The sequence below is a fragment of the Brassica napus genome, chromosome A7, assembly GCF_020379485.1.
Source record: "Brassica napus cultivar Da-Ae chromosome A7, Da-Ae, whole genome shotgun sequence".
Lineage (NCBI taxonomy): Eukaryota > Viridiplantae > Streptophyta > Magnoliopsida > Brassicales > Brassicaceae > Brassica > Brassica napus.
Window position 1 is genome coordinate 1,362,655 of NC_063440.1, and position 51,971 is coordinate 1,414,625.

General features: G+C 30.5%; 4 protein-coding genes across 5 annotated transcripts; 1 reads left to right on the forward strand and 3 right to left on the reverse strand.

The window, feature by feature from the left end:
• The first annotated feature begins 10,468 nt into the window (after positions 1-10,468).
• LOC106356907 lies at positions 10,469-21,813 on the forward strand. Its single transcript, XM_048737198.1, has 13 exons — positions 10,469-10,918; positions 11,057-11,750; positions 11,837-11,993; positions 12,074-12,511; positions 12,654-13,740; positions 13,813-13,888; positions 14,031-14,881; positions 14,960-15,640; positions 15,901-16,265; positions 16,331-16,412; positions 16,501-17,036; positions 18,107-18,197; positions 18,266-21,813. Exons 7-13 carry the CDS (start codon positions 14,033-14,035, stop codon positions 18,488-18,490), a joined length of 2,829 nt encoding a protein of 942 aa, XP_048593155.1. The 5' UTR covers positions 10,469-10,918; positions 11,057-11,750; positions 11,837-11,993; positions 12,074-12,511; positions 12,654-13,740; positions 13,813-13,888; positions 14,031-14,032; the 3' UTR covers positions 18,491-21,813.
• Positions 18,739-20,982, reverse strand: LOC106454085. Its single transcript, XM_013896263.2, has one exon. It carries the CDS (start codon positions 20,980-20,982, stop codon positions 18,739-18,741), a length of 2,244 nt encoding a protein of 747 aa, XP_013751717.2.
• Positions 21,814-25,369: 3,556 nt separating the features above from the next.
• On the reverse strand, positions 25,370-29,091 carry LOC106356137 (receptor-like cytosolic serine/threonine-protein kinase RBK2). The gene is made up of 7 exons (XM_013795957.3): positions 28,512-29,091; positions 28,175-28,435; positions 27,858-28,015; positions 27,641-27,720; positions 27,411-27,546; positions 26,929-27,078; positions 25,370-25,719 (listed from the first exon to the last, which is right to left on the reverse strand). Exons 1-7 carry the CDS (start codon positions 28,705-28,707, stop codon positions 25,537-25,539), a joined length of 1,164 nt encoding a protein of 387 aa, XP_013651411.2. The 5' UTR covers positions 28,708-29,091; the 3' UTR covers positions 25,370-25,536.
• An 11,384-nt stretch (positions 29,092-40,475) lies between these two features.
• On the reverse strand, positions 40,476-43,089 carry LOC106391095. Of its 2 annotated transcripts, none has more exons than XM_013831666.3 (5): positions 42,781-43,089; positions 42,609-42,699; positions 40,996-41,526; positions 40,833-40,920; positions 40,476-40,740 (listed from the first exon to the last, which is right to left on the reverse strand). In XM_013831666.3, exons 1-5 carry the CDS (start codon positions 42,861-42,863, stop codon positions 40,715-40,717), a joined length of 819 nt encoding a protein of 272 aa, XP_013687120.2. In that variant the 5' UTR covers positions 42,864-43,089; the 3' UTR covers positions 40,476-40,714. The 2 variants fall into 2 exon arrangements, with proteins under 2 accessions (XP_013687120.2, XP_048593156.1); XM_048737199.1 differs by having other exon boundaries at positions 40,476-40,757; positions 42,781-43,070.
• Positions 43,090-51,971: the final 8,882 nt, after the last annotated feature.

Below are 51,971 nucleotides of genomic sequence, written 5' to 3' on the forward strand. Positions count from 1 at the left end.
GCAATACAAAAATAAATTAGTTAATGATTTATGGTTTTAGGCTTATCTATAGGTTTTTTTTGGTGGTCCGACATGTTGAGCTAATTATCTTATAGTATATTTGCCATTGGGACACATAACTTTTATTTTTTTATGTCCACATGCAAATAGGACAATAGTTTGTAAGGTTTGTGTTCCATATTGGAAAAGCTTTCTACTTTTATTTTTATTTTTTGGTAAAATGAAAGCTTTCTACTTTTGAGAAGATGAAATATCATTGTTTATTCCTTCAAAATTAAACACAATATTTATCCAAGATTAAAATGGAAGGTTGAAAAAGGAGTGGCTGCCCGCATAGCTGTGATCAAGTAGTAGGTGAGGTCTAGGAATGTGTTACTAATTTTTTTGGGAGTTTCAGTTTTCTTTGAAATAAAGTCAAATCTATACCGGAAGTCTAGATTTGGGCTTAAGTCTAGTTATGTGATAGAAGATTCGGTTATTTCCTGCTATTAACTAGAAAGCATTCTAAATTCGAATTGAACAGTGTGATATTCAATCTATTCTATAGCATTAAATGTGTTTTATTTTCCGGAAAATACTGGATCAACCAATAAGATTATAAAAAGGAATGGCTAGCTAATTTTGTTGAGAAACTTTATTAACCACATAAGATGAAAAAAGATGAAGTTATACATGTGCATATAAACAGAGATCTAAGAACCAAAAAATATAATTGAACCTGAAACCAAATTGATGTTCACAAATATTCAAGTGATTTCTACTTTAGATTCGAAAAAAATTAAAATTGAACCGGAATCAAACCAGGAACCAAATGTGTATCCAAATATTTTAAATATAATTTATATTACCTAAAAATATCAATTATATTTATTTTAAAATTAGCAAATACTTTTAAAATTATTACTTACAAACCGAACCATCTGAAAAACAGGTTACCCAAATATTTTGGATATTTTCATCCAAAATATTTAAAATTATCTGAATTACCTGAAAGAATCAAATTACCATAATACTTTTAATCCAAAATATTTAAATGTATTTGAACTATCTGATGTTTATCCAAAAATCTTTAAAACTGAATTTTCACTCGAATTATCCGAAAATAGAACTAAATAAGGCCCAAAAATATCAGATATTAGTTGGTTTCTAGTATTGTCATCCGAACTGAACCAGGAACTAAAATAATCAAACCGAACCTAATTTCATAAATAACTGAATGGTCCTATATATTTCAAATTGAAAACTAAAAATATCGAAGTAGAACAAAACAAACTTAAATAAATAAATAGTAGAATAATTTTTTGCAGATCTTCGTTTAAAAACAAAAAATATATTAAAAGATGTTATATCGCATCAGTTAGAATGTTTGAAATTGCATGTGTATAGCTGGTCTTAAATTTTAAAGGGCATTAAAATAAGAAAAGCTATTACATATATTATTCTAAAAGATTAGTGTAGCTTATATTTTTTACTTTTTATAAACATCAGACGTAAATGGGGGTTTATACGTATGCATGCATGTTTTATGTAATTATACGTTGTTTCTTTGAGAAATGTAATTACACGTTTTTCGATAGTAAGTTTATCAAACGTTTTGTAGATTTTTTTCGTTTTTTTTCCTTTGATAAACAAACGTTTTGTAGTTAATTAAAGGTTCTTTTTAAAAAAAAATTTTTTTTACAAACGATCATCTTATTAATCAAACAAGAGGTGATCTAGATAATCAGACCGTAATTGAACAAACAACATAACAAAATTTCAAGTTCACAAAAAAACATAATTAAATTCCATATGAAAAAATCATACAATTCTTGTCAGACAATTACATTTTGCCTTCGAAGAGTATATGATCTCTTGAATGCTTGAAATCGTCTTCAAAAAGTGTTTTTCCTCTGTTTAAAAATGTAGCTAAAGGTATTAATTATAAACTTTTTGATATACATATAATTATAAGAGTCAATTAGCTAAAAAACTACAAAAAGTTAAAAATTAGGTAAATGCACATGATGTGACAAATTGTGTGTCTATGAACAAAGATACCATGGTGTGGAATTTAAGGTATTGAGTTAATTATGAGAAAAATTGTGTATATGATATACATATAATTATAAAGTTATAAATATACTGCGCACTGTTATACTTCTTCTGTACTGTGAATTTTCGAGTCTCTAGTTCTTTAGCGGAACAAAGCTAAACTACTTGATTGTCGACCTTTTTAAACCTTTGTGCTTTTCGGTGGCAAAAATTATTTATGTCATGTTACTGGTATTAACGCAGTTTTGGACTTGGAAACTGTACATTCAGTCACCGGCTTAGGCGAAGCTGACACTAACAATAAATTAACAGATCTTATTCCAAGTGTACCTTTTGTAACACTCAAGTTCAACTCATTTACGATGATTTGAAATATCAAATGTATAATGTTATATCATTATAAATGCATCGTAAATTTTAAATAAATGTAGAGTGACACTACGATAATTGTCTGTCCCGTACACCTGGCATGGTCACCCACCAAACAAGTATCCACACTTAACTTATTTAACATCATTGTATTGATCCAAAGAATGCATTATTATGATTAAGAACATATTATGTAAATACAATGATTAATGTTTTTGGTTTAAGGTCAAATCACTGATCATCAAATGGAATCCGAGGGCTTGGATGCTCGATTGGTGAATTCAATGATCTCGAAGATTCTTTGATAAATTATTGACTTAAATTTGGTTGGACAATCTTAATTACAGATTGTTTAAACCCTTTTATTTAAGGATTTGCATCTCATAATGTACAGATAAAATTTTAAAAACAAAGATGTACATATATATATAACTATATGTGGTTATTTAACTACTAGAAACGCAAATATTAACTAGTTTTACAATAAGTAGAACTCACTTAAAACTATAGTTTGAATATTGTTCCCACAATAATTATTTTTTGTTTGAAGTGCTTATTTTTCTTATTACACTTTTTCCTTTACACTATAAGAGTCATCTTAATAAATGTTTTTGAGAAGTGTAAATTATACTTTTACAACCATTGCTTCATATTGTTGAAAAATTGAGTGACTAGCAAAATTTTAACATTATTTTTTTTGACGTGGCAATCCAGATCATAAATCCATCTTCGTATATGTTTTTTATTGGTAAAGCGGAATGAAAAAGTCGAATGGCAGATGTTTTGATCAATGGGTCTTGTGAAATGGTGAAGCACACAAGGCCCACTGATCAAAACATCTGTCATTCTCTTCAAACACTGCTTCCAAAAGATAACATTAACCCTTGTATCCTTTTCGGAGACACATAGAAACCACGCGCCCCCAAACTTTCCTCTCAAACCCTAACCTCGCGCCTCCTTTTTCCCTTGCTCCGATCGCCACTCCAGTGCCGCTCGGTGCTGTGAGAGTGCTCTTACCGACCCCGTCACATCTAAATTCATCTCCGGTGTAAAAATCTGTTGGTGACGTGACTTTGTTTTGGTTCGTCGTCTTCGCAGATAGCTTACTTTGACTTGTCGAAGCTTAGAGGGATTCGCGACGCGGTGCCTCTATCGACTGCGCCGCCGCTTCATCCTCCTGAACACCAAAGCAAACATTTCCACTCCCGACGTCTGGCTCTTCTCGCTGGTGAAAGATAATGTCGATTTGGCCTATGCCTACAAAGGCTAATCGGGTATGTGTTGTCTAAGCTAGAGGTCTCAGGACCTCGAACTGGGTGCAATAGGGTCATATATGTCGCTTCGTCGAGTCAAGATTAGGTGATTAGCTACTGAGTGATGCATTAATTTAGCTCCTCTCCCCTCTTTTGTTGTTGGTGTTGGTGTTGCTTGTTAGTCTGGATTGGAATTACAGGTTTAAATGTGATGGGTTGTGGAGGTTCTTTGTTTTCTTGGAGCTCGGAGTAACACTTTGCGGTTGGAGGAGGTAGCAAGACTCTGGAGGGCGTGATGCTGCCCCTTTCTCTGTACCGACTTAGAGGGCGAGTGCAGTCGAGTTGGTTGAGCGCTATTAAGCACATGTGGTGTGTGTTGTCCCGTCTGTTGCTGGAATCCAGGTTTAGTTCTTTCCCAGCCCGGACCTAGAGGACAGTCCTTGAGCGGGTCTGTTTCTGATCCTTAGAGAAAAGCAATTTGTGCAGGCAACCATTGAATCCACTTCCCACTAGCGTTGCGTTCTTCGTGTTCTAGTTTCTTGGATCTCTCCTTTCATGCTTGTCTCGGCTAAATCTTCTGTTCGGTTACTACAAATTTGTATCGATATTTGATATCTTGTTCGCTCCAAAGCAGAACGGTTTCAAGTTCAATTGATTCTGCTTCCATGTTTTTATCTTTCTTTTTTTTTGCCATGGAACTATGTTCTTATAGGTCTTATAGTTTGTTTATCACATATTGTAAGCTTCAACAATTCATTTCTGAAATGATATTTACCATTTAGCAAAAAAAAGAAATATTGAAGCTGTAAATTGTAATGGATGCTTTTCATACCGCCTTTAGCTTGTCTCCTAAATGTTGTGGAATCTTTTATAATCTCCTATATATTAATTATGGAACATTATAACATGTTTTCGTAGCCACGTGTCAGCAATAGGATGATTCTTAAAACTTTAAAAAAAAAATTTGGTCCGTATAAATATATGTTATACTTTTTATAAAACTAATTATCAAATTTATTAGTAGTGTATACAATAACATTCTCAACTATTTCTTTAAATAAAAATTACGGAATTACTTAATATGATTGACATATATATATATATATATATATATATATATATATATATATATATATATGAAAATTAATGAATATGAACAATACATATTTGATAACAATTTTTGTATCCTCTTTCTTTTTTGTTTAAGTTTATATTATTAAAAAAAATTACACAATCACAATAAGCATATAGTAAACAAAAATAGATTTATTCATATATGTTATATTTTGAATTTTTTTTAAATGACTATAAATTGCTAAAATAGTAAAACTCTCACATTAATTTTTTTTTAACAATGGTTTACTTGTTTTTGTTCAAGCAAGATACAAATGATCATAAATCATATAAATATGAAGTCTCACTAATAAATATTTATTATATATATATATTAATATCATTTAAATTAAATTATATACTATATATAAATATGTTAATTTAATATTTTAAATTTTAAATTTGTATTGAAAATTTTCACATTAAAAGCTTTGTGATTAACAATTTAATTTTTTTTACAGAAAATATACAGATGTTATTAAAATCATATGAGTAGGAAGTGCCAATAATAAATCTTTATATTAAAATATACTATATATATCTATGTCAATATCACTAAAGTTTAATTATATACCATATAAAGTAAATAAAATGACTGTTTTATTTATTTACCAAAAACATGATTGTAAATAAACAAAAGGTATTAGTTTTGATTTATGTGCTTACTCTAACGTATATACTTTTATATATACAAATAATTTTTTTAATATGTGGCTTCTAATAAGTTATCTGATCCTCACAATCTCAGAAATATACTTCTTCAAATCGAAGTGATTTTTAATATTGGAAACACTATATATATATATATGTTATTTCATCCAGATTAAATAATTTAGTCTTGATTTTTATTCCTAAAAAGCTTTTAATGAAATATCCTGACAAGATTCTAATCACCTCCTTTTGAATATGTTCGAACAATGAGAGATTTGATCGTTCGTCTAATATTTATTTCTCTCTAATACCCTATCTAGCTATTATAATTGTAAGAACGAGAGATTTGAACTATTCATTATAAGTTTTCTAGTTTATCATTTAATAAATCAAATAGGTCTTAGTTTATACATTGTTTACATATACTAGAATAAGAAATTATTATATATATATTTATCGGTATACTCTTAAGTAATAAACTTCAAAAGTGTCGGTTAATAAAATAAGTAATTTATTTTGTTGTTCTAGAATTCGATGATTTTTAGACTGAACTGGTGAATATATACTAGACTTACATTTATATTTCGAGTCTGCACATATATTCTATAACAACTTGATATATTAAATTTGAACACTAACATGTGAATAGAGTTTGCCGATAATTTTCTTCAAATTTTTTATTCTTAGATATTTATTTGGAGTGGAACTAATTTCTACAGATGTCCATCTTTTTAAATTGACACATGTAATTCACCGAATTAGAAGAAGTCAAAAAGAAACAAAACTCATATCAGTGAAACAAGAACGGAAACACAATTTTATAGAAGTAAAAAATGAAATCAATTATGAGAGTCAATAGTAAAAAATAACAAGAGCATGATACTTAATCTTCTTTTCTCCTTTTATAATCGATGTTGTCTATCTGGTTTTGGTGATTTGTACCAGCCGTAAAACTTAATATCCTCGTGTGCATGTGAAATTTTAAAAATAATTAAAATAAACTGTAATAGATTAACTTTTCAACAACGATGAGAGAGAACAATCTTTGTATTTATCATTTTACAATGGATAGCGTTGTAAAATGTTAAAACTATTTAATAAACAAACACTAGTATAAAAAATTCAATCCGTGCATGCGCGTAAGTTATCATCTAGTTTGTAGTTAAGAGTTTAAAAGAGTAACTACAAGAAAGAGGAAAAAATATTTCTCTGTTTCCATCATAGTTTTTAGCACAAAACATAATAAATGTTAGTGTTTGTATTCTAACTCGTCGTTTTATACTATCATATTCATAGTTTTTAGCACAAAACACAATAAATGTGTGTTAGATGGTACTAGTAGTTTGCAAACTACGTCAATCTCTACTAATAAAAGGGAGCTTTTGAGGCTCCATAGGACGTCCACATCAGCGGAAAAAACTTCTCCCAAAAGATGACACGTGGCATAAAATATAGTTTTACATTTTAATATTACTAATTTTCGAAAATTATAAATAATATGTAAACATACAACATAAAAAAATTCTCTACTAATAAAAGAGAGCTTTTGAGGCTCTATAGGACGTCCACATCAGCGGAAAAAACTTCTCCCAAAAGATGACACGTGGCATAAAATATAGTTTTACATTTTAATATTACTAATTTTCGAAAATTATAAATAATATGTAAACATACAACATAAAAAATGGAAAAACTACATTAAACATATGTAAGATTATCATTTTTCGCTTGAAAGAAATACGGCTTATCTCCATAATGTAACATTACCGTTTTATAAAAAACAAAAAACATTATACATAATTTGGAAAATAATAAATATATGTAAACATACAACATAAAAAATGGAAATACTACATTAAACATATGTACGATTACCATTTTACATTTTTATTTTAAAAAAATAATATGTAAACATACAACATAAAAAATGGAAAAACTACATTAAACATATGTAAGATTATCATTTTTCACTAAAAAAAAGACGACTTATCTCCATAATGTAACATTACTATTTTGTAAAAAAAATATTATATATAATTTTGAAAATAATAAATAATATGTAAACATACAACATAAAAAATGAAAATACTACATTAAACATATGTAAGATTACCATTTTACACTAGAAAAATAGAAAAAACGGCTTATCTCCATAATGTAACATTACCATTTTATAAAAAAATAAAAAAACATAAATATAACTATTTGACTATTTGTCCAAGTTCTTCTATTAAATATTACCGTTTTACATTAAAAATAGAAAAATACATAAAGACTTAAAATATAAAATATAAAATATAGATATTAACTAAATATAAATTATAAGAAAGAGAAATACTCAATATATAGAAAAATAAATAATAATTAAATATTATAAATATATTAATATACAAATTATATATACAATAATAAGTAAATGCACAATTTAAAAAAAAAATTGAAAGAGTACATTAAATATTAAACATCTATCTTAAAATGTAAAATATAGATATTAAGTAAATAGAAAGTATAAGAAAGAAAAAATACACAACTTAAAAACAATGAAAAAAGTATATTAAGATTTAAACATCTATCTTAAAATGTAAAATATAGATATTACGTAAATAGAAAGTATAAGAAAAGGAAATACACAATTTGAAAATGGAAAAATTACATTAGTATTTAAACATCTATCTTAAAATGTAAATCTATCCAAAATTATAAAATTATTAGTAAATAGAAAGTATAAGAAATAGAAATACACAATATAAAGAAAAATAAATATTAAGTAAATATATAATATAAGTAAATCCCCAATTTAAAAAATGGAACATTAAATTAAGATTTCAAAATATATCTTAAAATTTAAAATATATATTACGTAAATAGAAAGTATAACAAATGAAAATATACAATTTAAAAAAAAAATAGAAAACATACATTAAGATTTAAACATCTATCTTAAAATGTAAAATAGAGACATTAAGTAAATAACAAGTACAAGAAATGGAAATACATATACAGGAAAATAAACAATAAGTAAATAATGTAAATATATAATATATGAATTATATATATAATAATAAGTAAATACACAATTTTTTTTAAAAAAGGAAAAAGTTCATGAAGCATTAAACATCTATCTTAAAATGTAAAATATATAATATAAGTAAATACACAATTTAAAAAAATGGAAAATGTACATTAAGATTTAAATATCTATTTTAAAATATAAAATATAGATATTATGTTAATAAAAAATATAAGAAATGGAAATAAACATTTTAAAAAATAGAAAAAGTACATTAAGATTTAAACATCTATCTTAAAATGTACATCTATCTTCAAATGGTAGTAAACTACATAAAAATGGAAATACCACATTAAACAAAAAAAATAAAAATGTATAGTTTTACATCAAGAAAGTCCCTATAAAATTCATTATTCCATCAACATCAACCTCACACTATCAAGAAAAACTTCAAAGCAGTCGAGCAAAAAAATGGTTCCACCATCAACTCTTGCCGTCCCAAAAACCTTTAATGACCTTGAAGGAGATTTTTTATAACAACGAACTTTTTGTTAGGTGGATTCATTGTTGGGAAACCCGCAACTTCCAAAAGCCAAACTTATTCATGGTAATTGAATTGCTTTTCATAGACTCAAAAGTATTCTTACAAATTTAAATTAATCTAATCCATAATTTTATTGTTAATATTCATACTAACTCTTTCATGATCAAACCATTACTGTTAATAATCATTCAAGCGTTTATCCCAAAACACTTCCTTTCTCGCCGAATCAGGTATTGGTTCATGTTGGTTTAATATTGTTTTTGGTTTATTAACCGGTTTAGGATGGTCCTATTGTAAATATAATTTAAGTTGGTTTAGCATATATTATGCTTAAAATAACTTAAATTAAATAATAGTAATATTATGCTTAAAATACAATTTTAGAGAATTTTCAAATATAGTTTACAAAACATTATAGGTGATGAATTTAATTTATTAAATTTGTTTATTACTTAAAACTAAATTTTTTTTAAAACATACTGAGTTATAGATATCAATGATGGATTGGTGAGTATAACATGAAGACAAAAATATAAATATTTAATTTCAAGATAAAAAATTCAGCTTTTATTCAGTTACTCAATATATAATATCTTAAATTATTTTTTAAAAATATACATAATTTATATATATATATATATATATTAATCTTCTAAACTTAAACTATTATATTATATATGAATAATGTTTTTAAATAAAAATAATTTCCGATTTAAAAAATAAAATAAAAACAACAAATGGTATTTTCAAATAATGGATGTAATTTACATTATATTATCATTTAATAAGTATTAGATACATTTTGATATATCTTTATTTTCTATTTCCAGAAAACAATAAATTGTTAAACATCAATATCATCTAGGTTAAGTATACGAACAACACAAATTCAAACATCACAAAAAAATATTTACATAAACATTATAATACAATGATTTAATCAGAAAATACAATTCAAAAAAAAAAATATTCAAAAGAATAGTTATATACTTAATATTTAAAAATCAAAGATATTTTTGCTAAAATTGTACTTACCTGGCTAAGGAGATCGACCATCTTTTTACGGATCGATCGATTGTTGAGCATGTGGTCGATCCGAAAATATTATGCAGTTTGATTAAATATCTAAAACATTTATTCCAACACTCAACATATAGTTTTGCTAAATATGATAACTAGATAGCCAACAAAATTCTAAAAAATATTTAAATAGTAAAAAATATGTTAATTTAATGTGTTAAAATTTAAAAATAAATTTTAGTTATGACATGCATCTTAACATTTATATAAACATATATCATAACCTAAATATAAATAATTTAACAACTTAAATTAAAAAAAAAATAAAAATCCCGGGCGTAGCCCGGGTTAATCCCTAGTCTTTATTATATAAAGTATAGCTTTACTCTCTCCTTAGAGAGACACGTCATCAATTCGTGCAAGGAGAACGCGACACCTGTCTCATCTTTCTATACGCTGCGTTTAATTTTTTGGGGCCACGGTTATCAGTTTTTGGGCTTTGCGTTTTGCTTCTGAAACCAAGCGCGAGATGATTAGGGTTCATGTTCATCTTCCTTCTCTGAAGCTAACAATAGAAATTCTAGGTACCAACAATGGAGTTTCGGGATGTTTAATCAATGTTAGACATCGCTATTTGAATCTTCAATCCCGACGTTAGGGTTCATGTTCTTCTTCTATTTCTGAAACCAAAAGTGTTGTTCTTCGTTCTCTGATACCAACTACGGAGTTTCGAGCTGTTCAATTGACGTGAACCATCTCTGTGTAAATCTTCAATTCTGATGTTTTGCCTTCCGTTCTAATCAATCGAGACGGTATTTCATCGCCTTTATCATACTTCTTAACTTCATCAACCCAAGTCGACAACGATCTGACACTGAATGCGGCTTATCCCTTTGCAAGGCGGTGTCTCTACTCCTATAAAAGGTAAGCCTTCTTCCTCTCACCTCAGAAAACTTTTTTTTTTTTTTTTTTTTTTGTAACTATCGATCAACTCAGAAAACTTACTTTCTTTAAAATGGCCAACTTCTTTTTGATTTAAATGGGGCCGATGTTCTTCCACAGAATTCTGGGAAGCCAGGAACTTCAAACACGGTGGTGAGCTTACGATGGTGAATATATATATATATGCTCTTACTGGATTCAAAGGTGATTATGTTCTTAAACATCATGTTCATATCAACATATAAAAGTATTCTAGCGTGTATTCTCAACATTGTCAAGCTGTTTTACTCAGATCCTTATTAAGGTAAGACTCATGTTCATAGTTTTCTTAAAATCATGTTCATAGTAATCCTAAACTTCATACCTTTTTTTTACTTGAATAAGTGTTATTAAATTCATGTTCATATGACTATTAAACTAATGTTCATAGTGTTCTTAAACTCATATCTTAATAATTTTGTAATTTGGTTGAGGTCATGTTACGCTGGAGCAGGAATCTGTTCTTTTCTAATATTAATCCCTTCGAAGAGAAAGGTCTTGCTGATGAGTGGGAAAAAGTTGGGATGTATCTCTCAGGGTTCAATAAGCTCGATGATAATTGATTTTCTATGGAAATTTTATTTGAGATTAGGACAAAGATATAGTGAAGCTCGAGATTGAGATGATTTGTTCTTTTAATTTATTTCTTGAATATACGGCTATATTCTTCCTTGAAGTAATTATGTTGTTTGTATGTTTATTTCAGAAATGTCAAAAAGGTTTATGAAGATCTTTACAAAGAGATGACTCAGCTTCTGACTCGAGATCATTTTAGGTAAATTTAGCTTTAGCCTTAATATAACTGAACTTTCTAAAATGCATACACTTAAGTTTTAAAGTGTGTGTTTGATATCTCCACAGGGAATAGAGTAATTGTCAACTAGAGTGATACAAAATCAGCCAGAAATATAATGTAAACTCAGTTGAAGAAACTGATAGAGGAATATGCTTTGTTTGATGAGAAGCTTGCCTTCCCCAGTTTCCAGCCTCCTTGCCCGTGAACTTTGATCAATCAAAGGTAAACGTCCTGTATCTTTCTTGAACAGAAAGGTCAAGTGATCAATCAAGAACATCTCTCTGATCACCAATGAGAGCCAGGATTTGTAGAAGAGCGTTAGCTCGGATCGTGATCGTGACTATGAGCGAGACAGGGAACGGGATCGCGATCGTCGGGATTATGAGCATGATCATTACTATGGCAAGGATTGGGACCGTGATAGGAGTAGAGATCGTGACAGGGATCATGATAGGGAAAGGGCTCATGAGAGAGAGAGAGAGAAAGACTGAAGTAGCCGTGACTATTATCATGAAGGGAAACAAAGTAAAAGTGACGGGGAAAGGAATAATGATCGTGATGCGTCGCGTCTAGATAATCAAAGTGATCGGTATAGACAGAGAAGAGAAGGGAGGAAGTCTCCAGATTATCAGGACATACATGGACACTAGAAGTAGCCGAGCAGGGCCTGATGGTGATGTGATCAAATGATTCAAATCAGAGCGTTAACCTTCCAGTTCTGTGGCGCAAGAAGAGAATGGGTATGTGCTTTTTATTTTTGTGTACTTGGAAACGTTTGGTGTGCTGTCTTTGTAAGTTGATGTTTTTGACTCTAATGTTGATTTGCGCTTTTGAAGAAGCTTTAAAGTTGCTATTGATCATAATTTTGTTATGGTGAAACAGGAACGTCTCAGGTCAGACTGCAAAATGGGTCTCTGCCAGGGAGGCGGCTGAGCTGTCTGGAGGATCGGACAGGGGTACAAGACAGAAAGCGTCTGAGAAAACTGTAAAGACGGAAGATGGTGTTTTGGGCGAGTTTCATGGTTCCACAAAAGCTTTTCGCCGGCCCATGCTTGAAAGATCTCCTTCCTCGACAAGTCTTGACCGGAGATTCAATAATAATCAGAGTAGTGCAAGATGGAGCAGTGAGGTTGAAGAAACATGCCTTAGGAACAACGCGAAAGATTTTTCAGCACCTGAGGATGAAAGGCTTCGGGTGGATGACATATCACAGGGAAATATATCCTTTAACAACAAAGCCTACCTGAGAAAGTGCCATTGAAGATAGGAAGGAGTTTGGTAGATCTACAAGCCTATACTTCTGAGTTGTTGATGCTGTTGGGAGCTGTAATAAAATTACGTTCTTCGGCGGGATGACATTGTTTCTGCATATTTTATATTTTGAGTTGTGAAGTTCAGGTACTCTCCTTCACGAGTATTTGCTGTGTTTTTGTGCTTTATACGTTGGGTTTTAAATTTCAGAAATTTGGGAAAAGAGAACAAAACAACTACTACTTTGTCCCCTTAGAATTAGAACAAAAATCTTTGTCCCTATAGTATAAACAATAATGCTAATCCCGTTTTGTCCTTTCTATTAATTTTGAAATACATATATTGAGTTATGTAATTTACTGAGAAAGTAAATAAAAAGTTAAAAAAAATACAGAGTAAAAAATCAGAACATGTCGTCGACTCCGGTTTTCCTTTCTCTCTAACAAAGAGGTGGCGATTAAGTTTCGTTATCGAAACCATCTTCTCCGGCCGTCTTAGTTCGTCGGAGACCTTGAACTCATCGTCACATCTCTCCTTCATCCTCCTTCTTTCTTCTCTCCTCTCTAAACACGACAGAGTAGGATTACTTTGCAATCTCCGCCGGCTACAATTGAAGTTGTTCAAGCTCGGGAAAAGCTTCTTGTCGCTGATAAATAACGATTAGCTTCACGTTGTTCTTCTCTTCCTCTTACTTCATCTCGGTTCCAAAATCGTTGAGGTTAGGGTTTCAAAAGCCCCTTTATGTTTTTTTTTTTGTGTCGATCTTAATTTCTTTATTTGCATGTACTAGATTTAAGCTCTTCTACGGACGAAGAGATTGACGTTGTTCGAATTTCATCTCGGTTTCTCTTTCCCTAAAATTGAAGGTAAGGTTTTGCGGGTTTTGCGATCTCCTTTTGGAATTTTTTTTATTGATTTTGTTGATGTTCATATTGCGAGATTGAGTTTTAGTTTGATTTTCTTAAGGCATTACTAACGAGTTGAAGTTATTGCTATTATGTTTTATAGGAATGGCGTACGAGTTTCCACAACGCATACTTGAAGAAGGAATTGAGACGCAAATTGACAAGATCAACAATACGTGTAGACGTACAATTCTGGAGGAAGTGAAGGGTGTTCTCAACACTGAGTATGAGGAAGTTTTGAAAGATCCTGTCTTCGGTCCGCTTCTGGCAATCATAGAGAACAAGCTCATCTACTCAGGGAAGATCATTCATAGCTTCATATGCAAGCAACTCAAGGTTTCGAAGCTTCACGAGCTGTGGTTTCTATTTGCTAAGAGGCCTCTTAGGTTCTCTGCGCAAGAATTTCATGCTGTGACAGGATTGAAGTTCAAAGATGAACCTGACATAAACTTCAATGATTGGAAGGATGATAAGGGGTTCTGGAGCAATGTGCTGAGGAAAAATAGAAAGGTCAACTTATCGATGATAAAGACGAAGCTTCTTAACGAATGCAACAAGTGGACGTATGTGGACAGGGTTAGGCTAGTGTATCTGTGCGTCATTCATGGATTCCTCATAGCTAAGGATTCAAGAGTGTTTATCCCACATGAATACATCCGTTTGGTGATGGATTTTGAGAAGATGAGGATGTATCCATGGGGTCTTCACGCATATGACGAGCTGCTTGCATCAATACTCAAAGCAAGGAAAGATTTACATCTGAAGAACAGTTACGTGTTGGATGGATTCTCCTATGCGTTTCAGATATGGGTTATGGAGGCAATCCCAGACATTGGTAGTATGGTGGGTAAGAAGATCAAAAAGAACATGACCAAAGTGAGATGTAGGAATTGGAAAGGAAGTGGGAAAGTTTCCTACGCAGATATCAGCAGCCTAGAGTCCCACTTTAATAAGGTAATAATTTTTAAAAAATTATATTCGGTTCAGTTAACAAACAATTTAACTCACTCTGTTGGCGTTTGTTCTTGTCAGGGAGAACTGTTCCCATTTATATCTGCTACTGGGAACAATGATGTGGTTGATAGCACTGAGTTCTATAGGGAAGATGAGAAGATAGATGAAAGAATTGGTCGCATTGTTACTCTTCTCAATGCCAAACAAGATTGGACAGATTTCGTATGGGAAGTCGAGGCTTTGCCTCCAACTTTAGAGCTTTCTGATTCAGAGACTGATGGAGAGAATGTTGAAGTCGAAGATGTCACAGATACTCATGTTGACGAACCGGCTGTTGTTGCAAGAAGGGGAAAGCGTAAGCTAAATGATCCTGGTGCGGAGGCTCGAAAGAAAGAACTGCTTTGTCAACGGGCAGCTGAACATAACAGTGGTATCTCCAGTGGAATGAAGACTTTCATTGAAGGTTTGTTCACCTCTGCTTTCAACTCTTTCAAGGACGTGGTGCAGAATGACATCCAAGAGCGTTTTGAGAAGGTCCAAAAAGAGATGGCTGAGCTCAAGCAAGCGGTGTCACAGATTCCGGGTCCTTCTGCTACAATGGGAAAAGACAGAGCATCTGAGATTCCATGTCCTTCAGCAACGATGGGAAAATCATCACAGAGTCCGTGTCTTGCAGGAACAAAGGAAAAAGGCAAAGGCAAGGTTGATGAGAGTGTGGTTCCTGCTACGGTTCGTCGTAGCCCTCGGCAAGGAAGAAAGGTAACCATAAAATGAAGCTTTGTAATATGTCGGACTGTCTTATGTTGTAATTTTCTCTTAACTCTTTTGTAATGTCATTGTTGTTTGCTTGTAATATCGGCTTGTTGGAAATCGGCTTGTAATGTATTTTGGTGTTTGCTATGAACTGAACTTATGACTATGAAATGTTTTCTCTGTAATGTCATAGTCTCTCGACTCTTTTAATGTCATTGTCTCTCGACAGTTTTGGCTAATAATGTTGTGTTTGGTTTCATTAACAGGAGATTGAAACTGAAACTGATGATATGATGGATTTTTTGAAGAATTTGTCACAATCATCTACCCATGGAGAACCTTCATCAATAAAAGAAGAAATGAGCACCCAAGAGTATTTACAAGACGCCATGGGGAACCTTTCTCAAGTATCACATGTTAAAGGTTTCGATCCCTCACAAAAAACGAGTGATGAAGAAGCACCTAAGTGGGTTACTCCAGTATCATCCTTCAAGCCTGTAGATTGGAGAACACCCACTCTCAAAGATATGGAATTACATGACGACCGGGTGAACGACGATGATTACTCATTAGTGTTTGTCCATGAGGATTCATGGGCTAAACTGATTCATTGGTGCTCAACTACCAAACAGTAAGTCTATGCGTTCCCTCTATGTTATAAATTCTACAAATTTTTAATTAAATGTTGCATCGCAGGCACCTTAAAATTGGACCTTCTATGTACACAACTGAGTTAGCAGAACGTATTATGGGACCTGCAGTGTGGCTGCAAAATCAAGTATGATTTACATTACTCTGCACGCCTACTTACTGTTCTTCGTCTTTAACATCACATCAACTCACTCTGTTTGTATCATATTTTATAGGAAATTGATGCTGTGCTCTTCTTATTTCGCGAGAGGACTTCTTTGAGACGATGGAACCCGTCCAAAGTAGCTTTCATGAGCTGCATATTCAGTAATCAAATGAAGAATTCTTACACTGAGTTCAAGAAAGACAAAAAAAAATTCAGGGTAGAAGGACTGCTCCATCAGTACGGAATTGGTGAACTTCCTTCACACGGCCGAACAAGACTAATGTGGGATCTTGATGTCAATCGTATGTATGTGCCTCTTCTTGTGCACGGTAACCACTGGATCTCTATGTGTGTCAACTTTGTTACTCGTTCCATAGAAGTTTTTGACTGTGCGGGACTGAAACACAACAAGGACTTGGAGCCATTTGCACATCTCATCCCAAGAATTGTCAAAGCCGTGCAGTCTTCAGAGAAGAGGGGATTAACCGTTAAGCCCTATGATGTCACTTACGCTCCAATGCCCTGCTTCCTAAATAAGACTAGCAGCGATTGTGGAGTATATGCGTTGAAGCACATTGAAGCACATCTTCTAGGCATGGACTTAACGTTGGTGAATGACGACAACATTCGTGAAGCTCGCCAGAAGATTGCTTATGACTTATGGGAAGCTGCTAATGATCCTGAGCTTATTTCGAGAATGGGAAAGTACGTTCCTCCGAAGGCTATAGCTTCTCCTACGGTTGAGATTTTATAATGCTATTTTCACTATGTCTTGTTCACCAAGTAGGTTGATATTGACTCTTTTAGTTACTCTTATATGACTCGTAACTAGCATTGGTTTGGATCTCTTATTTAGCATTTGAATCTATTATTTACCATTGCATTTGAGTCGTTTATTTAGCATTGCATTTGAGTCTTCTAGTGAATTACATACACTATAACAAACAAAGGGATACATGATATGAATCTAAATGGTCTTATTTGACTCTCGTACTAAACAAAAAATTTAAAAATAAAAATGGAGATGGGGGGAATCGAACAAGGCACTTGAGGCCTTTAAATGTCCAACATAGACCACTGGACTACTTGAAACTATTGATATTACCAGCAACATATGAACCTAAATAGTCTTATTTGTCTCTCTAATTCGAGGCTATTGTAGGAGAAAAAACGGTTTTTAATAAAAATGGAGATAGGGGGCGTCGAACACTTCACCTAGGGTATTTATACGGACAACATAAACCACTGTACTACTTGAAATTATTGACATTAGTGGCTGATTACATAATTAAATAAAGTAAATCTTACCGAAGCCATACAACATATCAACCCCTAACGATACCCTAAATGAATCTAAACTAACCCATACAACATATCAACCCCTAAAGATACCCTAAATGAGTCTAAACTAAGCCATACAACACCAATGTAGGGAGCTATACAGAATCTAACGTAACAAGGCTACAAATGTTAATAGTCAATACAAATCTTATGACTATCACAACACATACAATTACACCCTAAAACCCGATTAACAGTAGTCGTTTGCCCTAAACATAAACTTATATAACACCAATGACTAGAAACCCTACTTATTTCATCGTTTATCTCTCCTCTCCGTCTTTCTCTCATTATCAAAAACCGATCATGACTAACAATGGAGGGGTTCCTTCCAGATGCTGGTGTGGGAAAGGGATTGTCACTTATGTTTCAAAAACGGAGGAGAACCCATACAGAAGATTCTTCCGATGTGAGATTGGTCTGAAGGTAATTCTGAAAAATTATGACTTTTTATTATTCTATGTTTCAATTGACGTTTTTGTGTTTCAATTCAGAGAAAGAAAGAGCAACATCTTTTCAAGTGGGTGGACGAGGCTCTGCTTGATGAGATACAAATGATGCATGAGCAACAGTCGAGAATGGCCAAAGAAATTGAAGATTTGAGACGTTCCTTGAAAATGACAGTAGAGGAAGCAGTTATCGAGCACAAGAAGTCGGGAGATGTAGGACTTATTGGATCCATTCTCACTTTTTTATGTCTTTGTTCTAAATTTGATTGATCTTCTAATTGTTTTCTGAATCTATTTACTTTGTGAAAGATTGAATCAATTTGATATTCTGTGTTGTCAATTTATGGATCAAATCTTAACGGTAGACTAAAAACTTGCATAAAACTAAGTAAATATTGGAAACGTGCACAGTACATAAAACATAATTGGTCTTGAAAAAACAGAGTTTGACATGAAACAAAGCTAATGTTAGAAAAAACTCTGAAAAGTAACTTGCATAGACCGAATAGATTGTAATCCTATATTGCTCTATCACATGTGGAGCGGTTGTGACCTTCAATACCACATCGACTGCATTTACGACGTTTAGAGCTTTGAGTTCCTTGTGACGACTGGATCTTGTCTTCAACTGTCTCATACCTACGTTTCTTTCTCCGGCCTGCAGCTCTTCTAGTTTCTGGAGGGAGGACTTTTGCTTTCTGTACGTGAGATGGGACAATCCATGCATCTTCCGGGACACTTATAGGATTTATGCTTTCCTCATAAATCGATCTCCATGAAGCAGTGGTGTACATGTCGTCAGTGAGTGTGTGTGCTTGTATGCCTACGCTGAAAGCTGCTTTAATGGCGTGTCTGCATGGAATTTTCATCAGATCGAATTTCCCACATGAACATGTGCGTCTGACCAAGTCGACCATACATTCAAAAGTGTCACCTCGAACCAAAAACCTGTCATCGCTAACTGGAAAAACCTGAAACTTCTTACCCTTCTCAATCCTTCGATCAATCTTCTTCTCTACAGCAACGGTCAGTGGCTGTTTATGCTTTGAACTTAAAGCTCTACGTTTGAAAAACCATCGAGTCATCATTTCCCTTATGCTGTCCAATAAGGGTATAACTGGAAACTCTCTTGGCGAACGCAAAGCAGAATTTATTGATTCAGCAGGGTTATTGGTCCTAACATCGTACCTGTAACCCGGAAATTGACAACGAGCCCACTTTCTCACATCAGCTTGTATCAGATAGTTTCCAATTGCAGGACTAATTGAGAAAATAGCAGTGAATTGCTTCTTAAAATCAGCAACTCGGTAAGCTTTAGAAGCCTTTGCCACCAAACCAGCGACACCTTTACCCTTGAAATATGTAACAACATTGTTCAGCAAGTGGTGAATGCAAATTCCATGATGAGCATGCGGATACACTTTTGCAAGAGCTTTAGCAAGTGAATTATTCCGGTCAGACACAAAAGCTAAATTCTGATCATCACCAATGACAACCTTAAGTTGTCTCATAAACCATTCCCACGAGCGGTCATTCTCTGAGTCGACAACTCCAAATGCAATAGGATATAGGTTCGAGTTTCCATCCAAAGCAGTAGCAACCATTAATACTCCTTTGTATTTGCTCTTCAGGAAAGTCCCATCCACAACAATAACTTTCCGAATTGCAGCATAAAAACCGCGAATAGACTGACCATATGCGATGAAGAGGAATTTGAATCTCCCATCGCTATCAGTTTCATAAAATGTGTGTGATCCTGGATTAGCTTCCTTCATCATGTGCAAGTATTTGGGAACTTTTTCATAACCCTTCTCTGGAATGCCTCTCACAACACTTACTGCATACTCACGTGCCTCCCAAGCTAAAGAGTAGGATATCTCAACTCCATGATCATCACGCATAAACTGGATAATATCATTAGGTTTCGGCCCTTCCTTGACAGTTTCGTACTTATGCTTAATGAGACTACCAACTGTTTTTGATGAAACGGTCCGAACAGAGTGGTTCCTTGATGATGGAGCACATGAATGATCAGGCACATACTTTTTGATGATAAAATATGAAGAACCTGTTAATCCCTCTGCGCGAACACGCCAGCGGCAATCATCATACGCACAACGAACGTACCAAACTCTTCTATCCGTTTTGGCAACCTTGTAGTCGAAATTATGTTTCATTGCGCATATTTCCATTGTTGCCTGCAAAGCTGCTTTGCTAGTAAAATGTTGACCCTTCTTCACAACATCAACCAGAGAAAAACGGACAGACTTTCCGTTGGTCATATCTTTCTCACACTTGTTTTCGTCATCACTTTCATCTATCTTCGCATCTTTTTCTTCAAGCTCGGCTTCACCATCAATATCATCTGAAACTTCACCCGACATACCCACTTCCTCTCTGTTAGGCAACTCAGCAGGCTCTTCATTCAAGTTAAATCCGACCTTAGATCGAATACACACACATAACCGCGTTGAAGCTTTGGTCTTCACATATGTAAGAAAATTTTTGAGTTGTCGATCATTGGTGATGAAAACAGGTGGTGAATCGAGGCCAATAACCAAATCGGAAGGTAAGTAACTCAGGTCGATATTGACCAAGTTTAGATCGGTTCCAAAGTCCTCACAAACCATAACTCTTAGGTTGTCAAAGGTTTTGCTTGTGTCCAAAGTAAGTAGTCTACCTCCTGTTTCTTCATCAACAATAAACTTCCACCCTTTTGTTTTGGACGATCTCCAAACACCAGAATAGGCATAGATGTGCATTTTGTCACGTTAGATTGAATCCCCAAAAGGAGAAGAAACTATGAAAAAGAGAAGAATCCCCACGATTTTTGGTCCAAATCGTGGTTGGCAACGAAGAAACAAAAATTTAGGGAAGAAGATTTAAAAAAGGAAATAAAAAAGATTTAATAGATTTAGGAAATATTTTCTAACCGTTTTTTCCTAGATTTTCGGATTTTTTTAAAAATCTAGTAGAAATTACATTCTACGTACGGTAGAATAAAGAAAACGTGGTAGATATAGAATACATATATTATAGATATATGAGAATTGAGTAGAATGTATATTCTTCCATAGAAGATATAAGAACATTTACTATTACTTATGATCTACCAGAAAGGCAGAACATAGAAGAAAATGTTGATTTTGTATTCTGCCATTTTAGATCTTAATGTTTGCGGTCTAATGCGCATTCTTCTGTATGTAGATCATTGTGTTTCAGTTAGAATGCATATTCTGAATCTCCGTAGATGGTAGATCTTATATACTAACACCTTTAGCCTATTTTTCAATTTACCATTCCAAATTTTTTTTAATCCAAAAATATTTTTCATATATGCACATGTGTGACTACTTCATGTTTTAAATTTTTCTTAATTTTTTTGCATTGTAAATTAATTGATATAATTTTTTTTAACTCTTAAGGGTAGTGAAAGTCCAAAAGTGACAAAGTTTGATTTTGTACTAAGGGGACAATAGCTTAGTTTAGTTGTTCCCTTTTTCCAAATTTCCCTTTAAATTTTAGTACATAAAAGAATATTATGTTTGATTTACCTTTTTTCACGTAATCTAATCCTAAAAATTTATAGACTTCAAGAATAAGCAACAAAACTTATATGTATTGTTTTGTTTGGTATTGGAGTTGCCTTCAAGCCAAATTTAGCTTGAAAATAACGTGATTATTCGAATTATCTGTATATACAATTGATAGTTAATATTGTATTTATATATTACGTTTGTTAAATATATACATATAAAATATAAAAAAAAGAATATATTTTGTTAATTAAATCCGGTTTAGCATGAAATAAAATAATAAGTTTTGTAGAATAAACTACAATATTAGATGCTAAGTCTACAATAACATTAACCTACACCCACTAATGATCAACTTACACACGTATAACTATCTACACGATTTCTTGCTAGCTGCAGTTTGGAGGTTCATAACATTCGAGAAATACAAAGTATTTTTATAACAACACCGAAGATGGCATAACACATACATTGCAGCCAAATATTATTTAACTAATGTTATATACTTCTTAAGTTAAAAGTTGCATCCTACGGCATCAAAATATGTTTTTATGGTTTGTATTTTCAGAGAGATTCTTTCGAGATTTAATGGTTTTTCGTTTTTCTAAAAAAAACTAAAGTTGGATAGAAACAAAATAAAACAAGAACAAACGACTGCTAGAATTAGAGTTGCATCCATACATCATTTCATGGAGTTAGAATAACCAAACTTCAATGTTTTTTGACAAATTATAAAAATATAATAACCAAATTGAAATGTTATTTGACAAATTATAAAAGTATAAGAGAAACATATATATGCCATTGGTGCAAACTTGAAAACCCGTATACACATGTTAATAATACAGATCAAAGATGAAGTTTTTTTTCATAATTTAAGCAAAAATGGTATGGCAAATGTTACTACTAGAAGTAAATGATATGGTTTATTTTCATAACTACAGCAAACTATGTTAGCTCAGTGTGGGAGTACAATTTTAAAATCAAAATTAACTGAATTTAACAAATACTAAAGTCGGATTACAAATTAAGCACTAAAAGTTAATAGTTGTATGGTTTGGAAGTATGCAATATGCAATTACGCCAATCGTGCAAGAATCATGCAAAAACTGTTCCGAACCAAAGAAAATAACATAATCCAATAAATTTAGAAACAAACTTCAAAAATATATTTGACAAACTATCAAGATTCCGCGCGAAGCGCGGACTTCCCCTAGTACTATATAATTTAGCAAAAAAAAGAAAAAAAACTACGCCAATACTTAGGAATAACACATGGATACACATTTTCGTACTAATACCATTTTAATTTTCTTTATCCATAAAAGACCTTTTATGATGTCTCTAATATATATATATATATACAGTAAAATCTCTATAAATTAATAATATTGGACCTTTGAAATTTTATTAATTTATAAAGATATTAATTTACAAAAGTTTACTTATTTAATTTGTTTTCTATTTTTAATATGCTTATATATAAAATATGAAAATATTTGATTTTATCGTATGTACATTATTCAAATTTTAGAAATTTGACTTTCATATTGTTTTATTATCTTATTTGGTGTATATTTTTATATTTTATATGATTGTTAAATAGTTTTCGATATAATTTTACTAACTATTATCAAAATATATTAAAATGTTAAGAAAAATAAAAATATTTTCATTGTGAATATAAAATGAATAATATAATGTTTATTTTGTACTTATATAAAATTATATATAGTTAGATTATTAATTTATGATTTAAATGAGACTATATATTTACATGAAAGTTTTAAAAATATTATTATATTATTATTTTATTGATTTGTGTCATATTTTACACTGGTCCAAGTTGGGACCGATAAAATTTATTAATTTATAGAAATTATTAATTTATCGAGTATTAAGTTATAGATGTTCTACTGTAGTCGGTTCTAGATTCGAGTACTTCCAAGAACTAAGTTAAATCATTCTTTTGGCTAGACAAAGGATTAAAAAATCTAGGGTCGGACTAGTCGTCGGTACTCTTCCTTTTGTAAATTAGTTGGGTCTCGGTCCAGATATCCCAGGTTTAAAAAAAATAAAAATATGGAAATGATTTTTAGTCAAAATGTGCAAAAACCAGTCTAAACAATACTATTATAAACCAAAAATGTAGAAAACGACATTTATTGTTACATGGAAGTAAACATCTATCTTAGTAAAATGGAAGGTGTATTGATCTGCTATGTTTTCAGGGTTTAGTGACATTGTTTCACATTTGAACTTTCATGTATTTAGTGTTTACATGATGAGTTGAACTTAGGAAAACCATGATATTATGTTATAATTATCAAAATCACTGAAACCTGAAAATGTAAACGTAATAATAAAACACTAGATTAAAATCCGCGCATTACGCGGAATGAGCAATATATATATAAATTATTTTATGTATTATATGCTTTTATATATTATAAAATAATAAATATATATTGAATAATTAAAAATCAGTAACTATTACATATATAATTAAACTCGTGCAAACATATAAATCAATTTTATTAATCCAAATAATATTTTTTTCTATTCGATAAGATATATAATTAAATTTAAATGATATTAACATCGATAGTATATTTTTCATATTAATGTCTATTAAATTATGCTTTCGACTCATATGGTTTTTTTTTATCATTTGTATCTTTTATAACAAAAATTTTAAATTACTGATTACAAAATTTTCATTGTGGAATTAATAATTTTGTAATTTGTAATTTTTTAAAAATTAAGTTGTCAATGTTTGTTCAAAGCTTTTATCAAAAAAAAAATTGTACAAAGTAAATTTCAAAGTTAAATATTAATGTATTTTATATGGTATATAGTTTAATTTAAAACGATATATATATATATATATATATATATCTATTTTAATCTTAATATTTAATTAAATTAGACTTTTTACTTATATTATTTTTTAATCATTTTTGTTTTTTTATAACAAAAATTTAAAATCATGGATCACAAAATTTGAATGTGAGACTTTTAACAATTTTATTAATTTATAATCGTTTTTAAAAATTAAAAATATATCATATACCAAAAATCTAAATTTTAATATATGGTTAATATAGGTGCTTAATTTATTTTAATAATTTAAAATTAAACTAATATGATAAAAGATGCACTAATTTTTATTAAATATTTATTATTCAAAGTCATTAATTGTCATGTATACTTAAACCACACTAGGTAGTTCCGGAACTTTTATTTAAGGAAATAATAAAAAACCTTAATAATGAATTTATTGTTAGTTTAATAAAAAAATTATTATATAATTAGATGAACCAATATATTTCTCTAGTTATTCTAAGAATCATTTTTGTGATGACACATGGCTATAAAAAAAAAGTTGTAATGTTTCTCAATTAATATACAGGGAATTATTTGAATTTACAGTATTCTTGAAGATACAATTGATAGAAAATATCAAAATGATTGTTTTCACTTTATTACTACGACTACCATTTTAACTGAATGCATGCAATGGGACCAGCCCTAACTCTTAAAGTCTTCTATCTTATACCGAGGTGATATCAGAATATCAGGAGTATATGGGGTTTGGAAACCCTGGACCGAGTTCGGTTTAAAACTTTAAATATTATTAACTGTCGACATCCAAAATAAATAGAACACCTCATTCAATACTACAAGTGTTTAATTTACGAAATAGACAACTCTAAGCAAAATTTACAATGAAACAAAATTGATATATATTTCAAGTTTTTACAACTAATTTTAGATGATCTAGCTACTACGATTTGAAGAGCTTCGATTAGAGATCGAGTCAGGAGGAGAAAGTGAGATTGAAGAATCATATTCACAATCCTCAAGATCTTCATATCCCCAAAACTCTTCTTTCTTTTCTTCTTCCTCTTCCATTTTCCATTTTTCTTTCTCTATTTCTTCTCCCTGTAGTATTTCTAATACCTATTGTACCACAAATCCGAAGACAAACATTGATTAGAAAAGAAAAGATTATAGTGATTAAGAACATAGCTTAGTAGTTTAACCAAGAAAAAGAACATATACTAGTCCAATCTCGTAACAATGTAAATACTTTCTTGGCATGTGGCTGAGTCATATAAACTACAAATTGTACGATTATATTGTGTTTTGATCTTGAAAATCTGGTTTACTAGTTTCTTTTTGTTTTATTGGATATTGTATTACAGATATCAATGCTTAATGTTGGTAAACGAGCCTCTTTATATAAGATCAATACTTTTCTTGTTTAATCACTAATAATACAAAACTCTTGTTTTAAAACTCTTGTTTTAAAGATCATATTGTTTTGTATGGGACTGTAATTAAAATTAGGTGTCGGTAATGGAGCTTTTCATATATTATATACTACTTATCTTCTTTTTATTGAATTGATAAGGTTCATATATCTTATTCAATAATTAAAAAACAACTCTTTTTTTTCGATAAACCTTATCGGCTCATCTAGTCAGTTTCGGGAGGAACGCACTTAGAGACTAGCCTGAAAACGAACCACATTGTCTGACCCTAATTTGGAATACCTTCCGACTAATGCAAGGGAGTGGACCAATCATTTGTTATGGCCTATCATATAAACCACTTGGATCGAAACCCAAGCCCAAACTGACCAAATAGTGATAATTTAGTTCTCATGGAGAATCGAACCCAAGACTAATGTGGCTATACACCAAACCACAAGAAATTGTCACTAGACTACCACCACTTGGTTTTAAAAAACAACTATATATATATATATAAAATAAATGTATATGTTATATGTATATGTGGCATTGAACTAAGTTTTAGTTTGTTTTACAAAGTCAAGATTTATTCAGTATCACAATATGAACAACTAAGACACTTTTTAGTCACGCAGCGAATGAGCTAACTGAAAAGCGAATCGTTGAGTAATATCGATACGATAATACGTCTCACTATGAACCAATAATAAAACTTAATTTGGCTTTTAACTTTTAATAAAAATAAATATATGATACTATATTATTCTTTTATTGCCAAAACTAACGTATAAACTGAATTAAGGGAAGAAAAAGAAACTACCAGTTATGTCAAATAAACTAAAAACTAGTGTCTATTATATACATATTTAAAAAGAAAAGCAATAACTTTTATATGATTGCATAATGAACGTACCTCGATCATGGAAGGCCGACATGGAGACGATGATCTGATACAGAGAGACGCAGCAAAAGCGATGCGGTGAAGCTGTTTGATATCAAAGTCCTCCTCGATCCTTGGATCCACCAACTTCTCGATCTCGCCCTCTTTTATTATGGTTTTTGCCTGTTAAAAATATTTAAATTTAAATACGAATTGAACTATATAACACGAAAAATATGATCAAGGTCTGATTGGTTAGGGTTGAAGATGTATATTATTTTGCGGTGTGAAAATGTTGGGTGTAAGAAAAAAAACCTATACCATCTAAATGTTATGGTTTTTTTTTTTGCTGTGGTATATGCATAATTTATAAAATTTAATTGTTTAAAAAATATTTTGCAGAAACGAGTGAAAAAGACAGAGTTTCTACAACCTTGACCAATAACACTTTAAAAGGATCATGCCATAAAAATAACGGATAAATTGTAAATACATTCAGGTTAAATTGGATTTACCCAGCTATGTAGGCTTTGGTGGGAAGCATCAACAGGTCTTTTACCAGAAATGAGTTCAAGCAAGAACACTCCAAAAGCAAAAACATCAGTCTTCTCATCCACAATCCCATGTGTGTAGTACTCTGGTGCTAAGTGCCTGTATTTATTCAAAAATGATTAATCAACATGTTAATACAAAACACATGCACTTTGTTATATAGTTTAAATATAGAAATAAAGTAAGAAAGTACCCAAAAGTGCCTTCAATTGGAGCAATGGAATGGTGAGACCATTGAGAAGGCAGCCATTTTGCCAAACCAAAATCAGATATCTAAATACACATAGATAATTATTTTCTTCTTTTAAAACTATTGTTAAATGAAGATTATAAAAAGGAGAATAGTTATAGATAACAATGAAACAGTTAAAATATTAAGAAGGAAGAGACAAAAAATATATACATATTACCTGTGGCTGAAAATCGTGGGTTAAGAGAACATTGGAGGATTTAATGTCTCTATGTATGATCCTTCTCTGACAACCTTTGTGTAAATAATGAAGCCCTTTTGCTGTCCCAATAGCAATTTGATACCTTGTCTCCCACTCCAATGGTGCTTGATTCAAATCTACATAACACAATATTAATAAAAAAAAATATTTATAAACAAACAAAAAAACACCAAAGCATTAAATCTTGATTTTGCAGAAAACATGTTCAAGAAAGCATCATATGTTCATAAAAGTTCAATATGTTTTTTTGTCAAAGAAGGTTGTGGATTGTATACCATGAAGGAGAGAAGCAACAGAGCCTCTAGAAGAGAAGATGAAAACAAGATAGAGACCATTTTCAATACAACAACCAAGAAGAGACAAGACATTAGGATGTGAGACATGTCCTATTGTCCCAATCTCCATCAAAAACTCTTTCTCTCTCCTCTCGTCTTCTCTCCCTCCTCTCGTTATCCTCTTCACAGCGATTTCTTCGCCACTTTTAACTAAGAACCCTTTATACACCTCTGCAAATCCGCCTCTTCCTACCAAGTTCTCTGCAAAAGAAAAGACAAACCTTTTTTTTAGTTAAAGAAAACATTACAGAGAGTTTCTTGAGTTTGGAGACAGAACCTGAGCTGAAACCATTGGTTGCCTCGTAGATTTCTTCAAAGGAGAAACATTTCCACTTGGGTCTTTGAAACTGCTCTGTTTCTTGAAAACCCTCGACGCATTTGGCGTTTGGAGCTGAGTTTTCAGAGTCTGAGTCGAAACTGCGTCGTTTAAAGGAGAAGAGACGTTTCAAGCTGTTGCTTCGAATGTACTTCATCTTATTTTGTGGGGTTTGAATATACTTCAGTATTAAATCACAGAAGAAGGAAGGAGGAGGAAGAAGAAGAAGAGAAGAGAAGAGAAGAAGAGATATTATTATCTGTCTGTTTTTTTGTACTTTGTGAATAAAAACACAGAAGAATTAAATTTGGGTTGGTGAAGGTTTACGGTGAGGGCGTCCACAGAGAATTAGGTAAACGAAAACAGAGTTTTGCGTTATATATTTCCGCGTTTAGCGTTTGATGATTTGCGTTTTGGGGATTATGAAGTCTAGAAAAGTGATGAAGGAACTTTGTGTGGGTGAGACTTTAATGGTAGCTCCGCTTGACGATATCCATGTTCTCAAAGTTACTTTGTGTATTTTTCTCTTTTTCTGTTTTTTTTGTCCTTTTATGCAAAATTAAAGTTGGGTGATAAATATAGAGTTAATTTGTGAAATACTCCCACCGTTTATTAATATAAGTCGTTTTAGAATTGTGCACAAAAATTAAGAAAATCATTAATTTCTTACATTTTCTAAATAACAACATCATTAATTATTTACTTAACCACGAATCAACTAATAATAAAATAGAAGGTATATTATCATTGTCATATAAATTAACTGTTAATAAATTTTACATTAGAAAACAGAAAATATTATAGTTTGGAACATAAAAATTTCTCTAAAACGACTTATATTAAGAAAACGGAAGGAGTAACAAACTTGTAATAAAATGTTAAGAATATATCATCATTAATTTTATAATTAGGTGTCATAGCATTTTTTTCTTTTCTTTCGGTTTTGGTCCCTCTTGGACCATCTCTAATGAAACATTATTTTTCTTCTATATTTTACACTAAAATATAGTAACTCTATTATAGAGTTGGATTTGCTCCAATGGTTTACTCTATAATAAAGTTACACTATAATAGAGTAAAATATAGAAGAATGTTAAGAGCAAATTCAAATCTATAATAGAGTTATTCTACTCTATAATAGAGTTACACTATAATAGAGTAAAATATAGAAAAATATTAAGAGCAAATTCAAATCTATAATAGAGTTATTCTATTTTAGTATAAAATATAGAGAAAAAAAATAGTGTTCCATTAGAGACATCCTTAGCAAAAAAATAAAATAAAAATAATAGAATTTGGTACTGCAGTGGTGGTGGTTATTGCACTAGTGGTGGTTATCGCAACGACATTGGCGGTGACTAGAGTGCATGGTAGTCAGTGCATGCATGGTGACTACGGCGGCGGTTGTTAGGGAGGAAAGTTGGTCATAATGAAGAAGAAACTATGGTATTTTGTAGAAGAGGTTACTATGGCTGTAGTGGTGGTTGTGGTTACCATTGTAGATTTGTAGTCGTGACCGACATAGTGAATCGAAGAAAGAGACGATGTTATTTTTTTTTGGTGCAAGAGATGATGTTATTGAAAAAAATTCTATGTATAAGAGATATAATAATGAAACATATGAAATTGTATATTTTTCTTATAAATGAAATTATCAAATACAATAGTATAATAGAAAAATAGATTGTGTTTACATGTTTGACATCTAAAATTACGGATTTGCTTGTTATCGTGGGGGTGACTACAGGTATTGCCGAATGATGGATGTGGTTATGGAAAATGTGATGATGATTACAAAGTAGACGATGGTGATGATTTTGCTTTATTTTTTGGTATTTTCCAAAAATATACTAGAGGGAGATATATTTTAGGGGTTATTTGTGAAATAACCAAAACAAAAATTAAAATTAACTTTTTAGAGAGAGAGAGTAAAGAGAGAAAAGAAGAGAAAAGAAGAAAAAAAAGGTGATTTTGGTTAGTTTGTTAATTTTGGTTTTTTTTGTTGAGTTATTGGATGCAATTTTTCTATATTATATTTTATTGGTGGATGCCAAAACGTCAACCATTTTATTTTGTAAAATTTCCAAATTGTATACATCTCTTTATTTATGATTTTAAATATTAGATTTTTATAATTTAATTTATTTTAAAATAGATGTTTCAATTTTCTTTATGTAGTTATTGCTATTTTCTTTATTTAACTTTATAATATATATTATTTAATGAAAAAAACTAAAACATAGTAATTAAAGAAGGTTATAATAGATATTTCTATATATTTTTAAATCTGTGAAATTTTAAGAATTTATAATTTGAGACAGAGAAATATTATTTAGTTATCATTTTCTATCTTGAATCAAGTCAAAGTAAGTAATATATTACAAGTACAACATATACTATAGATATCCGGTCATATTATATATTTCGGATAGGACAAAATGATTGTATAATACCATATTAAACTTATTTTGCTACAAAGCCTGCAATAGAAACATACTCCAAATGATTTTATAGCGTTTAGATTTTGTATTTGTGTTTAGCTATTATATTGGTGTATTTGAAAGCGTCAGATAATTGAAGTCAGATTATTAATGCAGCAAGGAAAATGCCACTTTGACACTGATATAATGGATTCTTCTAAAAAACTCACTTTAAATTGTAAAAGGTCAAGCCTAACATACTGTGCTTAATTAAGTGAAACTATTGTTAGGTAGTCCAAATCGAAAGCTCTTCTGGCCTAACACTGGGGGGGGGGGGGGGGGGGAGGGGCAATCCTAAAAAATTACTTACTACTAGAATTAATCATTATTTAACTTCTGTTTGTCTACATAGGCTTTTATAATATATACTAGATTTTGATCCGTTCTTTAAAGACGGGTATATTTTTGTTTTAATTTTTTTTTTTGAATATTTTAATTATAACTTTTGTATTTTTTTATACATTATAGTGGTATCGGGCATGAAGAAAAAAAAAACAGCGCTCATAATAGTGAAAATACTTACTGTCAATGATTTTTTTTATAAATAATGTGATTAATTAAATATACCTGTAATATTTATTTTTAGTGGAACAGTTCTTGGTGTCATAACTATTTTTTGCTCACACACAATATATACGTAAAATTTATTATTATAATAATGAAAGTGGTGGATCTCTAATATATAGGAAGTAAGAAAAGGTTATAATAAAAAAAGAGAAGTTATAATAAAAAAGGTATATTTATATGTAGACTAATTAGTTAGTAAAATATAGAAATAAATAGTTGGACATAACATTATCAATTGGTCATGATCTAAATTTAATAGTATTGATTTTTTTCATAAATAATGTGATTAATTAAATATACCTGTAATATTTATTTTTAGTGGAACAGTTCTTGGTGTCATAACTATTTTTTGCTCACACACAATATATACGTGAAATTTATTATTATAATAATGAAAGTGATGGATCTCTAATATATAGGAAGTAAGAAAAAGTTATAATAAAAAAAGAGAAGTTATAATAAACTGAAAATTACGTAAAAGGTATATTTATATGTAGACTAATTAGTTAGTAAAATATAGAAATAAATAGTTGGACATAACATTATCAATTGGTCATGATCTAAATTTAATAGTATTGATGTGTATATATATATATATACACATATGTTACGTATCTGTTTTGAAATTACTTTGAAGTTCTAAGGGTTATGCTTTGATTGGTATTCGTGTTTAGATCTTTGTTTGATTGAACAGTTTAATTTGTGCGTATTGCAATAAATGATATATTTGATACTCTCCTTTTGTTTCGATTTACAGTATAAACTCTTTAAATTAATACTCTATAAATTAATATACACTAAAAATTTCTATAAAATAATATAATCTTATAGTCCCAAATTGAGTTTTTGGTTTAATTAGTATATCGATAAATTAATATCTCTATAAATTAATGAAAAAATTATAGTTTTGGTGTAGTTCGAACATTATTAATTTATAGAAGTTTCTTTGTAGTTGTTGTTGTAGGAAAAAATTTCCGTTTCAAAATAAGTGTTGTTTTAGAGTTTCACTGCAAAATTTATTAATAAGATTCTCCACTTTATTTTTCTATTGGTTGAAAAATGGTTAGGTGTATAGATAATTGTGGTTTTGTTTTGGAAATATACAAAATCAAAATTTTTTAACCTGTGTGCATAAATCTAAAACGGCAATTAAAACAAAACGGAGGAAATATTATTTTACCAGCATCTTATCCCTTATATACTAAATCACAAGTCACATGAACAATAACAGTCTGACACATGGCATTAGTTTTACAAAAAAAAAAAACTAAAAACAAATAAGCGAAAACAACCGGTTGAAAAAATATTCTCCACCCCTTATTTTTCTGCAATTTCAACCATCTAATTCCTAAATTTTCTCAAAATTTCACCCACGTTTCATTATCAACTGTTTTCTTCTGTATATTTCCAGCTTTAAATATCATTTCCAAAACTTTTTAAAACGGTCAAAAGAGTAAAGAACTTATGCTCTTCCTTTTGTCTATTTTCACAGTTTCTTCAAAACCTCAAACTCCACTCTGTATTCGTCAGATGTAATATGAGCCCAAACAGTAAAATAATTCAGAGTGGAAATGACACTTGTGTATATATACTTCTGTTTCACAGATTCTAAAAGGAGACAAACCTAAATGGGAAATAAAATTTTATCAGTATTTTATCAGCAACAAAGGTAAAGTATTTACCTTCTTTTTACTTATAAATTGGTTTTAATATCTGTTTTGTGACTTCTCTTTAGAAAAATTATGTTAACTATATTTCTCTAATGCAATAGAGTTGGATATATTGTAGAAGCTGATTCCAATGCTAAGTCTTGATTTTTCAGAGTGAACATAAATATGGGTCCTTTAGAGGAAAGGATGATACTTTCGGGTATGCACACCGTTGCTGATATTTTCTGCTGCTGTTGCGGAGATAATGTTGGCTGGAAATACGTAACTTGCTTTATATCTCTCTTTACTCTTTAGTCTCACTTCCAGTTTTCTTGGGACAGGTTTCTCATTTTTTCACATTTTTTCTTTCTTTATTTGTTAGGAATCAGAGCATGAAAAAGATCAGAAGTATAAAGAAGACAAATTTGTTCTGGAAAGGTAACATCGTCTCTTCTGAAAAGTTTCTCTTGGTCCATAGTTTCAGTTATTTAGTCGAAAAAAAAATTATGTTATCTATTTAGTATTTACTACAGATAGAGAAAATGAGTATACGTTGAAATTAGAACTCTAAACTATATTTATGTGTTGTATATATCTCAAATTTTAAATATAAAATACTTTCAACATATATCTATTTTGAACTATTTTCCGTTTACAAGATCTTTATTTGAATGCAACTATTTTATGAAATTGTTATCCATACTTATAGAATATTTAATTAATATAATTATTTTTTTATTGATAATTCTGAAATTGCAGTTTTATCATCAAATAATTTTAAAAACATTTAATTTAATTCGTGCGTAGCACGAGGGTAACACTAGTTTCTTCTAAACTGTAAAGCAAAAGCAAAACGCAAAAGCCCTTTCTTGAAAAAAATGCACGCAAAACAAACGAGAAAAACAATACTTGTTTGATTGTTGGAACCCTTAATTGTTTGCAAGTGAAAAATGATGGTTGTCTATGAAAAACTATATTTTATTGTAAATAATATTTTGACATATAAACATGTATACTAAACACTCTAAATGTAAAACAAAAGGCAAACAAATAATAATAATAATAATAATAATAATAATAATTCCATTTTTGCTGTGAAATGATGGTTCTAATATAAAAAAAATATTTTGTTTTTTTAACACGTAAATAAGAGTCTCGTTTAAGGTACCGAGTTGCTTAAACTACAGTGAAGAATCTACACTTATTACAAAACGGTATATAGAAAAGAGAACAGGCTCAGACAAGCATAGGTCCATGATTAAATACAATTAATGAACACAAGGAAACAGTTAGTCTTTTTTTTTTTGGGAAATCTGTTTTTTTAGAGCAAAAAAAGGTAACTATGTCTTTTTAGACTAATCTATACTACTTTATATCTTATTAGACTAATTTTTTCGAAAAAGGCAGTAATGCCCTTAAAATTGTAATTTTTTTAAAAAGATAAATAATGAGTTCGACAAGCGGGATCGATCGATCCCGCTTTACAAGTTACAGTGGATCGATCGATCCCGATCATTATTCAGAACAAAAAAACGCGAAATATATACTGATCGACCTGGTCCATTTCACTCGATCGGCGAAGATCGATTCCTTACAGATCGACCGATCTGTAAAGATAGATCGATCGATCCCGTGCCCAGGAAAGAATCCCAAATCGATTTTTTTTGGTTTTGTATGATTATATCCGGGTTGATTCCCACTTGATTTGAACCGACCAAGCATGATTTCAACTCTTTAAGCTCGATTTCTCTGGGACGAAACCCATAATTTCCCATTCACGAACAAAGGGGGGAGAAAATCAAATTCTCACCCAAAGTTCATTAACCCTAACTCACTCAATTCTCTGATTTGGACGATTATTTGACCTAACTCATACGATTTCGTGAGCTTTTTACGAATCTATCACTCTTTAGTTTGTTCTGCAAAGGTATGAAACTCTATCTCCACTTCTTTTTAGAGTTTGAAAATAGAAAGGTAAAAGGTACATTTTTGAGTTAGTTAAGATATTTAGGCTTCAATCATGTGTTAAGGTGATGATTAGAGAAGATTTTGTACACAATCATGGGTTAAATCATATTTTTGGGATAGATTTAGGAATTTTAGGTTTTTGTTATTAACAGAAATATGTTGTATTGTTTTCAATTTTCAGGTATGGAGTTGGAGTTGCCTAATCGTTTATACGGTGAGGGATTGGAACCTCAGGTTAAGAAGATTAATAACGTTTCTTCAAAACCAAAATCCTCTATAACGTTTTTCTGTAACTCTTCCAGAGAAGACTTCAATTCCAAAGCAAGTAACCTTCCCCCTTTCTTTTTATCAACATTAAAACTCCAACCTGAAGATACAACCAATTCCCAAACACCACATGAAGCATAGACATGAATCATGGTATAAATAATGTGAAAATTTTGTGAACAATCAATGGAATATAGAAGACGGCGAAGAAGGTTGCCAAGGTTTTTTTGTCGCTTTTTTTTGTTCTTTTTCGTTTTTTTTTTTTTAAATCGATTTTTAAAAAAATATAAAAGTGAATATTCTCAAATATTTTGTTTCCATATTTTTAGGAACTGATTTCTTATCCGTAGAATACAACTAATATGTAGAAATCAATTTCTACAGTTTTTTAGAATTATAGTAATGTTTAGAATTTGATTTCTACATGTTTTAGATTTATAGTAAATCTGTAGAAGTCGGTTTCTACATGTTTTAGAATTAGATTAATGTGTAGATTTTGATTTCTAAGAATTTTAGAATGGTAGGTTAAGCGCGGAATGTGTATTCTACATATTTGTAGAATACTCCTATTTACGTAGATCACGTATTCTAAACATTGTAGATTCAATGAAAAAAGTAGATTTCGTTTTCTACTTCGTAGAATGTCATTTCTACTTTTTTTAGAACATAATCTGAAATTTATAATTTTAACTTTTTTATAACTGGAAAATATACCATTAAGTTCATATAGGTATTTTAACAAATGTTACTATTTTTCCAAATTTTTTTTTGTTTGTAAAACTATTTATTAAAATTATTTTCATAAATATTAAAGGGTATTATAGGAAAATATGACACAAAATATAGATTAGTCTAAAGGGACATAATTACTATTTTTTTGCTCTAAAAAAACAGTTTTCCCTTTTTTTTTTAACTCTTGTGATATTTTATAAAATTAATGATAAATCACACAACTAGAAGAACCAAAACAACAAAAACAAGAACATATTTAATTCCACGCAGCCGACAATCAAACGAGAGTTTCCATAGAACCTGAATAAGCACGAGCTGAAACCATAAGAACCAGAGACTTGAGGAAACCACAAACCATATAGGCCGAAACCACACTCTCACAGGAACCAACCCGGCAGAAACTACAACGCCAAAACTGAAGCAGACACAGAGACAAAAGCCACTAATAACACATCTGCAACAAACCGCCAGCGACCATGAAAAACCAAAGCACAAGATCAAAACTTGAAACTCGAAGAGGGGACAACAACTAAAAAGATCAGCAGCTCATACACGCGGACCCTCGTGTACCCATACCCCACCACCTACAAGCAAAAGTATGGTCACCTCCTCGCAAGAGATGAGCTGAAAACCGAAACCACTGCTTCGTCTTAATGCTTTACTCCGCAAACCAGTCACAGAGAAAAAACAGGTAGATGGCTCCACAGCTGTATACCATCCAAAAGTCGAACCCCAACCACAAGACCTCGACAAACTGGAAGCGCCAAAAGCTCGAAGAGATAAGAAGAAGCGGAAGTAGTGAGAATACTCAACGCTCGAGCCATTGAGTCAAACACTGAAAGATCTACCAAAACCGACAAAAAAACGAACAACCGGTTACATACACCCCCGTAACCCGAGAAAGAGCCGGCGATCAAAATGCTAGAGAAGCCATCCTTTCCCGGGGACACAAAGCCGGCGATAGAGATGTTAGAGAAACCATCCCTTCCCAGAGATACAAAGCCGGCAAAACCGATGCTAAAAGAGCCATCGCTTGCCAGAGACGAAACCGGACGACCATCAAAAAGAAAGCATGTCACCGGAGACAAACGATCAGAACACCGATCCTCCCTCACGTAGCGGCAGTGAGAAGCACGGCCAACCACGGAGGGAGACCGATGGCTATGGAGTTTTTCTCTCTCTGACGGCTAGGGTTTTTCGTATAAACAGTTAGTCTTCTTGAGTTCATTTGAAGATTATAAGAGCAACCCTATCAGTCTTACATAAATAATATCAATATTTTAAGGGCAATTGTCAATAATAGCACTTTTTGAGTTTTTGTCTCAAAAATAGCACTAGAAGGAAAAAGTCACAAAAATAACATTCATTAAAAAGTAAAATATCCCTAATACTCTTGGTTTAAAATTAAATAAACAAACAAAAATAAATAAAAACAAATAAAATAAAAATGAAAAAAATGAAAAAAAATGAAATTTTTTTTATAGTTTCAGATTATATGTTTTCAGATTCGAAATTTTTTATAATTTTTTTTTTGAATTTTTTTTCGTTTTATTTTTTTAATTTTTTTTATTATTCAAAAATAATTTTTGAAACAGTTTTTTAAATTTTCATTTTAAATTTTTTAATATTTACTTTTTATTTTATAAAATTTTAAACCCTAACTCCAAAACTCACTCCACCCCTTAACTCTAAATCCTAAGGTTTGGATTAATTAACCCAAAGGGTATAAGTGTATATTTACCTCTTTAATGAAACATATTTTTGTGACTTTGAGCTTTGATTGCTAGTTTGAGAACAAAAACTTGGTTTGGTGCTATCCTAGTGTTTTTCTCATATTTTAATGCAATTATATATTTCAATCACAAACTTTAAGTTTAATTAAATATGTTGTTAAAAAAAGACCAAGTGAAGGAGCAAAACATGTTTAGTTTTTTTTTTGTAAAACAAGGGTTAAATCCGGATCTATTAAAGTTACATACCTAACTTCTGGATGGAAGGTGCAGCTCACGGATAGACACTCTTCCGGGTATTCAAATGGACTGAAAAACAGTAGCCTATATCCGTGTAGAATGACCAAGAAATGTGACTTAGTTTCACATGGTAGGTAAATCGAACCTGAAATGCAGTGACATCCCAAACACTTCTCTCTACCACTTGACCACATGCTCTCTCGGTCAGTAAAACATATTCAGTTCAACGGAGTGTTTCATCTTCTTCTAATTTTCCTCTCTACATTAATGTTTATTGGTGTGGATAAATATTATATTAGTTGGCTTCTTAATTATTAAATAGCTAATATTACGGCCTCATATCAACTTCTATTTTTGGATAAGCTGAGGCAGAAAGCGGATTTGATGCTCGAAGAGATTCAACAGATTATAAAGGAGAAGTGAAAAATAGTTAGTACACGGAATCAGTGCCAAAGGGGCAGACTTTTAGCTCTGAAATGGCTTGAGAAAGAGTATGAGGAGCAATTTGCTCATCTTCGAGGATATGCAAATGAGATCATGGTGTCGAATCAGGGTTCCACAGCCATTGTAGACACATACAAAATCAAAGCAGGAGAAGATGTTTTCAATGGTTTTTATGTTTGCTTTGGGATTCTTCAGAACACTTGGAGAGGATATTGTAGACCAATGATCAGATTTGATGGTCCTTTCTTAAAGAGAGCTGTGAAAGGGGTGTTGCTAACCGCTGTTGGACATGATGCCAACAATCAAATCTACCCGATTGCTTGGGCCGTTGTTCAATCCGAGACAACTGATAGTTGGTTATAGTTTATCAAGAAAATAAAACATGATTAGTTCTACAAGATGGGAATGGGTTTGTCATCATTTCAGATAGATCAAAGGGACTGAAGAGTGCCATGGAGTCAGAGTTACCGAATGCTAAGCATAGAAAGTGTGTGAAACACATTGGGGAGAATGTGAATAAGAATCATGCCAAGAAAGACTTGCTGAAACCGAGGATATGGAATATTGCCGGAGCTATACGAAGTCGGAACCATTATACAAAGATAGTCCCTCTAAATTAGGTTTTACAAAAACCTATTTCGACTTCATAGAATTTCATTGTGTTTTTATATATTATTTTAATAAGATTGTAATTTTTTTGAAAAAAAATACATTTTTCAAAAAAAAAACGAATTTATCAAACTTAACCCAAAATTAACAATGTGTAAGATGATGTCGATTAACTCGAATGAATGAGATATTACACTTATAGTTTATGTAGAGTGAGAAATCACATGTGAAATTTCTAGTGAGTTAGGGGACACATATAAAAAAAATAAAGGAAACTGATAAATTAGATTTTGCATATATTTTGTCGTGTTTATTTTAATATATTATAACTAAAATTAAATTTTTTTAACCCTAAATAGTTAATAAAATCTTTGAAAGATATCTATTTACCGTTTTAAAAATAAACAGAATAAAATTATTCTTGTTTGTATAATTTTATCAATATTAGAAAACAGAGTCAATGAATATTATTTTCAATATGTTGGATCAAAACTAAAATAAAATTACTTTTCTAGGTTACAATTATTAGTATGATGGATAAATCAAAATGTGACTGTGATAGATGTAGAATTTTTTATATTAATTAAATAAATCTTTTGTAGTTTGTATGTTCAGTATTCATAGTAAGTACTAAAAGAGTCATATTTTTATCAGTGATGTTGAAAAAAAAAATTAAATATTGTTTTGGGTATTTAAATATCATTGACTTACTTGAAAAAAATTATTTGAACTAATTAAGCCAACTTATCATTCTTAAAATTTGTAAAAATATTAATACAACTAATTAAAACTTTTTATATCATAAAACTTTTTCTTGTTCTTAATTTATAGATTTATATATAACAATATATTAAAATGATGAATACATGATAAAAATAAAAATAAAATCTAATTTTATTCTAATTATATTTTACCTAAATTACCCCCAATTATTATGTATTTAGCTGTAATTATCCAAATATTATTTGAAAATCAAACCGAATCCAACTTTCGATTATCAGCTAGGTCAGTGTTTTATTATCCAGATTGACCCAAAACCAAACTAAAATTGATGCAAAAATTGGAAATTCTTGAATGGTTCCACACAAAAAAAAACTCTCTTTTTCAAAACAAAAAAAAAACTATCCAAATGTCTTTTAGCCAGATATTCTAAGTTGATCAAAAAATGATATTCTTGACCAACTTACCTATATACTATTGTTGGTTGACACTTGGTAACTGTAAAGGCAAGAAGAAAAAGAGCAGAGACAACAAATACTTGAAAACTATGTAACGTATTCTACATTTACATTCTTAATAAACGATAGCCAAAACCAAAGTGTAAACTCTACTCAGTGTCACAAGTTTATGATTTTCTTATATGTTCCCTGAAGAACAGCATAGCAACAAATGGAAAGTAATTATACGTGAATCACTCTTTAATCTCTACTTGTTCTTGAGGGATGATGATAAGCTTCTTGAGAACAGTGGTTGAATTCTCAAGATGAATACACTACGAAGGGTACTGCATCGTTTTAAACACTAATGCTCATTAGAAACTCAACACTCACAAGATCAAAATCATTTAAGGAAAAAAACAAGTGAAGATTGACTCACATAGAAGAAACACCATTAGCATTAAGGAAACAGTGAGCTTGATGGGATGGTTAAATGATAAGCGTATCGGATTTTGGAAGCAACCAAGCTGAGAAGAGTCATAAAAGGTAAGTTAGTCTTTCCTAATCAAATGAGTAGAGCAAAGGTGATTGTGAGAACTCACCTGAGTATGATCAGGAAGTCTCTGCATCCACAAGACAGGCTTAGTTCCTTTCACTTTAGGAGTAGATTCGATTTGTGTCACTAGTTTCTCCTCTTCTTGTTCATTATCACCAGGAACTATAATCCTCAAGGAACTGAAATCTGGTGAACTCCATGTCCTTCTTGTCCCCGCTGTTTTCTCTGCATTTCTTGGTTTTGCGCTTTCTTGAATGTCTATGACACATTCAGAGCCATTAACGTCATTTGTAACTTCAGCTACATTCGACTTGATGCTGCTTTCACTACTAAAGCTATGTGAGGTTAAAGAAGATCCAGAGAGAAACATGGCCAAGTCGTCTCTCTCTTCTTCACTGAGATTAACCCAACGGAGGGGTTCTTTTCCATTTTCACTATAAGTTTCTTGCAGTGAGGCTTCAACGCGATGAATCTGGTTTTCTATAGCGGCAACAAACTGTTTGTGCCGTGTTGTGGATGTTGAATCATCCCCACACTGCCTATGGCTCAATCTGACTGCTTTCTCAAACTCCTCCAACTGAAAATCATAGTTTTAAATTTTGCAGTTAACAAAAAGAAGACTCGATTATCTTGAATCTTGAACTAAAGAGAAAAACAAACACACACTTTCTTGAAACCTCCCCAAGATAACATCACAATAAACATGAGATGACTCAGAGAACATATTATGAAACTCCTCAAACTGTTTCATAATAAATTTGCAATAGCCAAAAAAGCTCAAATAAAACGAGGCAAAAAAAAAACAAACACAACCATTCTTCAAAATTCAACAAGAACACACTAAACCAGAGAACATGATTCAAGAAACTTGTTAACTTTAACAATGACTTAAATCCCAGGGTGCTAGTTAGCCATGGACATATAAACCGAAAATCGAAAACCGAAAACCAAACCGGAACTCAACCAGAAAACCGAACCATTCACAAATAACGAGCGGTCCGTATATCTCTAAACCAAAAATTGAAACGAAACCAACCGAATCGAGAACTAAGTGAATATATCAAAAATACAGTTTATACCTAATATTTAGTTTAAAAATTAGCAAATATTTTTAAAGTACTACTTATAACTCAAACTACCCAGGAAAAAAAAAACAAATTATCCAAGTAGATTTATCCAAAAATTAATATTATCAGAATTACCCGAATAATATTTATCCCAAATATTTAAATTTATTTGAATTATCCAAAATTATCCTGAAAATTTGAACCAACCTAGAACTGAATTAGAGAACCAAATTTTTTTTGGACATTAGCTCATTCCTAATATTGATATCCGAACAGAACCAAAAACTGAATAACTGAACCAAATTTCATAAACATCCGCCAGTAAAAGACCACATTCAGTTTTGCCGGACCGATATAATATTCTATTTGGTTTATAAAACCCATTCTACATCAAAATAGTAAATCGGGTTTGAGGTTTATGAATAGGGGATCTAAATGTTTGCTTCAATCAAGTTTTTATCTAGTTTTTCCTTGTCTAATTCGCTGGTTATTCACTACAAAATTGTACCGAGATTCCAAAATAGTACAAGAACACAGTAAAAGGATTATTCAGGAAAGACTTTTGTGCAGAGAGAGGTTCCCAAAACAGTACCTGCCATTTGGCAGTACCCAACGCTGCTTGAAGTTCCTTAAAGATGTCATCTTTCTTCTCTCTAATCCACAATCTATAAGCAGACTCCATTCTGAATTAAGTAAAAATCAAAATTAACTATTTATAAGCAAAAGATAATCTGACTCCATAATAACATAAAACATATACATACATATCTGCAGACTTTTGTACTTCTTCAGCTGCAGAGAAGAAAACATCCTTTTGCCATAAATCGAAGCTGTTAACTACCATCATCGTCGTCACAAAGAAGAAGGTACGAGCAAGATAATAAAAAACAAAGAACTTTTTCTCGGATATGTTCCGCAGTGTATCCAAACAGAATCTCTCCTCTCTTCTTCTTCTTCTCTAAAATCTCCTCCTCTTCTCTTCTTCTTTCCTCTTTCTAAAATCTTTTAGTTTTTCGATTTCTTTCTAATTTTAATTGAAACAATAAAGAGCTGTATATTTTACGACACCCCAACTTGTGTCTAATTATAGAAACGTGGCTTGTTATTATATGTACCTGTTAAAAACTTAATATGCTCTGTGGTGCAGACGATTACAGCTCTTGCGTTAGGAGCAAAGAAAACGACAAGGATGTAAACCTGGAAGTAGGCCCCAACCATTTGCTGCCACCAGCACCCACTTCCATTTTCATTCTTCTCTTTTTTTTTTCAATAAGTATTAATTTACTTTATAAAATTCTCAATTATATGCCGACAAAAATTGATAATAATGTATAATTATTATGGGAGTCAAATGCTGATGAGTCGAATGGCATTGAGAAAATGATGGAGACATTAAGGTAGCATGCGTGAAAGCCTACGATAACAATTTCACATCATTAATTTTGTGGTCAAGAACATCTATGTAAAGTAATCATCTTTAAAAATCTATATGTATATAACCCATTTTAAATTTTTGTAAGGCTGCAGCATGCAGATTTTATTTTTAGTTTGTAGATTTTTCGCTAACTATATGTCATGCATGACACACGTTTTAAAAATAACATAATTAATTCGACTACATCATCTATATATTAATTAAAGATCATTTTTTAATCTTAAATTTGTACTAATTAAGAAAAAATATATTTAGGTGTCAATTAATTATGATGACAATTTAACTTACGTGACAGCTTAAAAATCAATTGAAAAATATGTTGGTCCAAATCTAATTACTAGGGAACATTATATTAACATACATATGTCAATTAATGACTATGAATAATAAAGATTTGATAACAATTTTTGCATCTTTTTTAATTTTTTTTTTAAATTTTATATTATTAAAAAACAAACAATCATATTAGCCATATAATAAAAAATAGATTTTTTCTTATATGTTATATTTTAAAATTTTTTAAATGACTTTAAATTACAAAAATGAGGAAACCTTATATGTTATATTTTAAATTTTTTAAAATGATTTTAAATTACAAAAAAAACCTTATATGTTATATTTTTCTTATATGTTATATTTTTCCTGATATGTTATATTTTAAATTTTTAAAATGATTTTAAATTATAAATATGTAAGTTTTCCTTAAACATACGACTAAAAACATTAAAATTACATGTATCAGTTTGATGGTTGATTTGAAACCTTTCAAAACCATATGGAAGATAAATATCAAAATAATTCAATTGTGGAAACATTACTGTTCATTTTTTTCAAGAATGTGTAGTGGAAAAAATAAAGTTTTTGTGTCATAATTTGTTTAATGTTCAATCCGATCAATCCATGATATATAAATTATAGTTTAGTTCTACAATTTTTAATAAAAATTGATCCGGTCCATCAGAAAGAAATTATATAATAACAACAAAAAATATTGTATATGTATAAATAAAATGATCAAATATATTAAAAAAATTATCGATAATATATACAAATAAATTCATCCTGCATAAAACGCATTTCTAATCCTAATCCTAGGTTCCTTTTATTTTACATGAGTAGGGATATTGCCATATACCACAGCAGCCTGCGATCACAATTCAAGAACATCTATGAAATGCCCTTTTCCAAAAAAAAAAAAAGGAAGAAGCACATATATGTACACTAATGATTTAGAAATAATCTATATCTAGGCCAGATTATTTCAATTTTGTAAGGCTGCACTCTGCAGCATGCATACTACTATTATTTTTAATGTGTTGATTCTTTTTTTAGTTAATTGGATGTCATGACACACGTTTATAAATTAACATAAGCAGTAAAATTCGATTATATTTTATTATTTTATTTTACAAGAGTGCATGGTATTGTCAACACAATGAAAATCTTAGGAAAATAAAGTTGCTTTCATTATTAGAAGATCTATAAAATCATTTTAAATCTAGCAGTCAAAATATAGAAAATCATCAAAAATATAAAATATTTTCTATACATTATTATCTTAGAAATGAAATTTAAATTATTTTAATATATTGTTTTCATTTTAGTTTAAAAATTATGTTAATTATGTTTTAATATATATATTATATTAAAACATAATTAGCATATGTAATTTTTAAACTAATATGAAAACAATATAAATATTATATATATATATATATATATATATATGTATCTTACAATTTATTTATGAGGATAATAATATTTTCTTAGACACTTTTATACTTTTACTCACATCAATCTACCACCTACTAAATAACCATGTTTGCTTACACCCTCCCAAAGGTGGTTTCAGTTTAAACCACTAAACCTAATGTAACCACTCTGACCTTGTAAACATAATCCATTAGAAATTGATGAATATTTGCCAACGTACATAATTTATATATATTTTACAATAAACCCGTTAGATATATCTGAAGGGTAGACACAACTACAAAAGAGAAAAAGAAAACTTGAAACATTTGAAGCTTAGGAGTTAGGATCCGTTAGTTTATTGTCATTTGACATTATTTTATATTCTTCAGACTAGATTTACTAGACACACATTGCAAATTTTGAATAGTGAAATTTTCAACAAGTTAAGAAGGAATATATAAGGTCACACAATACGCAGTACTTAAACCCGCATACGCATCTTACACTGCGTATTGTGTCACTGATTAAATTTGGATATGAGATAATCGGAACTTTCAAGTTCTCTTATAGCTTAAATGGATTAAAAAACCAGATAATCTATAAACTTTCAACGATGGAACGATGCGTAACAATGGAGTTGGCAAGCAATATATTATATAGTGGAAGATATCATAATTGCTCGAGGACCAAGTCCAGTGTAAGATGTGAGTTGTCCAAGGAAACTTAGTCTCAGTGTCATTGTTTTTCTCATCCACATCAAACTATAAGGAAGAAAACTCATACACACACAAGTTTTGGAGAAAAGGGACACTGTTGTATACAGTAGTGGCTTAATCTCGATGTGGTTTAGGTTGGTGATGGACATGATGGTTAAGGGACTCGGTTAAGACAGAGGTTTAGATTACTTAATTGGGTATGGTTTATAAGCCAATTGAATGGTTTAGTTAAGCTTTTTAATATATGGTTTTCAAAACCAAGTTTTGTAGTCTACTAGTAATTTTTTGGGGCACAGCGTAAATCCGTCTGTCTTGAATTTAAATTCCGCTGGAAAGAAATTGGTACCTTTTGGATAGTGTAGGCTTGGACTTCGGCTAAGTGTTTTAGATTGTAGACCCGTAACAGACAATCTCGCTATCTCCTAACATTAGTCAAAAAATATTCAAACAAATTATTCATACTTGGATAAGGCAATGTGATTGCCATTTGGTGAATATATACTTATGCACTAGGTGTATTTTTTAAGGGATCGACCGGATAGCCGATAGAATTTATCAAAAAAATCTTCTATATATTAATTGAGAAGCATTACAACTTATTTTTGTAGTCACGTGTCATCATTACAATGATTTTTAGAATCTTTAGAAAATAGGTTAGTCCATTTATATAATAAGTTTTTTATTAAACTAACCATAAATTTATTATTAATTTTTTTTTTACTATTTCCTTCAATAAAAGTTACGAAATTGCCTAATGTGGCTAAATTATATATGACAACTAATAATTTTGAATAACAAAGATTTGATAAAATTTAATGTATCTTCTATCATGTTTATTTAATTTTAAACTATTAAAAGAAATTAAACAACCACATAAACCATATAATACAAATTTAGATTTTCATGTATATGTTATATTTAATTTTTTTTTAAATGACTATAAATTACTAAAACTCTTAAAATCCCACATTCAAATTTTGTGATCCATGGTTTAATTTTTTGTTATGATAAGATACAAATGATTACAAAATCATATAAGTAAAAAGTCAAACTTAATTAATTATTAAAACTAAAAGATATATATATATATATATATATATCATTTTTAAGTTAAACTATATACCATATAAAATACACCAATATTTTGATTTCGAAATTTACTTTGAAATTTTTCTTTTTAATTATTAAAACTATTAATTCCACAATAAAAATTTTGTTATCCGTAATTTAATTTTTTTGTTATAAAAGATGCAAATGATCAAAAAAAACGTATGAGTAGAAATCATCATTTAATAGACACTAGGTGTTTTGTCCGTGTTGCGGGCTAAAACATTTTTATATGTAAAGAGTTAGGATCTTATTTCTTTTCACAAAGGACCCACTTGATGTAAATAGTTTTTTTTTATGAATAAATTTAGCAATCATTCAAAAAAAAAACATTTTCATAAATTTTTGAAAAGTTCTTTGTACACTATCTTCATTATACTAAAATAAATCTTAAAATAACTCAATATTATATTTTTCATTATATAATTAAAAAGAATTATTTGATTAATATTTAATTATATAATTTATGTTTTTAAATTTTTACTAAAATATTTTTTCAGATAAAAATACAATATATGTATAAAAATTATTTTTTTAAATTATATTTTTAGATTTTAGATAATTCAATATTCTATTTTTAATTATATAATTAAGAATTTTATTTGATTAATATTTAGTTATATAATTTATGTTTTTAACTTTTTACTAAAAGACTTTTTCAGATAACAATACAATATATACATAAATTATCTTTGTTTAAATTATATTTTCAGATTTTGGATAATTCTTACTATTATTAATTTTAATAAATTATCTAATCAAATAAATTAAAATTTCGTTTTTTTAATTTACTTATACATTTTATTCATTAATGGTATAAAAGATATTAACCACTTCAACTTTTAACGTGAGAGCTCGATTCTAAAAATTTATTTCGCAAATAATAGTATAGATTACTATTAAAAATATGTTATATATGTTAATATCATTTAAATTTAATTATATATCCTATTAAATAAAAAACTATTGTTTTGATTAATAAAATTTATTTATATGTTCGCACCAATTATATTATATATGTAATCGTTACTGAATTTATAATTATTCAACATATATTTATTATTTCATAATATATAAAAATATAATACTTGAAATAATTATATATATAATGTTCATCCCATGCAAGGCGCGAGTCTTAACTTAGTAGTATATATATATGGTTTATAAAGTGTACTGCAGATATCATCATATTAATTTAATTTTCTTTTAAAATATTTTTCTTTAACTTTTTTTTTAAAATCCCTTATATATTAATCTTGGAACATTACAACATGTTTTCGTAGCCACATATCATCTTGGAATGATTCTTAGAATTGTTAGAAAAATAAGTTGGTCGATATAAACATATACTATGTTTTTTATTAAACTAACTATCAAATTAATTAATAGTATACAAAAGAATATTTTTTCTTTTCTTAAATAAAATCTACGGAATTACCTAATATGGTTAAAATATATGACAATTAATGATTATGAATAATATGTATTTGATAAAAAAATTCTAAACTCTCTCTTTTTTGTTTAATTTTATACTATTAAAATAAATTAAACAATCATTAAGCATATAACAAAAACTATTAGATTTTTTTATATGTTATATTTTGAATTTTTAAAAACGACTATAAATTACTAAAAATGGTAAAAGTCTCACATTAAAAAATTTATGATCAATTGTTTAACTTTTTATTTGTTCAAGCAAGATACAAATGATCATATATCATAGGGGTGAGCGTTCAGATACACCTTTCGGGTATTTCTACACTTCGAGTCGGGTTCGGGTATTTTATGTCCGGGTTGAGATATTATGGATCGGTTTCGGATATTTTGGGTGGGGTTCGGATATTTAAATTTTGAAGAAAAAATAAATAAATTATTAATTGTTTAAGTTTTTTGTATTTAAAATATATTTTAACTTAACTGTTTTTTTAAAAAAAATAAAAGATTAAACTATTAATAGGTTTGGAGATAAAAAATTTAAAATAAAAAGACACTAATTTAGTTGTTGTTATGAAATTTCAGATGCAACTTTTGTTAATGCAAGAAACAAGAACTTGATATGTATTTGAAGTGGGTAGCAAATAATTTTATCCATAGTTATATGTATATTATCTAATTTTGAGCAATAAGAATCATTAATATAAATATTTTGAATAAAATGAGAGAAATAAACTAGAAATATAGAGTTAAGTATACTTATGTTTGGTTAGCTTCGGATATCCATTCGGGTTCGGATATTACTCGTTCGGATTCAGATATTAACCGAACTGGTGAAATAAGTAACTTTTTTTGGTTACCGAGCTAGTGAATATATACTAGACGAACATTTATATTTGAGTCTGCGCTTATATTTTATAACAGCTTGATATATTAGATTTGAATACTAACCTCATAATATAGTTTGTCGGTGATTTTTTTTTAAAAATATTGATTCTTAGATATGTATATGGAGTAAAACTAATTTTTACAGATGTCCACTTTTTTTTAAATTAACACTTATGTAATTTACTAAATTCATAAAAGAAGTTAAAAAAAGAAACTTAACTCATATCAATGAAATAAAGACGAGAACGAAACAAAACCACAATTCTATAGAGATAGAAAATGAAATCAGAGTCAATAGTAAACAACGAGAGCAGAAAATCTAATCCCCTTTCGTCATTATACAATCGATGTTGTCTATTTGGTTTTGGTGATTTATGTGCGCCGCAAAACTTAATTTATTTTTGTGCATATGAATCTTAAAAATATTTAAAATGAGATGTAATACGTTAACTCTTCAACAACGATGATATATTTAAGAGACCAACATTTGTATTCATCATTTTATAATCGATAAAGTTTGTAGTGTTGCAAAATGTTAAAATCATTTCATAAACAAACATTATTATAAGAACTCACCCTGCGCATGTGCGCGATTATCATCCAGTTTCCTTTTATTTTGAGACTTAAAACTCTTTAGATATTTCGACATACTTGATGATTAAAAGATGTTTATTTGACTAGGGATTAGGGTTTTACTTGCGAGAATGAATATATATGCGTATGACAGAGCCGGGCTTGTGGACAGTCCCAAGAAACATTTGAATGGGGCCCCCACATTGTGGGGCCCCCAAATTTAAAAAAAAATCATTTATATACATACATAAATATTAATGTATTTGCATGTAAAAATATAAATACAAAATAATTTATTTTGTTGTTCATGATTTAACATAAATAAATTTAAAAATACAACTAAAAAAAAATTCAATAAATTTAAAAGTACAATTAAAATAAGAAAGTATATTTGTGTGATTAAAATTTAAAATTTGGCTTTAAAGAAATAAATATTTTAACTGATTTTTTTTTAAAAAGTTATAATTTCTTTTTGAAAAATAAACAAATATTTTTTTACAATTTTGAATAGGGCCCCGGAAATTTCAGGACCGGCTCTGTGCGTATCCTTGTGGTTCACGACTCTGTAAGAGATCATGCACATCTATCTTTTCTCCTGCGTCCGTTAGCGTCAGGAAATTCTCTGATGCTTCTTCTACTGCAGCTGACGTTGAAGTGGCCTCTGAAAAGATGTACGATAAACTGCTGGAGATTAGTGAGACGAGAGAGACAGTAGCAGAGACGTTAAATCAGTTCATCAGTAATGGTTTTCCCCTCACTAGAAAACATCTCTTTGACTACACTAGTCGACTTCGTGGAAAGCAAAAACCTCAACACGCGCTCGAGGTCTGTCTTTCACAATATTGTCTTAAGTCATCACATTGTTCGTTTTGAACCGGTTATAAACAATTTAGTAAAAATAAAATAATAATTTGATAATTCTATATTTGACTTATGTTAAGGAGTAAGTTCTTTTTCTTCCTTGTAGATCTTTGAGTGGATGGAGAGAAGGACATAAAATATTCTGCCAGCCAGAATGGAGTTTATATGGATCTTATTGCAATGGAAAAAGACACAGGATCGGCTGAACAAGTTAGAACCAGGCCACTTATAGGAAGCTCCTGAGATGGTACTGTCGGGAACAAAAGGAAGACAATGCAAAGGCTCTTTTCAAGAAAAGATGGATCATCTCAACTTTCTTGATAGCAAGACACCATTTAATGATATGATGTATATGTACTACTATATGAAGCAACGCCATAAGGGAGATTGAACAGAGGAATATCTCTAGAGAATATCTTTGGGAGGAGTGTTGGCTCTATGGGGATGACGATGAAGATGAAGATGAAGATCAAGGTGAAGGTGATGAATCACAAGTTATCAAACCACACCGCTTATGTTCAACGATTGAAAATCTTATGGCTTCCTGGTCACGTCTCTGGACAGCGGTGGCTGCTGGCTTGGAGAGTTCTCGTAGTATCTTGAAAGTGGATGATGTTCATGCGGACACCCTTTCAGCTACAAAGGCTTTAGAGGAAGAAAAAGAGCATAGGAAGATGATTCAGAAGAAGATATACAAGAATCTTTCGGAAGTTAGAGACAACGGAGGTAACGTATCAGTGACTTACATAAGCTCATGAAAGATGAGGGTTTTTCTGTCGATAAAGCAGGTCTCGTTCGCTGTGCTGATCTTCTAGGTAAGCAGTATCATTACTAACAGGCCCTCGAGATCTACGAGTTGATGGAGAAGCTAAAAATGCCATTATCACCTTCCCAGCACGGAGTTCGTATCGACCGTATAGCACAGACCAAAGGCTTGTCCGCTGCTGAAACCTACTTCAACAGATTAGACCATCGTTTCAAGACTCAGTCCACTTACAGGAAACTTTTGAAATGGTACTGTCGAGAAGGCAAGCAAGAAAAGGCAAAGGCTCTTTTCAAGAAGATGGATGGTTTGAAATACCTAAACAGGACTGCGCCGTTTCAAGATATGATGGTTTTGTACATGAGTCTGAAGAAGTTGGAGAAGGTTGCTGAGGTGATAAATGAGATGAACAAGAGGAATATACGACTCACTTGTGAGGTTTATGCTATCTGGTGGAAGAGTTGTCACCCTCAGGACAGATTC

What these genes read in the sequence shown, in the direction of transcription:
- LOC106356907 (XM_048737198.1), top strand. Translation starts at nt 14,033, where the DNA reads ATGGCGTACGAGTTTCCACAACGCATACTTGAAGAAGGAATTGAGACG. An exon ending in CTTCTAGGCATGGACTTAAC is followed by an intron (nt 17,037 to 18,106) that starts GTTGGTGAATGA and finishes GGTTCCTTCCAG; the next exon opens with ATGCTGGTGTGGGAAAGGGA. An exon ending in GATGTGAGATTGGTCTGAAG is followed by an intron (nt 18,198 to 18,265) that starts GTAATTCTGAAA and finishes GTTTCAATTCAG; the next exon opens with AGAAAGAAAGAGCAACATCT.
- LOC106454085 (XM_013896263.2), bottom strand. Translation starts at nt 20,982, where the DNA reads ATGCACATCTATGCCTATTCTGGTGTTTGGAGATCGTCCAAAACAAAA.
- LOC106356137 (XM_013795957.3), bottom strand. Translation starts at nt 28,707, where the DNA reads ATGAAGTACATTCGAAGCAACAGCTTGAAACGTCTCTTCTCCTTTAAA. An exon ending in CCAATTGAAGGCACTTTTGG is followed by an intron (nt 27,547 to 27,640) that starts GTACTTTCTTAC and finishes GAATAAATACAG; the next exon opens with GCACTTAGCACCAGAGTACT. An exon ending in ACCAAAGCCTACATAGCTGG is followed by an intron (nt 27,079 to 27,410) that starts GTAAATCCAATT and finishes TATTTTTAACAG; the next exon opens with GCAAAAACCATAATAAAAGA.
- LOC106391095 (XM_048737199.1), bottom strand. Translation starts at nt 42,863, where the DNA reads ATGATGGTAGTTAACAGCTTCGATTTATGGCAAAAGGATGTTTTCTTC. An exon ending in GACTTCCTGATCATACTCAG is followed by an intron (nt 40,921 to 40,995) that starts GTGAGTTCTCAC and finishes GACTCTTCTCAG; the next exon opens with CTTGGTTGCTTCCAAAATCC. An exon ending in GCTAATGGTGTTTCTTCTAT is followed by an intron (nt 40,758 to 40,832) that starts GTGAGTCAATCT and finishes AATGAGCATTAG; the next exon opens with TGTTTAAAACGATGCAGTAC.